Source organism: Candoia aspera, chromosome 2 (assembly GCF_035149785.1).
Source record: "Candoia aspera isolate rCanAsp1 chromosome 2, rCanAsp1.hap2, whole genome shotgun sequence".
NCBI classification, from domain to species: Eukaryota; Metazoa; Chordata; class Lepidosauria; order Squamata; family Boidae; genus Candoia; species Candoia aspera.
The window spans coordinates 234,978,225-235,033,247 of record NC_086154.1 but is presented as its reverse complement, the minus strand read 5'-3'; the positions used below and the strand labels follow the sequence as shown (position 1 = coordinate 235,033,247).

Below are 55,023 nucleotides of genomic sequence, written 5' to 3'. Positions count from 1 at the left end.
AGTTTCATTGAACACTGAAAAAGAAAGAAGCTATTTTTTAGAACTATCCTAGAAAGGTTGAAAAAACAATATATTATGAGACATCCTAGCAAAATCTTACTAATGTAGACTGTACTGAAAATATTCCTGATATTATTCATGTCATTTTACAAGCTATAAATACTTGCTTTTGAAAAAGGTTGAGTTGAACATCACAATGTGGAATATGTTTTTCATTGTTCCCTTAATGGCCATGCATAATCGGTACCTACAAACTTACACAACAAGCAATGCAAAAAGGAATACATCTGCCATTACTGATTTGCATAGTTTACTCAAACTGTAAACAGATCAGCAATTACTGTTTCTAGGGGAAACACTAACTGCTTATAGCAAAAACAATCTAATGGCACCTTAATGGTTAAGTTTTATTACTGTATAAGCTTTTGTGGACTACAGCTCATCACTTTGCCTTTTGCAGCAGCATACACGCTAATTAGCCATTTATGGCTAACGTGTTATATAACCCAATGGATGATTAACTATAACAGACAGTTACGTGTTTGGGTAGAAATGGCCAATCTGGGTTTGTCTGCCTACATTGGTAGATTCAGTACAGTATAACCATTTCCTCATTTTAAAAAAAGACTGCTGAGTCCTAAGGTGTTTGACATTGTACCTTACCCAAATAAAAATACTAGAAATATTTTTAACACAGATAGTATTATCAAGTAAAAGTGCCCCCCCCAAAGATAAATAAATGTCTGTTCCTACTAGAACTTCCATGAGTTCAGGATCAGTTTCCTGATTCTTGCTGTTTACAGACTTGTGATTAACCAAACCAGCTGCACATCTACCATTTATAACAACAGTGTTAACTTGTGAGAATGCTCTTATTGTTACTGTCGCACACAAATATAAAGTTTGGTTACACGTACTGGTCATCCATCCAACTTTCAAAACACATCATTTTCTACAGTCTAGAGAACTTTAGATATTTAAAAAGGTGAGCGTCTGATGAGATTTTCTTTCCATAGCACCTAAAGCAGCCTTTCTCAACCTTTTGACCCTGGAGGAACGCTTGAAACATTTTTCAGGCCTCGGGGAACCCCTGCACATTCAGGCTCAAATATAGGCCACAAGGCACAAAATTACTATATTTGTTCATTTGTGGGCCTATGTATGCATTGACAGCGTTCTTAAACTAAAAATAAAGAATGAAACTTACCTCTTTTAATGTGAAGTTGCCGTAATTTGAAAGTTTTTAAAATAAATTTAAAAAATTTCCCAGGGTACCCCTAGTGACCTCTCGTGGAACCCTGGTTGAGAAACCTTGACCTGAAGTTTCAAAGCCATATCTGGCACGCTTTAATAATTAAATATCCTACATGGCTCACAGGACAGCCTTTGAGAAGGGAAAACCAAAGAAAAAGACCCCAGTGATGCATTAAAGAGTGAGTGATACGCTCTACGTTCTGGCCATTATCAGTAACTTCCCCGCTATACAAAGGACTAACAGAAGAAGTGGCTTGCCATAGCTGTAACAAAAATAAAATAACATTCAACACCCCTGCTCCCATCCAAAACAAATACTAGGAAATAGCATGCGTTTTCAAAGGTTTCCTTTTACTTCCAAGATTTTCCCAGATAAATCTAACAACACCTATAAATTGCATCAATATCAATAATTATTCTTTCTTTTTAAATTTCCCATTTACATCACAGAAGCAAAACACAATTGGGCAGTTCCTTGAAAACATCGCATCTTTTGATTGTTACTGAGTGCAGACTGGCGTATCTTTCCCATGGTTGCAGGTTATAGAATTTATATACATAATACAAAAAACCCAACTCCCTGATCCAGCATTAGTTGTGCATAGTTACATGTGATTAAGAGTGCCAGAAAAAAAAAGGGAAATGCTATCAATGTCGATCCACATTGCTTCAAACAAATCCTCATATCCACATTCTGCCTCCAGGTAACTACATAGGGCTAGAGCTGAATTGGGATAAATTCCTGCTATTTTCTGTACATATTAACCTTTTGGTCTTTTATCTTGCATTTTATAAAAGACCCTACTTTATTTTTTAAACTATACAGAGCAAACAATCAGGAAACATTTTATTCTATGTCACTGAAATAATACAATAAATATGCAGAACTACCCAGACATGCAGTATCACAGAATCTGTGTGCATTTATACAGAATCGTCACATTCACAAGGATGGCAAAGCATCGTTAGTAATTTACAAAATATACAGACTTCCCTCACCTAAATACCTCCAATGCCAAAATTATAAATGACAAACTACTGACATTCTAGTGTGATCTAAAAACCATTACAACTGGGTGTTTACAAAATTCGTGTAGTAATAGGCATAGACTTGTTCACCAACAGACTTCAATAGCATTCATTTGTTAAATATTTAACATACAACAGCCTTCTGCCACAGTGAACAATAAGAAATTGGGGGCAATATGGATATTCACTCCATTACTGTTTATTTAATCCTGAAGAATAATTTCATTATGTATCCATTTTCTTGATTATGGTTTATAAGAATGAAAATGGACGTTACAATCAACATGTGTTCTACCTGGTTTCCTGGAACTAACTTGACTACCAAGCCTACTGCAAATTAGGCCCACATTTATGTATTTCAAGTTTCAATCTGCTTTATCCCCTGAGAAAAATAAGCATTCAATAATAAACGTGAATACACTTTCCCCAATAAGATTTAAAGGATTAGCAATTAAAGTGGCCATGTGTTAGGGGGATGTGGGATCAAGGACTGAAATAAATAAATATATGAAAAAGAAATAAAACATCTACTTTATTATTTCTATAGGTCTTTATTTGGATGTTAACTGCCTGTAGTCTCTGCAGCTGGGTGGGATATAAATAGTAGTAAGTAAAGAAAGGAATAAAGAAAAGAATGTAGATACTGAAGCCCACATCTGCCACTTGCTTTAGATTAAAAACTGTTGATAGAATTTAATTCCTGTACAATTAATTTTCTAGTATTTCTTAATTTCAGTAACAGTAATTGTTATCCCTGTTTGTTGCAGTAGTAAAAGGAAGAGAACGAAAGATCCACTGCTAGAAGATGGTAGGATGGTAACAGGTGATGGGGAGATAGCAGAGCTGCTCAACTTCTATTCAGTCTTCTTTCCAAAGGGAAGCTATGTTCAAATAGACCTAAGTAGAACCACTAACAAAAAGGAGTAGTACTCCAAGATAACTAAAAATTTAAGAAGCACCTGGCATCCATGAATCCAGAACGTGACCAATTACATTCAAGAGTCCTGAAAGAGCTTGTGAATGTCATCTTGGAGCCTTTGTGATATTTGAAAAATCATGAAGGACAGGCATGGTATCATAGGATTGGAGAAGGGCAAATATTCCTATCTTCAAAAAAAAAAAAAAAAAGCGGGGGGTGACCTGGATAACTGTAGTCTGGTCGGCTTATGTCGATACTGGGCAAAATTCTGGAATAATTAAGCAATGGGTTTATGAGCATCTTGTGAATATTTAGGATACATTGCTGGGCAGGTACCAGCATGGATTTATCAATAATAAATCATACCAAGTCAACCCAGTGTCCTTTTCTGACAGTGATCAGTTTACTTGGACATAACATACCTTGCCTTCAGCAAAGCATTCAAAGAAGTGCCCCATGAGATTCTAATAAAGATGCAAAATGTGAGTTTGACTATGCTACCTATAGATAGATACGAAGCTCACTGAACAATTATACCCAAAGTCTCTGTGTCAAACTGGAAGTGTTGAGTGGAATAACCTAGACCTTTTCTGTGTCCTGTGCTGTTCAACATATATATAGATGACTTGGATGAAGGGCTAGAAAATACAATGATAGAATATGCAACGTATATAAAGATGTGGGGCTGGGGGGGAATAGCACAGATCTTCGAAGACAGAACCAAGATTCAGCAGGACCTTGACTATGCTAGAACTATGGGTAGAAGCCTTTAAGATCAATAACTGAGGCAAATACAAAGTCCTATGTTTGTTTAGGAAAAACAGTCAAAGACAGGAATGGGGGTGTATGTGCAAAATTGGGCAGTATACATGAAAAGTACCATATATACTCATGATAAGCTGAGAATATAAGGTGCCAAAATACACCCAAGAAATTTGAGTTTGGCTTATGCATGGACGGGCTTAACCATAAATATAAACAATACTTTTTAAAAGTACCCATATATCCCTATATACTTGCACATAAGCCCATCCACGGCTAAACTGACCTTGGAATTTTTAACCAAAATATGAAAAATGTGGGTCAGCATATCCATGGGCAGTGCATTTTTCATGGTATTTTGGTTAAAAATTCCAAGTTTGGCTTATACGCGGGTGGGCTTACATGTGAGTAGATACGATATTCTGGTAGATCACAAGGTAAACACTGGAGGAGAAAAGATGTTAATAGTTGGGTTCAAGTATTTTGAAGGGCTGTCTTGTAGAAAATAGGTCAGAATTGATCAGAGTTGTTCCAAAAGACAGACAAGGAACTATGGATTGAGATTACAAGGACATAGATTTCAGTCAGACATCAAGAAAAACAGCAAAAGCTATTCAACAATGGAACAGTCTGCCTTGGGAAGTGGAGGACTCTCCCCTGGCGGTATTCAGAGAAGGGATAGCCATTCATCAAGATGCTACAGTAATGGATTTGTACATTGGGCAGTGTTGGATTACATCAGTATTTCTCAAATTTAGCAACTTTTAAGATGTGCGGACTTCAACTTCCAGAATTCCCTAGCCAGCATGGGTCTGCACATCTTAAAGTTGCCAGGTTTGAGAAAGACTGGATGATATCCAAGGTCCCTTCCAACCATTACAATCTGGTATTCTATGGTCTACTGAATATTTTAAAGACATGATTACACTCCAGGTGGAGAAATTTAGAACATTATTTTTCAAATAAATGTTATGTCAGAGTTCAAGAAAATCAGATTCTCTATTGCAATATTTTACCTGACAGAAGGATAAAAATCTCTTAATGACAGAAATGGAATACCATTCAACTGGTTAATCCATAGCATGTTTCAAATTATCATCCATTTACCATTTAGAAACTCAAATGGGAAAAAATGACCTAAGAAGAGGCAATTAAAACTCAGAATATTATGAAGAATTAAAATAGCCAAGAGCTACCATATAACACCATACTAAACTGATTATGCTAAAATGTATCTTCAATTTGCATTTAATAAAATGCATTTATTCAGATTAAATCTCATATGAAGGCTGAAGTATGTTAAAAGAATTCAAGCACATAATTATCAGTGCTTAAAAGCCTGATTAGGGTCTACAGTTCTGTTAAAAATTTAAATAAGTTACTGTATATTCAGATTTTTATACAAATAGTAAACAGAGTGACTGACAAGACTAAAGATATAATATCATTAAACAGAAGTGCACACTCTAAAAATGTCAAAATCCTTAAGCACACACAAAAAAATTCCACTACAATTTAACACAGGTCAAAATGGACTAGCTATGAGAGTGTTCTAAATATTAATAAACAGATTCTGTTTAGAAATATGTGCTTCCTAGTCACAAGTAGTGAAATCAAAAAGAGCAAGTATAATAACTCTGCCTCAGTTAAACATAATTCTCTTCACTCCATGTTGCATTACTTCAATGAAGACATCTGTGCTCCAAGATATCTGAGTTAGAACACCATACACCATGAAAACAGATCTCAACAAATACTATAACTGGAGTGATAGACAAATTCTGGAGCAGAATGCTAGTGCAGCATGATCAAAATTCTTTCATGCAGACTCAGATTGTTAAAAAAAATCTATTCTCCTAAAAAAAGAATTTACATTATCTATCATACTTATTTTAAGCTTACGTCTGTCCTTCATCAGCTGCTGGAGCTACAAAGCAGCAGCCAAAATTTAGTGTTCAAAATGGTCAGCTTTTTTTGTTTCTTACGAAAACGGGGAAGCAAAGTGTTATGAACAGGGTTAATTCAAAGTGCTTTTGTCAAGTCAGGAGGAACAGTTCCGCAGAGAGCGACAGACCATGGAAAAACAAAATCATTCGCTTATCTCAGAAGCTAAACTTGCCGTATGAATTTTAAAGCTACCGTTCTATTTTTCACCAAATACCATGTACCTCCAAAAATATGGAGAAACAATTAACCCCCGTAAGCTAGTAGTGTAACTAGGAAGAACTTCTCAATAAAAAAATTCTAAAAGGAATGAAATAAGGACCTTTTTCTGTCTTAGCCCATGCACAGCTGAAAAGACATACATGCTGTGTGCATTTTTAACATAAGTCTTTAGGGACTGAAAAATAAAGTACAGCCAGAAATTTGTACTGAGTTTCATCTCTTTTGTCTATATTTGATTACCCTTGAAAGCATTTTGAGCAGCGTTGGTTGCTGCTGTTGAGGCAGCATTGGCTGCAGCAGTTTGTACAGTTTTGTTGGACATGACACCCGTTGCAAATTCTTGCTGGGCCTTCTCAAAACTTGCTCCAGTTGTACGGTATAAACCATGTACCTATAAAGAAGCCCAAAGAGAAAGTCTGAGGCATATTTCAAGACATAACAATTACACAGAGCTTAACAAAAAGTTTTAGGCGACCAAAGTAAAATGAAAATGCTGAATTTAATAGCCACTTCCAATCATGGCACAGACTTTTGTTTGAGATGGGCTACAATGAATCTAAACAGACATTGCAAAGCACCCTGGTCTCTCCTCAAATTGTGCAAATCTTTCGCCTTTTACAAAGCATGATAAGCTGCATCATTTGCACAATGATGTTACAGCACATACTGTATATCATCATTGTGACACCACTGTGGCTTGTTAAAAATGCCACTGTATATAACTGCATCCTAAGTAAAAACCAAATAAATAAAATTGATGGCTTAGCATATATGTCAATAGGAGCGTATTAGATTTCTGTGCACACTGATTTTCATGGACAGAAGTTATTACGGTTCCAAAGAAATACCCTATATGGGTCTTTTAGGACCATCATGATAAATCAAACATGAAGACGACTGTAAATAAGAAAATGGCTATGGGCCTAATAAGTTCTGCCTGCTGACCATTGAAATACATGGAGCTGAGAAGCCCTGATAAAATTTCACCAAACATTAAAAGTAATTTAACTGAAACCTTTGTTGGAAATAAGTATTTGATATGCACACAGTTAAGCTAGGAAAGCCAGACTAGAATGATACTCCTTTACTATCTTTGAGGAAGAAAGGACCTCTCACTGAATTTAAGAAAAGGAAAGTATTTCTAATAACCTATAACTTTGGAATATCTAGTTAAAGGTCAAGGAATAGTAAAAGAATATGCAGCGGCACACTATAGTCATAGTTAAGGTTGCAATCCTAAGTATGTTTATAGGGGAATAAGTCTTACTGAGCTTAATAAGGCTTGCTTCTAAGTAAATTAGTTTAGAATTACACCATAAGCAATGAAATGAGATTACTTAATACTATTTTTCCATGGATTATGAGAGCAGTTTTTAGTTCTACAACTAAAAGCAAATAAAAACTTTTCACTCTTAAAAATCTCTTCTAAGTTACAACAGCTCCTTGAACATGTTGCCTGAAATTAACAGTTTAATGCCTGAAGTCAGTATTCCCTAATCGTTTTTTAGATCCAACTTATTTTAAGGGAGGTATTTTAGCTAGTTAAAATACTGTTGTTGTTTTCAATCACAGGCATAACCCTTATTTTTTTCTTGATCATGCCTACTGTACTATCTATGATAGAAGGCACTCTAGTCCTAAGTATAAACTGAGACCCCTAGTGGTTAAACAAAAAGGCCACACACAGTTACACTGACAATGGTTATGATTCAGCTGAAGGAACTGAAACTGAATCTATTTGAGGTGTACCGGAGGGTGATACCTGTTTTTACCGACCTCTGAATTCTACAGCAATACAGCATACATGCTGCTTACCTTATTCAGGTGTCCACTTTTGTGGTCTCAGGATTCCTTAGAAAGTTTATGATTTAATACTCAACTTTGAGTATTGCCAAGGGATTTTGTTCCTCCGAATGACTAAGTTATCATTTTCTGTTGTTTCTGTTCTTGTTCTTGTCTGTCTGTTTCCATGTGTGTGTTACTACTGCACAGTTATTTCTTCAATTAAACATTTGTTTATATTTTTTCCTTTTATTGTAAATATTTTAAAACGGTAAATAATAGCACGCAGGGCTGGACAAATTCCACAATCTGCTCCAGGAAGATGGAAGACTAGAGAGAGAGGATGGAAAGGAAAACTCTCACGGCAGGAGCTCACGTTCTTAATATTGGATGTGACCCATCTAGTTTCTAAATATTAAAATGCAGAATTTTTAAGAGGCGTTGCAGGAAAGAACAAAATCAAGTTCTTTGTGTGCATAATCTTTTTATCCCTAAGCTCATGATGGGCTCTCTTCACAAAAGGCCTTAGCTTAAACATGGGGGGGGGGGGAATCAAACAAGCTCTAAATCAAACTAATTTGCTATTATGCACACTTTAAATAACAGTGAAAGAAATCATCTGTTTTGTTTATTTAACTTCTAAATAAGGTAGAACAAATGTGAATAGTATCAGTAAAGAATTTAGTCAACCCAACTGATTATGGTTATTACTTATTTTTATGTGGCTTCTCCTCTCAAAAGAGTCCAGATATGCACATATGTACATACCACGGTAGCAGCAAGAAGGATGATGGATGAAAAAAAAAAACCACTTACCTTCTTAAACATAATTAGTGAGATGACTGCAGAAGCTGTAAAAAGTGCTGCTATGACTATCATCATAATGCCTACTGGAATACTATGGTTTAGTCCAGTGAGAGATGAAATCCATCCACTAAAGGAAAAAAAAGAGAGCTCTCAAGTCCACATCTATAACATTCACTTTAGAGAGGTGTGGCTATTCTTCCCTCCATTACTGTCCTTTAAAGGGAAATATCATTTTCTCCTCTAATGGATTACAGAGGAAGTTCTTAAAGCATTTTTTAAAAACCCACTCTTGCAAGAATTGTAAACACAAACACTTAGATGATTGGGCGGGGGGGGGGCGAGAAGACAACAAGCAGACCTGAATTCTTTTCCTGTCTTACTGGATTTTGTAAATTGCCTATGTTATATTAAGCTAGAATTAAATTTCACGAATTGTACCTCATGTAAGCAGACTGAAAAGTTGCTATTTAAAATACACAACCACCTGCTTGAGCATTCTTTTCCTGACTTAGATACTGCTTGGGAATGTGGACCATTAATTACACCATATTTTATGCCATAAGGAAGAATTCTTGTACTTTTATTTAAACAGAAAAGCATCCATATGCCTATGGATGGGAAACAGATCTAAATTATTCACAGTATGTTTGAATGTCTATCACAACTTCTGATACACATAATTCAGGGATGTAGGAGTTCCAATAAAACAGTCAAAATTTGATCAAAACAGCCATTCATAAGGAAAACAGCAGCTAGGACGAGCCTTAGTTTAGTCCAAATTTATTGCTTCTAAAACATAATTAGAACATTTTTGAAGCTAATCGAAGCGAGTATCTGTAGCTCAGGGTTGAACTGTGGAGTCCTTGGTGCTCTCTGAGCTTTGTTGTTTTCTTGCAGATGTTTCATTGCCAGACTAGGCAACATCTTCAGCGTGAAGAGGGAGTGGACTTGCGCAAGGCCCACTCCCTCGTCGCACTGAAGATGTTGCCTAGTCTGGCAATGAAACATCTGCAAGAAAACAAACCTCAGAGAGTACCAAGGACTCCACATTTTTGAAGCTATCTTCAAAGCTGACATCCTTCCATGAAGTAGCAAATTAACCATGCAAATCCTGCTTCATACATTCTTACATGCCAAATAATGTAATTGTTCCATGACAAGATTCCCATTCTATTTTGAGTACTGACAAGGGAATGGCTTGCTTATCTATCTATCTATCTATCTATCTATCTATCTATCTATCTATCTATCTATCTATCTATCTAATTTATATGGCCGTCCATCTCACGAAAGTGACTCTGGGCGGTGTACAACAATTCAATAAAACAGTAAATATATAAAACATTATATAAGAATAATTAAAAAACATTAAAAACTATAGGAATTTAATCAGAGTGTCATGCTCCCAGATCAAACGTTCCCAGAACATTTGATTGGACTTGCATGCATGTTCCAGTTAACACGTGTATTACTCTTGTGAGTCAAAGGCACGGGAGGGGGAACATTGTTGGAGTGTGAAATCATCTTGTTTGGACTATCTTACAATGCCAAGGTTGTTTGCGAGGAGCCCTTGAAGACAGCTGCAGATGCTTACAGTAACTGGCAAGAGAGGGAAGGGTGCATACCTGAGATGGGGAGTGGGGGGGGAATTTGAATTCACTGAAGATGTTTAATGGGGGAAAAGCACAGGATTTTTCATTCGCAACTTTTTCTTTGTACTGAATGCTTCCCCCCATTAAAGAGAATTCTAAGTAAATACTTATGAGTTGGATTTAATGGGAAGTTGAGTATTCCAGTCATCACACAGAGGACAATTTGTTTCTCTCTCACACACACACATACAAAACCCCAAACACACTACATGATGATCACTGATTAATTAATCTTCTAAAAAGGGGTGGGGATGGTGTTCACCCTAACCACATCAACCTCTTTTTTGACACATGCAGACTTGTGTCCAAACATCCAGTGGTTCAGAGGAAAAAAACTTTCCCTTGAGATTATAAAAACAGTCCAAACTTCTCTTTGCTTGCCCTAGTTTTCAAGTAATCATCAGTAATTGAGGGGAAAGACTCAGTTTTAGGGCCCCCTGGATTTGGAAATCTTCCACTGTTAACACTGGTTCGGGTTGTACTGTCCCAGTCAGGGTTGATGCTCAATCGGGGGGGGTGGGGGGTGCTCCTCCTGGACTCGTGGCTCCTACTCAAGGAGCAGGTGGTACCTTGGCCAGGAGGGCTTTTGCATAAATCCATCCCTTGTGCCAGTTTGTACCCATTCCTGGATTAGGCAGCTCTGCTTATGGTCACTCATGCCTTAGTCACTTCCTGACTGGAATACTGGAAGGTGTTCTACATGGGGCAGCCCTTGAAAAGCATTTGGAAGCTGCAGTTGGTCCAGAATGCAGTGACACATGCAGTTTTGGATACATCAGAGTATGACCACATATCACCACTGCTACAAGAGCTGCACTGCCTCCAATGGGCTTCTTGGTGCAATTCAATTAAAGCTTGCATGGCACAGGGTCAGGCTACCTGTCTCCAATGGTTCTGCCTATCCCATGAGATCTGGCAGATCCAGGTCCCTTTTGTGAAATAATGTCCTCTAGTGGGACCCAGGAGATGTGCCTTCTCTTTAATGGTAACTGTCCAAAGGCCCAGCCTCCCCCAAGATATGGATGACCCTGACTCTCTTGGCTTTGTTTGTTTTTTAATGAATTTTGAGGCCTTATAGATCTGGGTTTTTCTTCAGGTGCTAGGATGTTAATGAAGCCTGGAATGTATATTCTGTTCTGTATTGTGATTACAAAGCTTCCTATATTATTTTTCCAAGTCATCCTTGACATTGAAAAAAACTGCACAAATAGATTTTAAAATAGAGTAGAGGATGTGTTTTGGATTCTTTTAACATTCTATATGGTCTGAGAAAGGCTGCAACATCATGTAGATGTAAAGGCTTTTTACATCATGTAAAGGCTTTTTATTGTGAGAAATCTCCAAAGGAAGTTACCATTGCTGGGAAAATCTGAAATCTAGCTCTTCTAACTGCACTGTCAAAAGCAAGGAAATCACTTTCTGTTGTTTATGGTTAATTTTTTAATCAATTATATACTGAGAGCTAACTGTACAATTTTAGCAACTTCTCTGTCCACTTACTGATATATCTTTGTAAAAAATAATTCAAGCCAGCAAGGAAATCATACACACAGCCTTTATCACAAAGGATGTGGAGATTGATAAACCAGCCAAGCTCACAGTTCATTCCGTGAAACAATTAACCAGGACAAAAAATAATGAAACCTTTCTCTGGGGCTGCATCTTTCTTTTACAATGCCTTTTTCAAAGAAAGGAATCAGCTAAAGTATTACACCTTTCAGCTACACAGGGCCATAAGTACAGTAAAATGACAGAGACATATTCTCCTTTAATACTTTGGTAATCCAATAAGCCACAATATTTTCACTTAAAAATATGAGCATAAGTTAAGAGGGTTATTCATGTAACATTATTTCCGCAGTAAGCTTGTTGTAACAAAACTACAATATATGTACCAAATTACACACAGAAAAAGTGTTAGAACAAATAGTGCCACACATATAAAAAAAAAACCTTGTACAGACATCTTGAGATCCAGTGTAGTAATAAAAATCACACAAAATGCACATTATATACAGTAATCTCTTTGTATTTTAAGACAATTAAGTTATGTTTAAAATCCAGGCAGAATGAATTTGAATTAGGATTGGGAGAGAGGCAGAAATCAGCAACCTAAAAAAACACGTTTCCTCCAAATGCTGCTGAACCACAGCTCCTATCAGCCTGGAGACATACTTGAAATGCTGAATTGGGACTGTTGGAAGCCTTGGTTCAACAATGTTTGGCCGATGGTCCTGCCCTTCTGCACAAGAAGGTAAAATTTAAAGTGCAGCAAAGGCTTCTCTCTGGCTGTTATGAGAATGCAGCTTGCCCAATTCTCACCTAGGCTCCATGCAAAATTGAACTAAAGGATTTCTCCACCCCCTACCCGCCACTGCAGTTTTCTCCAGTTTCTGATAATCTGGGCAAATGAGAAGATGGCATCAGTACATGTGACAAGGATAGCATGAACGTTTTATTCCTTCAGTGGACATCCTCCTTGCAAGCAAGCAGTGACTAGCAAATGGCCTGGCATCTACCCTGCTTCTTGGAATGCCCCAATTCCTGATATCACTTGCCTACTGGCTCTGATATCACAGTAAGGTGCAAGCAAAAGCAATGCACAGGTAGCCTTCAAGTTACAACCATTCATTCAGCGACTGTTCAAAGTTACAGCAGCACTGAATGAAGGGACTTATGACTGGTCCCCAAAGTCAGGCCATTACAATGTCCCTGCAGTCACGTGATCAAAATTTGGGCACTTGGCAGCCAGCTCTCACTTACAACCACAGGGGCACTTCAACTCCCCCACCCATCTTACCCCATCTACGTGCCTTTGACCACCCTGCACTCACTGGCTCTGCCACCCTTGCCAGCTTTGCCACTCCCAGCTGACCTATGCCATCTTCTTCCTGCTGCTACTGACAAGGCGCACCTGGCCTGGCCCTTCATGAAGCAGCTGCTGGCCACATCAGGCCTTCTTCCCGAGGCTGCACCTGCCCCTTGTCCAAATCGTGTGCGGCCTTGTCTAAATTGTGTGCATCCTTCTCGCAAGGTTTTGGAAGGCAGGAGTGTGAAAGAAGGCCCCAGCTGCGTTGGCGTGAAAGAAGGACCTGGCTAGAAGAGTCCTTTTTGAGGCAGGTGCACGCTGTGCCAGCATGAAAGGACACAGCAAGACCTGGGAAAGATGGCCTCACATGGCCAGCAGCTGCCTCGCAAAGGGCCAAGGCAGGCACACCTCCTCAGCAGCAGGAAGTGCACTGCTGGGCCAGGTTGGGGCAGCTGAAGCTTCCAGGGATGGCTGAGGCTTCGCACTGCAGCTCAGGGGCTTTTTGCAGCCCCTGAGCCACAGCATGGCAAGCAGCCCCAGATCCATGTGGTTCTGGGGCTGCTTGCTACCCTGCAAGGCAGGGTGCAGCGCAACCAAAAGGGCAAATGGGGAGGAATAGGCAGTTGTGGGGAATTGAAGGGGAGGCAGCCCCTTATCTTGGAAGGCTGGGAGGGACCAAGCCCGGAATGGCTTGGATTGGGGTGGGTCCTCAGCTAAAGACTGGTGGAATTTGGTTAACAACGGCAATGGGGAGTGCTGGCATTGCCATTGCTAAGTGATGTGGTAATGTGATGTCGTGCTTTACAACTGCATCACTTAGCAACAGAAATTCCCGTCCCGGTTACCGTTGTAACTCAAGGAATACCTGTAGTTCTACCTATCTACAAATGCTTTATTGCCATGATAACATACTATATGATATACTGTCTGGATCTGAATTTGAATTTTTGTTATGTGGTTTAATTGTGGGCATTTGGGAAATACCTTATTATTGCAAACACCTCATGTTTATCTCTATAAAACATTTAAAAGGAAATGTTTCTCAGGGGACTATAATACCTTTGCAAAGGTGGCAAGTTATTGCTCTTGCTGCATACTTCTATCAAAGAATAATACTGCAGGACACTTACCAGTTGCCCCATCCTTGGAATCCTACAGTTTGAAGTACATGCACAGCAAACTGACAAATGTATACAAAGAAGAAAACAAAGAACCTGAAGGAGCTATCACTCCTGAAAGAGAAGAAAAGAAAAAAGTGAAATATTTTCACAATACTTGCCAAACATTATAGCAAGTTTCTCATCTCTTCCAGGTCAACAGAACAAATAAATTAAATAAAAGGTGTTGGTTATCAGCTTTAAAGACCTACATGGCATAGGGCCAGGCTACCTGAGGGATTGCCTCTTCCCCATTACATCAACCTGTACCACCTGAGAGAGAGCGGGGGGGCATGCTGCGGGCCCTGTCGGTAAGAGAGTTCCATCTGGCGGGGTCCAGGAGGTGGGCCTTCTCTGCAGTAGCTCCCACCCTCTGGAACATCCTGCACCCAGAGGTGAGGTTAGCCCCATCACTCCTGGCCTTCCAGAGGAATTTGAAGACCTGGCTCTGCCCCCTGGCTTGGGACAGGGAGGGGAGTCATCATGTTTGGGGATGGCTAGTGCCCTAGAGCGCTCATCGCATACAAGGACTGAGTTATTATCTGCCATTTGGATTCTATTTTTATCTATGATTGTTTACTTGTAGTTGTATTTTTAAATATTATATTTTTATATTGTAATTTTACTGTATATTTATTGTTTTATTGATTATTGTTGTAAACTGCCCAGAGTCCCTCTGGTGGGAGGAAATGGGCGGTGACAAACTTGATCAATGCAATGCAATGCAATGCAATGCAATGCAATGCAATGCAATGCAATGCAATGCAATGCAATGCAATGCAATGCAATGCAACGCAATGCAACGCAATGCAATGCAAACATCTATTTTGTATATAAATTCTGTTTTAATGATTACATCAAACCCCTGGAAATAGGTCCTTTCAGAAGCATTCTTGGCAAACTGACCACCTTCAATAACCACTACCAGAAAGTTAAATGTCAGAAGCAAAACACAATAATTAAAAGCAAAATCAACTACAAAACAAGCTTCACAATATTGCAAAAAAGTACAGGACACTACATTTGAACAAAAATTGTCATTTATTTTCATTGATAAATATGTCCACTAGCATTTTTTCCATCTCTTTCTCAAACATTTTCTTACTGAATCAGAGAGAAACCTTGTAATAAGCAGCAAACCATTTTCTTGCCCAGCTAGCATTCCAAGAAAAAGTAGAATATTACTTTGTTGATTTTAGAGAAATACCTAAGAAGAACATTTTAGAGGAAATGTCAGGATTCAGTAGTATGCCGGCTTAGATTCTCATTAGTACTGCACAGGATCTTTCATGTCTTGAATACCTTGTCCCTATCTACTCTATTGTTATCCTCCGGGCGACTTCAAAAGATAAATTGTTCTCCTCAATCATGATCTCTGAGGTAGCATGATAGATAGGGAGAGCTGCTGGCCAACTGACACCTTCTGGTAACTGCATGGTATCAACTTCATGCGTTATTTCAAGACTACCACTGTTCTAAGGAGCTTGGGATCCCTTCCAAGTACACTGCAGCTTAAGCAAATACCTCCAAATGTTACAAAAGAACCCAGAAAACCAACTTTGAATATTACTGAATGTTTATGTAATTGGCACTAAAAGTTGTAAAACCTAAGTTAAATGATGTTCTAGATAGGTATATTTTTGCCAATGTATGTTTTGAAATTTTCTGGAAAATAAAGAAGATATCAATTATATACCTTTTAGTAGCACAAATTACACATTATATCAATACTTTTACCTGAAGGCTCCATAAAGTGGTCTGTACCAGCACACAAATGAACATGGGGTAAAAAGCAAGAACCAGAGAATACTCAGTCCAAAGTCAACTCCTCGACTGGGTTGAAGGCAAAACCAGGCCAGACATCCAAAGATATTAAGAAATAATGTCACTGCATGGACTGCAAGGAAGGCAGGAAGGAAGGAACATGTTAAAATTGAGCTGCTATACTTCTATAACTTTTATACTTCTATAACTAGTAACAGAGCAATATATCAAACTGAATAAGCCATCTTTATTAGTGTTACATCAGGATTTTATCACTATAGTCGGATGAAAATCTTTAGAATCATATGTTAAAAACCTGTTTTTTTAAGCATCCCTCTATCAAATACTCAAAGGGAAATTACTTTCTGTTAAAGCTGATTGCATAATATGTGATAGGCAGGTATCACCAACAAAGGGTTTCATGGAAAGGGCAGCGGAATATCTTGTGCTACCACCCCTAGCCCCTCATGGGGGACTATTAGAGGATTCTGTGATTTCAGACAAGATTTACATGCTTTACAAGGAAATCCAGGCAGGAGGAGGAATTTGAAGACTCATAATGCGCACATGGAAGACCGTATCTGATCTGGGATACGGAGATAAAGCCCGCTTCTTCAAAAGAAAATGAAATCTGTGGCCCTTCAAATGTGGCAGAATTATGGCTAGCATTTATCACGATTTCATGCTGGCTGGGACGCTATATATATTGTAGTTCAGACACATCTGGGAGGCCACAGGTTTCTCACCCTTATATAAGAGAATAAGTTGGAACAGAAATATCTGACCTGCTGCCTCAAGCAGCATGCAGTATATCAACTGTTCTCTGGGTTGGGTGTAAACTTTCTAGCAGTCAGATCCTTTGAATGGTGTTCTGTTCAGAACATTCTGTTAGGAGCACTGGAGGGATGTGAGATGTTTTTCCTATTTTCTCTCCCCATATAGTTCCTAGGGTCATTACCCTAATTCTATGGAGGAAACTTTTGGAGGGGATCAGAAGCAGCTGTGGAAAGAGATGACAATCTCCATTCCATCAGAAATGCTCACTGAATGAGAAACAAATAGATAGGAGCCATCCTAAGAATCAAATTCTGGATTCACTCCCACAGTATTATTGTCTCTTGAATATATGTGTTGCCAGATGAAGAACATGGCCAATTACTTCCTACCTCAGAGGAAAGTACTACAGTGACATACTCAGCATCTATCAGCTTCAGAAATGACTTTAAAGAACAGTGGATGCTTCTCCTCCTGTGCTTTTTCCCACTCATCTTTCTGTTTTAGGGTAGCAAGCTTTTCATGGCAGTTCCTTTAATGATGGTCTCTTTGCCATTCTTCCATTCCCCTCTATTATGTTTTTCAGGGGGAAGAGGGCTGGAATTAGCCCCAAAACAGCTCTTGCATACTGTACAGCATTTTTTTAAAATGTGCCTGCTTAGAACCTCTCCATATGTATATAACATCAATTAGAATACTTTAAAAACAATATTGACTGTGAAAATGATTTTCAGTAATGATCTTAACCACTATAAATGACTAACCTCCAGACCAATCTGCATCTATTCATAATTGCCAAATAGTAGGATACTTTCTCAGAAAATATATTAAATAGAATATAGCAAGCGTGATTTAAATTAGTAATTTAAAAGTCTTTTTCTAAGCAATTTAAACCCCAATCATTCCAATTATATAATTTTGGAAAAAATTAGACTGAAATAAAACTTGACCTTTTCAATAGCAGTCCTGAATTATAACAAATTATGTGTTTGTATGATAGGGTGAAGAACACATGTTTTATTTCTGTAATAAAAATTAATCCTATCTATTGCCAAATTTCCTAGCTAGAGAAGCAAGCAGTGTTACTTGCTTTAGCAGCTGATATTTCTACAATAATTACTGGATGCACAGTTTTTTGCAGATACTATTTAATTATCTGAAAGCTGGGCCAGTAAATATATACAAGAATAGCACAGTACCCTACAATTAGTTATCAAAAGTATATACTGAGTAAGTCATCTGCATGTTCTTACAAGTTAAAAAAAGACAGGTTACATAGAAAGACTATGATCATTTGTACACACACTTTATATAAACAGTCTTCATGCATGAATTTAGGAATCTTGGTGGTGGTGTAATTCTACATTAAGGGAAATGTCCATTACAAAATTGCTGGTACAGGATTCTGGGTAGGCTTTGCACATGCAGAGTGGAAATTTCAAATTTGTAGAAGGAAAATCTTGAAGAGGTTACTACAATTTACTGTAACAGCAGAGCAGTTTGGGTATCTGTCATTACTTACAATGGTAGTTGTATGCTACATTAAGGATGGGAAACTTACTACAGTATAATACAGTACAATATTGGTGAACTACATTCTCATCATCTCTCTATTCTTATTGATGGCTGAAACTGCTAAGGCTTGTAGTTTAACAACATCTGGAGGGCTACATGTTCGACAACTTTGGACCATATTAAACAAGTTTCTCTTTCTAGTCCTCACTTTATTCTCTCAGCAGATACAAGTAGACAGAAATTAAGTAAGATCAGTTATTATTGGTTAAACTGAACATTTTTAAATGTTATCTAATTCCCAACTAAGGTACATTTTCGGCATCTAAATACACAATAATTTATTAAAACCATATATATTCAACTGTTCTCCAATTATATCTTTTTTATTATAGTAAATTTTATTAGGTTTCAAGAGAATAAAAACTACAAAAAAACAAAAAACTACAAAGAAAGAAAAAAAACGAAAGAAGTCCAGAAACACAAGAGAAAAAATTTTCAAATTTACAAAAAGATGTGGCTTCTGACTTTTAACAGCAAGAATATTCAAAAATTTCCATAATCAATCTCTTACTCTGTATTAAACCAAAACACCACATTATTTCTATAAGTCATTCCACTTTAACACATAATAAAAATCACTCAGTACAGTTACTCCTCCCCCTTATATTAAAATAAAGAAAACAAAGTTCATATAAACCTCCTAAACATCTTTCTCCCCTCCAAAAGATAAAACATATTTAATTATTCCCTTCCTACCACTATTCTATACATTTCTGTCTACTATAATAAGAATCAAATTAAAAAGCACATAAGTTCTCTGCTATTATACTTAATCATACAACAATTTTAATAATCCCAATCTTAATATACCCAAACAACAAAGACAATTCAAACAGTAAATCCAAATCTTTAAAGGCAAATAGCATCAATCAAATCCTTAAAGCAAACCAGATGAACATTCTTAACCCTTATCCCACTTCAGAATAATCCAGAGCAGTTACACATCCCCACAATGTGCACAGAGCTTTCCTCTTGAAAGAATCAAACAGCCCAACTGCCCCCCTCAAAGATTCCAGGTTCTTTTCATGGCATTCCACCAGAAAGTCAATTTTACTTGTGGCTTGCAGATCACTCTCTCCCTTACATTTGTCCATTATCCAATCTTCATCCAGCATCTTGATAAAAGTCCCAATCTCAGTCTTAAAAAAAAACCTTTCTGTCGCTCTTAAATTCCTCAATTTCATCCACCACATCCCCAACCTGATGGTACTTTTTAGATCTCATATTTTTTACAATGTCCTGGATATCTTGCATAAAAGCTTGATAGAAGTCAGGAGAAATCTGTTTAAAATCCGGGTGAAAGTCAGAAATAATCTATTTGAAATCCTCCATGTCTCACGCAGTAGATTATGGCACCCCCTAGGAGCTTAACCGGCAAGAGTCGAAGATATGGAAGAGTTTCAAAGTGTGTTTACATAAAGTGAGAGTGAGATAGCAGACAGTTCTCAAGGGAAAGTGAAAACAGAAAGGTGAAGGTTCAAATCAGCCAATTCAACGTGTAGGAAAATGCTAATATCTTCAAATTTAATACAAAAATAATAACAGGAAGACAACTGTTTACTTTGGAATCTTTAGAATTTCCTTTGGAAAGAAAACGAAATCCAAAATTTAAAAGAATTTTTTTTTTTAAGTAATTCCATAAATAACGTTAAGCACCAAGAGAACCAGCTTCCCCTTGCTGTATAAAACCTCTCTTGGGGTACATATACTTCAAAAAAAAAAAAATACAAATTGGTGATTTAGAAATGGGGTGGCTGGTCTTAGTGTCCCTTTAAGGCTACAGCACGGCTTGGAAAGTGATGAAGTCCCTGCCTCCCAGCTGGCTCTTACCAGTCAAACGTGAAACGCTGTTTGCAATCTTCTGGCTGCAAGCAGCCGTCTGGAGGACAGATGGGATGATTCCAGGTATTCTCCTTGATCCGGAGAACATTTCTGGGCTTCAGGAAAAACTGCCTGAGCCCAAAAGAAGTTACCACGTTGTCAGCTCCGCCCACTGAACCAGTGGGCACAGTGGTTCACTCCACCATTCCTACTGGAAGCTCAATTATATCTTGATGAGATACTGGGCAGGATACACTAGCTATTTATAAATAAATGGAATAACAGTTTTTCTTTTTGTTTTAGATATCTACATATTTTTACAATCATCTTGTTTTGAAAAGTTCGTGTCAAGATAAGGAAGAAAAGAAAAATCCAAGTGGGAAATTATTATTTGTGACGAACCTGACTCCATTACTGCACAGCTAGATTGCACGTCTCTCACGTAGCCTCAGAATGCTGTATATTCCCTTATAAGGGCATGACTTGTATTTCCCTATTCTCTTTGTACTCACTCCCCCGCCCTGATAGAACTGCTGAATAAAAGGAGGTGGGGGCGTGGCACACAGGAGGCAGTACCAGCATCCTCCTGAGATGTAGCGTCTCTCACCACAAAAGAATCCTGTACCTACCGTTGTTTTTTCGACCTCACCCTTGCGAGGGAATCGTTGGCTCATTCCCCCCCCCAGGGAATCCCATAGACCGAAGGGCGAAGGACTGGTCGCTCGACTCGACAATTATTATCACCACCACCCACTACTACTATCATCTGCAACCAGCAATTTGGCCAAGCTAGTTTGAAGTACACTATAAAGCAGTTTTTAATAGCACTTTTTGAAAATGTTTAAATATTGTTGCTGGAACAATCAGGAGAGATAAATGGTTAATAATTAAATAGCATATACAAATATATATGTTTGTGTGTATGAGTGTGAAAACATTACCTTGCAAAGGGCATCAAATCAATATCCTTCATTCATGATACACTGCCAAAAGCTTAAGTAAATCTTTCTTTAGATCTTAGTCTATTTAGTTTAATGTCAAGGGACTATGTGTAGGCTCATAATATAACCTAATCCCATGAACTTTAAGAGTCTATTATCAGATCACTGTTATCCAACCTTCATTTGACACAAAACCATTTCTAAGTTTTAAAACACAGTAATATCAGAAGTTTTGCCAGTATGGAAATGGCAGATTATAAATTAGAGTTAGGGAAAGGATAAAGTATGAAGCGAGGGAGTATACAATAATATGCATGAATTATTATTATATTAATAGAAATGAGCAAACCGCATTAAATACAAAGAAAATATTTTGCTGCAAATGTATTTTACTGATAAATGTTCACTATACTTAACCTTTTTCATGAGCACCTTAAACATAGCTAGTTTGTTGATAGCCTTGTTGCCTCAAGTGCAAAAATGCCATAAGTGGAAAGGAACCTGGGAGTACACCAACAGTTATCCATCCCTTTGTTTTTTTTTCTTAACATGCTTACAAGGCTGGAAAGAGCCAGCTATATCAAGGCCATATTCCTGTGCTGGGTCTAACACTGCTGGTCTTTGGGTATTCAATAACAGTTCAGATGGAGGAGGAGAAAGAGGAAGCAGCAGTCCAGTTCCAGGAAGAGGGGCAAACTGATATTTTTATGATAATACAAGAAAATGGGGATAAAAGAAAATGAGGAAAAGACAACATTGCTTTTTGCTTACCTGCTATTATGCAACACATCTTATTACGGAGAACAGAATTTCTATAGAAATAAATTAGGGATACTATTTAAGTGGAGATCTTTTATGGAAACTGTTTCCTACTTCATTATATGCCTTTTTAAGGGCTTGCTTTTTCACTGAATTTATTCTTAAGTTAGTTTTTATAATAAAAAAGTTGAAATGAAGGAAGACGGCTTTATAAAGACTTTAATTTATAAATTAAATTAAAGACATTCTTTCAAATAGGATTTATATTTGGACAGGACAGCTGTCATCCTAAACAAAATGAAGACAAGCTTGACCTTTAGAAATCCGAATCTATAAGGTTTTAGGAAACAGATCTAATTATGCTACAATACAGCCTCTCTGGAATTAGTCCCATGATTTACCAGTTTATATATTTTAACAATATACAATGTAAAAGCAGATCTGTGCCATGATACATTAACATTACAAATTGAGTATCTATACAATCCAAACTGGGTACGTATGATACCTTTAAGGAAAAGATTCCTACTAGCAGCGTAGATTACAATCCAATGGAAGTACAACTAGTTCCAGGCCCTCCCAAAGTCTTCTGGGCCTACATGGATATTCATAAGCCACTTCTGCCAGACAACTAGCAAAGCAAAGTGCACCGACTGAATTGCACAAGTCTAATCTTTGGTAATTCTTGCCTATGAAAATATTCTAGCACTGAAACATTACCTAAATATAATTCAAGATTTTTAAATATGTATGTTCTATAGGTTTTACTTACACATCCACAAATAGTACATAATCTTTACTGTTTTCTGGAACTCTACAGGGATGTCTACTGAGAAATCCTGGTAAAAACAAGGGCCCACTGGGAAATTTCCTGGCAGGGGAGGCCAATTGTTCTTCCTTCCTGCAAGAGCAAAAAGTAAATTCTTTGGTACATATTAAGGGTCACTTCAGACTTTTGATTTTATAATTTCTGAAGAAACGTTTGTGGATCTTATACTGATCAAGCAGATTATATTCCAACAATAATGTGCACACACAAACACACACTTAATGGTAACAGGTTGGAGAAAGCTTTGAGATCCTACAAATATTGTGCCTCTGAATTAACAGAAGATAAGGTGTTATTTATTCTCACTTGGAACTGCATTCATTAAACAGAGGCTTTACATAAGTAGCTCCAGTCTGTAGCTTCAACCCTGCACAGCAATTTCCCTTTAGAAAAACCGTAACTGCCCATGGAAGCTTTCTGCAGTCTAATTACTACGTTGGAATCATAACTTGGGAGACAAGAGCTAACTCACTCCACATGCTGTGAACCTCATAGCCCCCTATGTCACAATTAGTGTTGTGTATGAATGTGTGAGAAAAAAAAATGTTACTAGCTAGCAATGGCCCTGCCATGCCTTTGTATTCATCTCTTAGGTTCTCCCAGAAAGTGATGTGGCCTTTTGTGACAAAAATGATCCCCAGATATGCTTAATTGTAAAAACAATTTAATTAATTAAAACAGTTCCCCCCTTAAAATACACAGAATTTAATTAATTCAAAATACACAATTCAATTAATTAATTAATTAATTAAAATAGCCTTCTCCCTTAAAATACTCAAACTTCCAATGCCTACATAGAATCATTAGCAACATTTCAATTAAAGTGAATTGAATATAACTGAGGCTGCAATTCTACACAATTTTTCCTGCAACAGCCATTTAGAGTCTTTGCACTGATAGAAGACAAGCCCCAATGAACAAACTAACCAACAGATTAAACATGGATCGAGCTGCACCATTAGAGAATCTTCACTGATTGCTCATTTTCACAGCTGTTCTATTTCAGGAAGGAACGTAAGTGATTTGAAGACATTCCTTAAGTAAACTAAAACTGCAGTGGGTAAATGCTTAAATTTCATAGCAATGGTCTTTCCCCAGTCATTTATGTCAGAAAAGGCTTTTGTCTCTCTTGCCAACTATTTCTACCCACAGGGAAGCCACTAACTTCACACCTGAAGAACAATAATTTAAAGTTGGTAAAAACCAATCTCCCTTATGAATAATCTAGCATCAAACAGCTGAAACTGTTATCCGTCACTTGCATTTCTGGGAGAAGACTGATGAAATCTCCCTCAAACTCAGGTCAATCCCTGGTGACTATACAGACAGATCCACATCATTTTCGTGGCAACTATGTGAAAGTGGTTTAGGATAGTTTTGGTTTCTAAGCTTAGCCTACAGTCCTGAAATTTCCTGATGGTCTCTAATGAACTATTATTGGTGCCCTCTTTAGCTTTTTCAAGATCAGCGGAGACTGACGAGGTGCTGCCACCTACTGTAACAAAAGACTAACAGGAATCACAAATCTCAGACAATAAACTGCTAGCACCAAATTATTATTTTTTTCATTGCAATGTCAGCTTTGAGGACCACAGCCCACTTTCTTAAGATGCATCAGCATACCTCCCTGCTGATTAAGACTCTGCATCTCTCTTTCCCTGCGATCTAGTTCAGCTGCTTTCCGCTCTAATTCTTCCTGACGCTTAAGCAGTTCAGCCTGGGCCAAGGCATGCTCCTAAGAAAAAATAAATGCAGAAATAAGCAGTAAAAATGGTCAACATAAAAACATTAACTTCCACTTACGGAGATTTTGTTATTAATAATTTCAAATATACCTTTGCAATTTGAGTATAAGCGGGTGGTTCCTCAGTTGGTTTCATAATAGCTGGTTGCGTACTGGGCACGTTAGGAATTTTGACATTTCCTGGTGGTGGCTAGGAAATTTAAAAAAAGATCAAAATGATTTTAGAGACACTCTTCAGAGACTATAAAAAATATCTTACAAGAATTAATTATAGAGGACCACAAGATATATGTGAAGCATTTTTATAATTCACTGGATGGTCAACTTTATGCTTTTCATAAACCACGTACACATACACTAGCGATGCCTATTTACACTGTGCCATCAAGTTCAAAACTCATTCACAGAAAGCATGTAACAGTAGCCCAAAATGTTTTATTAGGATTGCCATCTGACTGAAAACTGATTTGGTATATTGCATAAATCTGCAAGAAAATACAGTAATTTTGGGGAAAAATGTATTCATTGTGGGGGAAATATAAGCACAGTTCAGATATGAAATACCAGATAATCAAACTACGATTTGCTGTGACATGAGAGTTTAGAATGAATGCATCCTTCTCATGTGTTGCTTGATGCAAAGATTTCCTGAATTCTTAAGCCAAGTTTCCTACATTATATGAAGCTAGTCTAAGTCTGGTGAACATAGTTTACCACTATAATTTGTAGGCAGCTCTTTGGACATCTCACTTTAGATAATAAAGGAAACTGGGGTTTTAAAAACTTGGATTATAAAATGGGAAAGAAGAAAGAACACATCAAACTAGATCATTCTCAGAAAGAAAGGGACCTAAGCATGCAAAGTATTTTGATTTCCAAAAGTTTTAACAAATGTGTTCCTTGGAATAAAATTTTAGCTGTTCAAGTGGTATCATTCTGTATGTTATAGTTGCAGGAAAAAATCTTAAAATGGGCTGTTTCAGTCAAAAAACAGGTCTTTTTGCATATTCCAAAGTCAAAACAAAATATATGTATTCTGAACATTTTGTTCTGCAACTGAAACAAAATACTCAGCCTTTCTGAATTTGTTCTGATGGAAAATGAACCAACTTGGAACTTTCTTCCTTCAAGCATGAAATCAAATCAAAGCCTTTAGTACGGTTGGTGACCAGACGTAGGTATAATTGAAGAACAATATTACAGGAGTAAGTGGGGAATGGGACAAAGGTAGGTGAGCAATTTACATAAAAGAGGAGAGGATGTCCCATTCCCTACAGATGGGCAACTCCCCAAGTATGTACCTTGCCCAGCTAAAACCATTACAGTGGGCAATGCTTTCAGTTAAATCGAGTCATGGTATAAACTGAGGAATACAGTTTTAACTATGATAGATGGCATACTAAAAAAGCCATTGTTCACTCACTTAAACAACTGCTGCACTGCAGAGTCCTCCTGAGTAACCTTCAGAACACAGAGTGGCTCCCAAACCATGCTGGATTCATGAAAACTATTATACGAACACCTCTACTCCCAAATACTTGAATTTTTTTTAAAAATTAAATAACTGTGTTACTTTAATATTTGGGACATCTTTTTAGTCAAGCTGTAGATTAACTGATTAATCTTCAATTGATAAAACACTGTATTTTTAAATCATGGAGCAGATCTTCTGCAATGCCAAAGATGTAATTTTTACCTGATTAATACTTATTGATTCTTTGTATAATGCTTCAGCAGTACTATACATTATTTCCTCTGATCAAGAACAGCCTGAAGGGTCATCTTAAGTCAACCTCAACTTTGTCTATAGCATGAGGCAGAAACCTTTCACATTTATATGACTTCCTTCAAGATCTTGTATACATTTAAGTGGATGCCACTGAACCCATATGTGTCCTTGCTTTTTATGTTTCAATAGACCTGATTTAGTGAATAGCCCTGTGTTCAGAAAAATAGAATTGGCCAGGCACAATAATAACACAATAATAATAATAAGGACATTTTGGTGTAGTGGTTAAGATGCTGGCCTAGAAAGCAGGAGACGTGAGTTCTAAGTGGTGTGGTTGTTAAGCGAGCATCACGTGACTGCACCCAATTTCACATTTTTTTTGGTGGTTGTTAAGCAAATCATGCTGAACCCCATTGATTTTGCTTGTCGGATGCTGGCTGGAAGGTTCAAATGGTGATCACATGACCCCAGGATGCTACAACTGTTGTAAATACATGCTCCCGAATTTTGATCACATGACTCCAGGATGCTGTGACAGTATGAGGACCAGTTGTAAGTCACTTTTTTCAGTGCCATTGTAACTTCGAATGGTCACTAAATGGATGGTCTGTAATGTTAAAAATGCTGTCTAGAGATTAGATTAGAATTTCGCATTAGCAGTTCTGACCAGTATTTTCTACTCAGACTGGTGATGGATTTCTAAGGCCAAGATCTTTCCTATCACCAATTACCCGTTCCCTTTTAACTGGAAGTGCCAAGGTCTGACCCTGTAATATTCTATAGGCATTAGTCTATATTAAGCTAATGGTCTTTTGCTATCAACGCCATATCCAATACAGCAAGCACAAAATATATAGTAGCCTATGTTGAAAAGATTACACAACTATCAAACTTACAATAGAACTAGTGAGAGAACTTGGTAGCTGACAGCCTAAATTTACCAACAAAGTAAATAAATAAAGGTGGCATTTTATTCAATACATCTAAAACCCCAGGAACAGAATAGCTGGGATATTATCCAAACCACACTTTTTATATTAACAAGTAATATGATTAAATAATCGCTTTGAAAAAAATATATAATACTGTTCTGTGTATAAGTATGACATGAAAACCACTTCCTACGCAGCAACATCACCAGTATTTGTGATGTTACAATATTTTAGTGTATTTATTACTTGCCTTTGTTAAATCATAGAACTCAAGAAGGAGCAAAGGGGTTTCCTAGCCTGTGTCCATTCAGGCACATTGCAGACCCAAATCTGCTAAGCTTTGCAAAGTGGCTGCATTATGTGTCATCAGACTATAAGAAAGTGCATGAACACACAGGACACAAAGATACTGAGAATTTTAGCTCGTTGAAATTCATACTTAGCACAACTAGAAAAATTCCTCTGGATTTAGAATCACTTTTTATAAGTAAAGCACTTGAGCTAAGCTTATTATTAGCTTTATATCCCATCTTTTGTTCAGGAACAAGGTGGTGTACATAGCTCTACTGCCTTCCATTTTTTTTGCCAACAATAGCAGTTTTGTGAGATAGGTTGGGCCAAAAGGGAGTGACTGGCCTAAAGTCGCCTAGTGAGCATCTGTGGTTGAACCTGGGTTTTCCCACTGCCAGTCTAACAACCTCAATCAGTATACCACACTGCCAGAGTTGCCAGGAACTCTTCCATAAAAGAAACAGGCTATCTGCCAGTGAAAGGCTACCATTGAATCTAACCTAATCTATAGAATAACTTAACAGAAAAATAGTACTGAGCTATCTAGGTACTTCTGGACACTGGTTTCTACCCATATGACAAGGGACAAAGTTATTCTGAATTTCCCTCTTGATGTCAGGAGGCCATGAACGACAATATTTGAGGTAACAATAAGGTATTCCTTCCTTCCAGAAGAAGAATTTCTCCCTCACTTTAAGCAATGAAATATTTTATCAAGTATAGCCAAGAAAATGCTGGAAGCAAATGAGCATACAAGTTTTATGATCTCAGACTAATATCAGCACACAGATCCAAGAGACATTAAACTTCAGAGCTTGTTCAGTAGTGTTTGCTTAAAACAAGTCATCCAAGAAATTCCAAGAATAGTTGAGAACTTTTCGCTTGAACTACTAAATAAATCAGGATTCTCCTTTTACCTTTTGAGGTCACACAGGCACTTGTGAGTCTCTGATCAAACTTCAGCTATAGAAGTAAGTTCTCAACTGCTAACAGTCACATGACTGTGAAATATCTAATTTGGAAAGCCATAGATACATATTGATCCATTTCATTACAGTATGACAACACTTCACGAAGTCAATGGATAAACAATATATGTCACATGAATTTCACAATTTTAATTGCATTATTATTAGGGAAAAAACAGCAACTCTTTTAACATTAATTTTCAAACTGCTATAAACATACTTCAGCTTACACCCTTTTCCAACACCAAGCTGCTTATCATTTTCTAATACAAGTATTCAAAAGAGACTCCTATTATTCAATCTGTAGACTAGGAACAGGAATATGTTACAATGGAATATAATTTGGAATGAGACCAAAGTGAAGGAATGTTGGAAGGATTATTTTAGAGATTTTTATGGGAATGATTATGTTATGTCAAAGAGTGAAATTGAAACAAATGCTATAAATCTTAGCATCTATGAAAGTGCTGATGAAAAGGAACTGTAGTGAGACAGTTGAAAAATGGTAAGGCTGCAGTGCAGATGGTATATGGAGAAATGTTAAAGTATGGATATGATTTGCTTATGGAGTAGGTATGCAATTTATAAATGAGAATTTTACATTATTGTAAATATGTTTGCCATGGACATTTTATCTTATTTTTATCATAGATGTTTATATTGCTATTATATTTTAATTTTGACTGTGAGGCGACATGGTGGCATATCAAATAAAGGAATAAACAAACAAATTCACAGCTTAGAATCAGGATAGTGAAACATTTATGCATCTTTCTTCCTACCTATTACATATTAAGACATTTAATCAAGGGCTACCTATGGAAAACCCGCACCATCTGAGCTTATGACACTCCAGATATTTAACACTCTCCTAATGGTGGCACTCCAGATATACAACACTCTCTCTAGAGCACTTCACCAAATATCTATTTTATTATCCTTTTTAACTATGCAAGTACTTTATTTTTTTCTTGTAGCTTTTTAGGCAAATTTTAACCCTCCAAAATTATTTGGCTTGCTTTTTAAAAGCCTTCGACTTATTTTAGTTTTACAGATGGATTTTAAAATAAGGTACATTAAACTAAAAATAGAAGAACCCTGCTAGATCAGACTAGTCTGTGACACATAATGGCCTGTTTATATTGGATATACTTTCCATACTTTCCAATAATTGCATATACTTTCACTAATAGAGATATAAAATATATTATTTTATATTTTATGTTTAAAGTATATGAGGTTACAGATAAAGATATAAAGTAGGTTTAGGAATATGGCAGTAAGGGAATTAATAAAATCAAATTAAGCCCTACAATAGTGTTATTTTTGCATAAAGGGAAGTTGAGCAATATGATAGTACTGGTGGATAGTTTGTAGTACACAAATCTAGTGAATATGCCTACTGGTAGCAATTAAAAACTTCAATAGCAAGGAAAGTAATTGTGGGAGAGGCTATGTTGAGAACAAAACAATGCTTACAAATGGCAAAACTTTAAATAATCAAGAGACCATACAATTCTTATTTTCATATATTCCTCCTAAATTAATTTACAGGCCCAATGGTCTAAAATCAAATGTATTTTTCCTCTGAAAGGGAAAATGGAAACATAGATAATCTCAAATTAGTGCAATCAGATGCAAACACCAATTCAGCCATGAAGTTTAACAGATATTCTTCAGCAAGTTATTTCTTCTCAGTCTACCTCAAAAAGTTACTGTTACCATTAAATGGGAAGTGGGATGGCACTGAGAAGAAAAGGAGACCTACATAAACCAGGAGGTAATGTGGGATAAATAAAATAAAACAAATATTCAATAATAGATTTTGAATCAGTAATAAACGTTATTTTCCTCTTAGCTTCCAACAGCTTCTCCATCAATGAAGAATGATAGTCCAAAACACCTTTACTCTGCAGGTAATTATTCGTAATTTATTCAAACAATTCTCAATAACCTCCTATAGCACATTATGACTTCCTGAATTTGTCAGTGGATCGTAGTTCCTCACGTCCTGCCGGATGCTTCCCTAAGAGCCTCCGAAGTATTCTGAAGCAGCTTTTTGGGCAACGAAAGGTTTCAATACAAAAGGTTATCTCAGAAGGGTAACTGGAGAGTGTTTTCAATCCAGATTTTTTCATGCTATCCTTTTGTAGAACAATTTACAAAGTTACACTTAGACCCTAAGGCAGCCTTTCTCAACCTTTTGATCCCGGAGGAACCCTTGAAAAATTTTTCAGGCCTCAGGGAACCCCTGCACATTCAGTCTCAAATATAGTTTAGAAGTTACAAAATTATTATATTTGTTTCATGTGTAGGCCTGTATATATGCATTAACAGTGCTCTTAAACTAAAGAATAAAACTTACCTCTTTAATGTGAAATTGCCTGTATCTGAAATAATTTTTTAAATAAATCATGATCTCCCAGGGGACCCCTAGTGACTTCTCGCAGAACCCTAGGGTTCCACAGAACCCTGGTTGAGAAATCCTGTCCTAAGGAATTGGGCAGTTAAAGATCAGAAACCGTAAGAAGCATGGAGAGAACACCACTTTTCCAACCATTAATCTCCCATTCACTAACAAAGATTAAGAGAAAGGAGGCTTCTTACCACCTGAATATTCACTTTTGTTTCATTTCTCATGCTATTAGTATAGAATTTTGTTATCTTCCTTAACCAATGTCTCTAACATGTTTCAGCTCTGATCTTACTGGCAACTAGATTTACTATTAAAAGGGAATGACTGACTTCACTGTCAGGATGGAGCAATCCAGAAGCAATAGTTAATGGCGTCTGGATGCCTCACCTGAACATGGGTTAAACAGTAAAGGAAAAGTAGAACTTTGACACATGTACAGATTAGAAACTTGTAGCTCAAGGCTCTGAAGAACAAAGAAGCGGGGAGAAGGCATGCATTCCATCACAGCCGTTACAGAGATGTTTAGATGAAAGTGCATCTCAAGGTCGAGTACTTGGCACCTTCTGGAACAAGGGAAAAGGGAGGTGAGAAGCTGAAACTGAAAGGGAATTTTACCAGACAGTGAATTACAGGAAAAGGGAGGGGGGAAGTAGGAGAGCAAATGAAATGCTTTTAGGAGAAGTTTTGGGTGCGAAAAATCATTTGTGGCTTTGAAAGAGCTTGGAACCATATCCTAATAAAGAACTTTCCATATATCCTATATGGCGTGTATTGAGAGTTACTGCTGTTAGGATTACAAGGATCAAGAACCTCACAGAAAGCCACGAATCCTGCAACATGGCAACTTCACCCAAGGACCTTCTAACCCTCAAGGAAAGTCTACAGGCGGCAGCAGCCTTACCAGGGAGTGATCCAAGCCTCCTGGAAGGGGCACCTGCCCAGCCTTTGGAGCCAGTAGTGGAAGTGGTAGAATCGACAGGAGAATTATATATCGGGCCAGATGGAGAGGGAGAGATGGAACCCCTGCAGGAGCAACACGGGGGACTGGACCTTGAAGCCGCCCTCACTGATCTAACCATGGAGGATTACCAAAGACACCGGGTGGGTGTGTCAGATGCCACCCGACCTTCAGCACCATTCCCGCTGACCACACAGAAGTACAAAGGACTATACTGGAGCACGTCCAGAGTGGAGTGGTTACCCAGCACCCAAAGGAGACCTAAACCCCAGTGGGTCTCAGGAGTCAGAGGAGGAGCAGAACTCAAACCAGGTCACTGGGTGAACACGCAGGAGAGGGGCGCACGCCCCCAACGAGTCCAAGGAACACATTGACCACCTGGAACAGGAAGTGGATTCCTTAAATGAATGTATGTCTACCATGCAAGGAGCAATTAATCGCATCCTGGGATTGCTGGAGCGTGAGCCAGCACCTGAGGCGGCAGCTGAATGAAAATGAGTGCCCATGAGGGATGAGAAGAGTCGGGTGAGAACAACGGCAACCAGTTCCCAGACAGAGAAGGAGTAGACCTACCTGAGGGACAGACGGAGCCAAGTCAGAGTGAGCACAAGACCCCCTGTGTCATGGGGTGATGCCATGCCGATGTCCCGGAGTACGAGTCCCAGCTGGCAGAATGCGACTCGAGGGAAAGCAGAGCGATTCGGAGGCCGAGACCTGACCGTCAAATTCAGCGGCAGCCCTAAGCAGCTTGGATACGTTTTGACCAATGTCAACAGATTCACGGAAGAGTTCAAAGAGACGGTCCCCTCTGAGCAGGCAAAAGTGAGGTATGTCAGCTCCTGGTTGAGGGGCGAAGTGGCAGATTGGTTGGTGGGACTGCATGATGAGGAGATACCAGAGCTGGAAAACCTAGAGGAGTTTATGTTCACCCTAAGAGAGATTCAAAGATCCCCTGCTAAAGATGAGAGTGAAGACGAGCCTCCAGCACATTAAACAAGGAGCCAAGTCAGTGTCAGAATACACTATGGAGTTTAAGTGTCTGGTGGGGAAGTCAACCGACTGGCTGGAATCCCTTAAGGTGGAATACTTTAAAGGGGGCTTGCACCCAAAAATCCTGAAATGGCCCTTAGCCCAAGGGAACCCCAAGACATTGCGAGAGTGGATATGCCTTGTGGGAGAGGTGGAAGACATCCAAACCCAGATTAAACAGCAACAACGGGTGCATGCAATGGAGAAGCGCCCGGTGGCCCCTAGCACCCCTAAGGAGAGGAGGAAAACCAGTAAACCCTGGGACAAAGAGAGAGAGCACCCGGTAAAGAAGGGATTATGCTTCAAATGCAGCAAGGAAGGCACTGGACCATCGACTGCCAGCAACCAGTGAAGCCCAAAGCAACCATGAGTAGTGCAAAGACCCCAACCTGCAAAGCCAAGGGAACAGCTACTTCAGTCGTAGAAGGGAAATTTGCCGAACTTTTCACCGAGTCCAAAGACTCGTAGGAAGAAGAAATAAAGCCAGTGGGAAACAGAGAGAACCTGTCCTAAGTAGCACCAAAGGGCAGGAGAGGATGAGTGGGCACGAAGATCCGATGGTGAGTGGGAATTGCCCCGCACTGCTGGTGCGTGTACAACTAGAGACACTGAGTGAAAGTGGGCATGCAGAGTTAGTGGGCTTACTAGACTCTGGGTATACCTGAAGTTTAATGCACCCTACAATAGTAACTGGACTGAGACTGAAGGTGGGGAGGTTGAAAGATCCCATCATTTTTACCCAACTTGATAGGTCGGATATGAAAGGGGCCCAGTGGAATACTACACTGAACCAGTAAGAATGCGGAAGGGAAATGAGGAGATACTGAGATTTGTGGTAGCCCCAATTGCTAGCCAATTCATAATTCTGGGACTAGCCTGGTTGCAAGAGAGGAACCTAAAAGTGGACTGGAAATTGGGGCAGATGGTTTTCTCTGATGGAAGTTACCAGGGGTTGAATCTGTACTGTACTATGTACTGAATCTGTACTATGTACTGAAATAGAACTAACAGGGTCATTACCAGAGGTGTGTGGCGGAGCAGCCACCGAAGAAAATCACATTCCCTTACATACCGGGATTTAAAAGCAGTGTTTGGGGAATCGGAGTCGAACCAACTGCCACCCCACAGAAAGTTGGACTGTGCTATAGAGTTGATCCCGGGGATGGAGTTACCCAAAGCAACGCTGCATTCCATGTCTTAGAGGGAACTTGAGGTACTATGGGAGTTCATAGACAAGAATTTGGAACAGGGACTTATCCGGACCGCTTCATCGTCCATGGCTACTCCCGTCCTATCTAGAACCAAGAAAGATGGGTCACTGAGACTATGCACTGATTATCGAGGTTTGAATGCTGTATGTACCTCCAATAAGTATCCCCTTCCTTTAATGAAAGACATGTTGGCGCATCTTTCAAAGAGAAAGATTTTTACTAAGCTGGACTTGAGGGAAGCGTACATCTGAGTTTGAATTCGGGAAGGGGATGAGCAGAAAACTGCTTTTAATTGCCAATTGGGCTTGTTTGAGTACTAAGTCGTGCCTTTCGCCTGCAGGGGACGCCAGCGGTGTTTATGTACCTGATAAATGAAGTTCTGCATGATTTCTTATACTGAGGAGTCTTAGTCTATTTAAATGATATATTAATCTATACAGAGACAATGGAAGAACATGTGGTGCTGGTGAGGGAGGTATTAAAAAGTCGGTTGAAGAATCAATTGTATGCAAAGCTCTCTAAATGTGAGTTTCACAAAGAACAGTTAGACTACCTAGGATATCAAGTCTCCAGTAAAGGGATTGAAGTGGACCCAGCAAAGGTCCAGGATGTCGTAGGTTGGGAACCTCCAAAGACTAAGAGGCAGCTGCAGAGTTTCCTAGGATTTGCAAAATTTTATCAACAATTCATTCCTAACTTTGCACAAGTAGCTTTGGCCCTTACTGATTTGCTTAAGACAAAAGGGAAGGGAGACCCCAAGGTAGTGAAGAGACCAGGAATGGTGCTGAAATGGACAGTGGAGTGTCAAGAGGCTTTTGATCGGCTAAAAGTGCTTTTTACTTCGGAGCTGGTGTTAAAACATCCTGATCCCGCGGAACCTTTAATTGTCCAAGCCAACATTTCTGACATAGCTGTGAGTGCCATTTTATTGGAGAGAGATAAAGAAGAAAAGTTATGGACATGCGCCTACATTTCCCGTAAATTCAGTAAAGAGTGGCGCTGGCACGTTTGGGAAAAGGAGGCCTTTGTGGTAAAATGGGCGCTGGTGACCTGGTGACATCTGTTGGAAGGGCTTCTCACCCGTTTGAAGTCTGGAATGATCACAAAAATCTGGAAGCCTTAAAAACCCCAAGAAAACTAAACCCCAAGCAAGTTAGATGGACACAATTTTTCAGAAGATTTAATTTCACTTCGAAATACTTGCTGGGGGGAAAGAGTTTTTTAGCTGACACTTTATCTCGGTTGCCTCAGCACAACAGTCAGAGGGAGGAGGTGGTGGATTCAATTTTTTCCCCTTCACAATTCAGGATGGCAGTGGTAACCTGAAGCCAGAAAACTGTTGCAGCTTCAAAGGTAGAGAAAAGCTTCCTAGATGACTTACAATTGGTGTTGCAGAAAGATGAGTGGTTGCAGGAGAATAAAAAATTTTTGTTCCCAATTTCTAAAGTAATCAGTGATGTAACTACAGTTGGAATTACCAAAGAACTTGAGGAAAATCCACCGTTTTCCACTGCAGCCTCTAAAAGCCTGTTTGAAATGCAGAGCGCTGGCATCCGGAGGTGACTCTGCCAGCCCCCACAATGATCGAAGGGGAGCAGCATTTTGAAGTTCAAGCCCGGCGAAATCGAGGGGGGGGTGTAGTAGCTGATACAGTGGAAACATTTGTCGGGGTTTGCACATACAATGCGCTGTGGCGTTCCGTGAACGATGCATGAACAAATAAGCAGTCCAGTCTGTCGTAGGAAAACACTATACAGACTTTACTGTGCAATATATTACAATCAATCTACAGACCTTACAACCACTACTCCAACACCTCAGCACTCCAACACCCCAGCAACCAGTACCCATGGTGCACTGTTCTTTATACATACATTGTGCTGTGTCATGCCACACCCTACAGGTGTAGGCGCTGAGCTGATATGACAAGCAGCCCAGCTGTGCTCCATGCACACAGACAGAAATATAGTATATGGAGTATACCCTGACACCCCTCCTTATTTTTGTTCTGTGTGCATACATAATATCAGACCCAAACGTATAAGCATGTCCCAGTGCTTTTGCCTGGTTAAGGGCTTTGTCATAACGTCCACTACATTTTGTTTTGATACACAATATCTTAAATTTTATCAAGCCCTTTTTCACTGCTTGCCGTATGTTACAGTACATAATATCTATATGTTTATACCTTGTGTGTACCCTGTTGTTTGTAGCCATGGCTATACACGTTTGGGAATCCTCATGGACTGTGATAGGCATGTCAGTGGGTATATCTAGATCCCTGAACAATTGTGTATACCATATTAAATCATTACAAACATCAGACAACGCAGCGTATTCAGCTTCCGCTGTGGACACTGCCACTGCTCCCTGTTTTCTCACTTTCCAGTGTATCACTGATCCGGCATATGTTACCACTATTCCAACTGTGGATTTCCTATCTGTGACATCGCCGGCCCAATCGCTATCCACATAACACTCTACTTTATTCCATGCCCCTTTTGCAGTCAATTTAAACCCTGCCTCTGTGGTCCCCTTTAAGTAGCAAAATACATGTTTTAGTGCCTGCCAATTGTCTTGTATAGGCTTAGAAACAGCTCTCATGGCTTTAGGCTGTCCCTTCCTTCTTTGGCTTTTCAGGATGCTCACCCATGCTTCACAGCCAAACACTCTCAAATGAGATAATACTGGCTTCTTGCCATATAGTAGGTAGTATGGAATAAATGTAATTATTTATTACAGAGCTCCATAACCTGTTTATGATGTAATTGGCTGCCATTATGGCCTCGCCCCAAAAATGCTTGGGCATTCCAGAATCTTGTAATAATGCGTCCTTCATAACCTGTAACACCCCATTTCTCCTTTCAGCAATCCCATTTTCATATGGCAAATATGGGTTAGTCATTCTGTGCCTACAACATTTCCCAAAAATGCACAGCGAGTGGGTGGACAGTAGGCACATGTGTGTGCCCCAGCTGGTGAAGCAATTCCACGAGAAACATCCAGAAAAGCCAAGATGACAAGGACTTATTTCATTGGCAAAATGATGTTTTGTTTTACCCTCATCGTTCACTGATCCTATTCACGTTTATACGTTGTTCTTTTGGGGTGAGGGGAAGGTTTTTCTTCAGGAGGGTGGTAACGTGCAATTTTTTTCACTTTGGTTCTAAAATAGCCTGCTTCAAACATTATTCATTAAAATACAAATAGAGTTTTGATCTGCAAAAATATAATGAATTCAAAGTAGCACATAAAATATTTGCAGATTAAAAATGTCCACTGAAAGAAAGATAAAACTGCTTACTGTTCTGGAATCTGAGAAAGGGTTGTACTCATCTAATCCTGGTGGAACATTTCTTGTCACTTGTGTAACGGAAGGATCCTAAAGACAGAGAAGAAACAAAGAGAAAAGTTATACAAAATATGTATAAACTAGTACAGGTCCCAGTGTATGAACCAAAGTAAACAATGTAATTTGAAATCACAGTCTACTGAGGGTTGTGATAGCCATTTAAAGTAGATTAATTCCTTCTAGAACTCATTGCAAAATCGAATTCTCTATGTTAAACTATACTAGTAAGAAATGACCCTGCTACCCCTATTTTTTCCAAAAGGCTGAAACATCTTTACAGTAAGCAGGACAATTCATCTAAACAGAAAGTTGTTTCTAGTTAAATATATTGATATCCAATTCCCTTTATGCTTGCCCAGAATCATGTCCTCCCAGGCTCCAACACCTTGAAAATACATATTGTTCAAGATAATTATTCTCCAACAATGGAAGTAATGACAGAATGCAGTGTGGAACAGATGAATTAACTTAATCAAAGTTCAGTTCTCTCACTTGTGCCTTGTTTCACACTTCAGTACAAATATTATATTATCAACATCAGATTGTGATCAACATTACCTTATGAATGATCACTGATTTTACATGCATCATGTTAAATTATCATTATATACTCATTTTTCTTGTAATTCATTTCCTTTGATTTCACTGTTACACCCATGAATTGGTGTCTGAATGTGCATAAATCATCTCAGGAGACATCCCATGATAACATGGATAACAATCCACAAAATTATGTCCAAGCAAACATGGCAATGTAAAGACAAAATACTATTTTTTCTAACCACAAACATAGTATTTCTCTAAAAACTCTTTAGGATTCTTTGTAGACTTAAATTAATTTTTGATGCAAGCATATATACAACTGATTAAGCCAATATCATTGTACTGCTTAGGAAAAAAATATACTAGAAACTATATTTTCTATTATTCTTTAAATAAAAAACATAACAGAATAAAGGCTACACAGCTCTGCAGTGTTTCCAGTTTTAGATCTGACTTGATTTGGTATAGAACAGAGAAATGCATTTGTATTCTTACTTTCCCTATATTGTAAACCAATGCATTTCATCCAGAGCACCTTTTAAACCTAGTTTAACTTCTATGAAATAGACCCATCTATGGCACAGATGATTTATGAGAAATCCTGCTCTTCCTGCATATGTAACTGAATTCTCAATTTTCAGCTGAGTACTTCACTAAGAAACCGAAATATAAAATTCATAGTCAATCATATCTTGGAAGCTATGAATAAGCACTTTTATCCTATCAAAATATGCCAGGGTCTTGTTTGACAAAATAACCATCACTGCTTTGTTCCAAGTACGAAATACAGGAGATAATACAGAATTGAACTATCATCCATTACCTGTCAAATTCCAAGACAGCAGAGTCAGTGATGTTAGAATTCTGCAATATAACATGGGAGAAATCACAAATAAAAAGAAGGAAGTAAAGCATCTCTTCCAAAGCCAACTTTCACTAGAGAATGGGGCCAGGATAAATTACTCTTAGAGCTAGCACACAAAAGGAGTTCTGAGTTCAATTCTCCTCACTTTTAGCCCACAGACTGAAATTAAATTTAGTTTCCCTCTCTGCTGGAATTCTGTGTTGGTGTACTATTATCTGCCTGCCACTGTTCTCTAGATGGTAATACATACATGCAGCCCCCTCCTCAGGAAGTATTTATTTGAAGATAAAATAGCACTATGTCCACTACATGTACATGCACAAGGCTCATCTACATTAGCATAACCTAGAATTATGACATCCAGTTCTCTTCAACAGCACACAATGCACCCCAGTCCATATTCCAGGCAATATTTCATTTCTGTTTTCCCACAAACTAATTTTACAATGTTCTCTTGGACTGACTGCAGTTTCTCTGCATGACCAAGTTATGTGCTTTGGTAAGGAAAGCTGCCTTCAGGTTGTGCTGTAGATCCAGGGGACACATTCGTGCAGTTTCTTGGCATGGTACAGAAGTAGTTTGTCATGCCTTCTTCCAAATTATTTTTATGACTCCTTGTAGTCCTATTTCCTGAGTGGTCTCCCATCCAAATAATAGCTAGAGCAAATCCTATTTAGCTTTATAGATCAGCCCATTTGGGTTAGGTCCTTATACAGGAATATCATAAATGTTATACAGAAATATTGGACAGGCTAGGGTACAAAGATACTGACATGGGTGAGGGGACCAGACAAACAGCAGAAACATGCTGCTTACCCCAACATCACTCATAATTAACCTAATCCACAATTGGAGGCTGTGTTAACATGCCTACTGATTTAGTACTTTGTGATTTGTAAGGAAACTACATGCAAAAAAATGTACAGAAGTGATCTATACAATCTCATTCCAAAGATTAGCTAGCTAGCATTCTCTATTACAGCTTCCATGAAATGGTTCCTAGATATGTTTGACTGTATATTCTAAGAACTTAATGAACAGCCTTAACAGGAAAGGTTTTGACATTGATTACAGTCACAGTTAAAGTATTGTAGTCTTCGGTGTTATTTTTAGAGAACAAAAACAAAAGATTCTCTTAAGATGGCTTGGTTACTGGACTACAGCCAGAATGCTGAAGATGCATTTCAACACTGAACCAAACCAATTGTGAATTACCATTCTGAAACTAACATACAAAAAAAGGTAGTATCTGCAAATAATATAAGAAACAGGTCCCAATTTTATTCAACAGAAATATCCCACCATAATTAAAAATATATGAGATGCATGAGTTGTATATCCAGTTGATAATACGACAATGGGAGAAAGCACCAGTTTTATTTCTGTGTACTGCTCAGTCAGTCTCAATCCCCTAGACTGGGAAGACAAAAAACATCTATCTACCAACCTACACCAAACCAGCATGGTAGTTTGTAGTCCATAATCTTCAATTAAGAGTCCTTCCTCCTGCAGTGGAATGATTTGGGCTAACAACAACAACCTTTGCTGTTAGCAGTACAAAAAGTTAAGTACCAGTTTATCATTTATCAGATTTATTATCATGGTTCCCTCCAAAAGACTCTGGGTGGCTTACAACATATTAAATATACAATTAAAACAGTTAAGAACATAACAACAAAATATAAAAGCCCTGACAACAGAACAACCGTAACAGTCAAAGTGGCAATTGTTATTTTTCTCTCTCTAAAATTAAGAGCTAAAAAGCTATTTTTTTAAAGAAAATAATTAATTAGATTTTAAATTTTAATAACAGTATATTTTGATTGGCACTTTATCAGTTTAACATTTAAAATTTCTATATTTTCATGTTCCTGTTCTTCTTCCTATTAACACACTGTGCAGGTCCGATTGCCTTGCTCCATTTGCCTTAATATAGTAGTGCAACTGAATAATCTCTCCTTCTCCCCTTTTCCTGAAAACAGAGACAGAAGAAAATGCACAAGCAAGTTCAAATGGTTTTGAACAGGGGGCAAACACAGTGGGAAAACATCTTGTCTTTCTTCCACTCACAAATCACTGCTAGGTGTTACATAGTGACCTTAGGTTAGATACTCCATCTCTCCACATCTGACCCAGCAGAACACAATAGACTGTGGCTATTTCTTTCAGGGTTATAAGCAAATTAAGCCACAGTTCCCAATTCTGATCCATAGGTCCATCTAGATCTGTGGAAACTTGGTTTGCAAGTAATGGAAAAAGACAATTTTCTGTAAAAAGTAAATCAAGGAGAAAATCATAGAAGGGGGAAGTAAAGACAAGAGCTACTTCAAGCTAATAAAGTACTGCTATTCAAGTTACAAATGCTTCTCATGTTCTCTAATAGAGAAACAAAGTAAAGCAACAACCATGTTCACTGCATCTGACTGGCATCACCTTTCTCACTGGGTACAATCAATGAGACAAAGACAATTTTCAAAAAAGTATCTATTCATATTCTAGAAACAGCATGTAATTATCCTCTATTGCCTATGCAGGCAAGCTGAGAGCATAACTAACATTCAGAACAGGGGATCAATATTCAGATTAAGCACAGTACCTCTTCCTATATCTCTTTTAGGATACAAAGCAGAAAAAAGTAATTTTAAGTTCAGAATAGCCAAAAGCACAAAATGTTTCTTTTTTGGTCAGCTGCATGCAATGTTAACTCATCCCAGGCAAGTAGTCGTTTACAAATCTGAAATGCCTAAGACACAATACATTTTCATTTGCAGCCATTTACCAGTAAATTAACTCAGAGCAGAAGGTTTTAAAATGAAAATACCACTAAGTGAATAACTTTTTTTTAATTAGCTACCACGACCATTGAAATTGCAATTTCAGCACAAACATCAAAACAAAAATAGCACTACCCAGGGAAATCAAAGTTGGAAGTAATATTAAAGATTGGTACCAGATGTGAACTATACTGCCAATTAATATACCTATAATGCAAACAATCAAAAAATGCTATCTAGTAGCAGTACTGGTTTAATGGGTGAACACAGTTTGGTTCAAGATCCAACAAATACTATAGCTGTTGTAGCTACAGTAAACTCATAGGAATATGAATTGCCCTGAAGTATATTCCAAAATGTTTGTAGGACCTGGAACTCTGTTACAAACCAATCAGATGAATTATATCTGCTACCATTTTTGAGAATGCATATTGAAAGAAAAACATGAATATCACGTCTTAGTATACACATCCATAATAAGGCACAAAGATACCAAAATTACAAATGTGTGATGATATCATCACACAAATGACAAAATTATGTGTCATAATACAGAAGATAAGTTGCATCATTTCTGTGATGATAGGTGGCCTCCCTATAGCCCTCAAGAAGCTCAGGATACAGGTTTAGGGGAACCAAAGGAAGATTTGAAATGGCAAATGCTTTGAAAATGAGGTGCTGTGATGACTGGAATACTCAACTTCCCATTAAATCTCACTCATAAGTAATTACTTAGAATTCTCTTTAATGGTGGTAGCATTCAGTACAGAAGAAAAAATTGCAAATGGAAAAGCCCGCACTTTCCCCCCCTTAAACATTGTCAGTGACTTCAAACTCCTCCCCCCACTCCCCTCTCAGGTATGCCCCCTCCCTCTCATGCCAGTTAATGAAAGCATGTGCAGCTGCCTCCAACGTCTTTGTAGATTACCTTGTGTCCTAACACCTTGGGAGTTCAACGATAGTCCAAACAAAATGATTCACACTCCAAGATGTTCCCCCCTCCCTTCTTTACAACTTGCAAGGAGAAGACACATATTGAATGAAACATGCATGCGAGTCCAATCAAGTGTTCTGAGAACGTTTGATTTGAGAGCATGACATGCTTTTTATCAGCTTCCACAGAAGAATTGCAATGGAATATACTACATTCCCTTCAGCAAAGGATCGTTACCTTGCCATGGTGCTGGAGCTTGAGCACCTCAATGATGCCATGAGCTAAACCGTGACGGGCCACCCAAGACGGGAAGGTCATGACAGAGAGGTCAGACTAAATGAGATCCCTAGGGAAGGTAATGGCAAACCACCCCAGTATTCTTGCCGTGAAAACTAAATGGATCAGTACAACCAGAGATATGTCGGTATACCATCGGAAGATGAGACTCCCAGGTCAGAAGATGGTCAAAATGCTACTGGGGAGGAACAGAGGATGAGTTCAACTAGCCCCAGATGTGATGATGCAGCTAGCTCAAAGCCAAAAGGACGGCTAGCGGCCGACGGTGCTGGTGGTGAACGGCAAATCCAATGTTCTAAGGATCAACACGCCATTGGAACCTGGAATGTAAGATCGATGAGCCAGGGCAAATTGGATGTGGTTATTGGTGAGATGTCAAGATTAAAGATAGACATTTTGGGCATCAGTGAACTGAAATGGACTGGAATGGGCCACTTCACATCAAATGACCACCAGATCTACTACTGTGGACAAGAGGACCACAGAAGAAATGGAGTGGCCTTCATAACTTATAGTAAAGTGGCTAAAGCAGTGCTTGGATACAATCCAAAAAACAATAGAATGATCTCAATTCGAATTCAGGGCAAGCCATCTAACATCGCAGTGATCCAAATATACGCCCCAACCACAGATGCTGAAGAAGCTGAAGTAGAGCAGTTCTATGAGGATCTGCAGCACCTACTGGACAACACACCTAAAAGAGACGTTATTTTCATCACAGGAGACTGGAATGCTAAGGTGGGCAGTCAAATGACACCTGGAATTACAGGTAAGCATGGCCTGGGAGAACAAAACGAAGCAGGACATAGGCTGATAGAATTTTGCCAAGATGACTCACTCTGCATAACAAACACTCTCTTCCAACAACCTAAGAGACGGCTTTATACATGGACTTCACCAGATGGACAACACCAAAATCAGATGGACTACATCCTTTGCAGCCAAAGGTGGCGGACATCTGTACAGTCGGTAAAAACAAGACCTGGAGCTGACTATAGTTCAGATCATGAACTTCCTCTTCCACAATTTAGGATCAGACTAAAGAGATTAGGGAAGACCCACAGATCAGCTAGATATGAGCTCACTAATATTCCTAAGGAATATGCAGCGGAGGTGAAGAATAGATTTAAGGGACTGGACTTAGTAGATAGGGTCCCGGAAGAACTATGGACAGAAGTTTGCAACATTGTTCAGGAGGCGGCAACAAAATACATCCCAAAGAAAGAGAAAACCAAGAAGGCAAAGTGGCTGTCTGCTGAGACACTAGAAGTAGCCCAAGAAAGAAGGAAAGCAAAAGGCAACAGCGATAGGGGGAGATATGCCCAATTAAATGCAAAATTCCAGAGGTTAGCCAGAAGAGATAAGGAATTATTTTTAAACAAGCAATGTGCGGAAGTGGAAGAAGACAATAGAGTAGGAAGGACAAGAGACCTCTTCCAGAAAATTAGAAACATCGGAGGTAAATTCCAGGCCAAAATGGGTATGGTCAAAAACAAAGATGGCAAGGACCTAACAGAAGAAGAAGAGATCAAGAAAAGGTGGCAAGAATATACAGAAGACCTGTATAGGAAGGATAACAATATCGGGGATAGCTTTGATGGTGTGGTCAGTGAGCTAGAGCCAGACATCCTGAAGAGTGAGGTTGAATGGGCCTTAAGAGGCATTGCTAATAACAAGGCAGCAGGAGACGACGGCATCCCAGCTGAACTGTTCAAAATCTTGCAAGATGGTGCTGTCAAGGTAATGCATGCTATATGCCAGCAAATTTGGAAAACACAAGAATGGCCATCAGATTGGAAAAAATCAACTTATATCCCCATACCAAAAAAGGGAAACACTAAAGAATGTTCAAACTATCGAACAGTGGCACTCATTTCACATGCCAGTAAGGTAATGCTCAAGATTCTGCAAGGTAGACTTCAGCAATTCATGGAGCGAGAATTGCCAGATGTACAAGCTGGGTTTAGAAAAGGCAGAGGAACTCGGAACCAAATTGTCAATATCCGCTGGATAATGGAAAAAGCCAGGGAGTTTCAGAAAAACATCTATTTCTGTTTTATTGACTATTCTAAAGCCTTTGACTGTGTGGACCATAACAAATTGTGGCAAGTTCTTAGTGGTATGAGGATACCAAGTCATCTTGTCTGCCTCCTGAAGAATCTGTATAACGACCAAGTAGCAAAGGTAAGAACAGACCACGGAACAACGGACTGGTTTAAGATTGGGAAAGGAGTATGGCAGGGCTGTATACTCTCACCCTACCTATTCAACTTGTACGCAGAACACATCATGCGACAAGCTGGCCTTGAGGAATCCAAGGCTGGAGTTAAAATCGCTGGAAGAAACATTAACAATCTCAGATATGCAGATGATACCACTTTGATGGCTGAAAGCGAAGAGGAACTGAGGAGCCTTATGATGAAGGTGAAAGAAGAAAGTGCAAAAGCTGGCTTGCAGCTAAACCTCAAAAAAACCAAGTTTATGGCAACCAGCTTGATTGATAACTCGCAAATAGAGGGAGAAAATGTAGAAGCAGTGAAAGACCTTGTATTTCTAGTTGCGAAGATTACTGCAGATGCTGACTGCAGTCAGGAAATCAGAAGACGCTTAATCCTTGGGAGAAGACCAATGACAAATCTTGATAAAATAGTTAAGAGCAGAGACATCACACTGACAACAAAGGTCCGCATAGTTCAAGCAATGGTGTTCCCTGTAGTAACATATGGCTGCGAGAGCTGGACCATAAGGAAGGCTGAGAGAAGGAAGATAGATGCTTTTGAACTGTGGTGTTGGAGGAAAATTCTTAGAGTGCCTTGGACTGCAAGAAGATCAAACCAGTCCATACTCCAGGAAATAAAGCCAGACTGCTCACTGGAGGGAACAATATTAAAGGCAAAACTGAAATACTTTGGCCACATAATGAGAAGACAGGATACCCTGGAGAAGGTGCTGATGCTAGGGAGAGTGGAAGGCAAAAGGAAGAGGGGCCGACCAAGGGCAAGATGGATGGATGATATTCTAGAGGTGACTGACTCGTCCCTGGGGGAGCTGGGGGTGTTGATGACTGACAGGAAGCTCTGGCGTGGGCTGGTCCATGAAATCACGAAGAGTCGGAAGCGACTAAACGAATAAACAACAAACAATACTACATTCCATAGTGCAAATATTTCACAATAATTAAACAAAATGTTGAAGCAGCTATCAACAGAAATTAAGCATTATTTGTATGGCCCTTACATAACATACTTTGTGGGGGGAGAGAATGGAAGGTACCAATACTTCTATATATTTTTAACAGGGAACTCTTAACCATAAAAGAGTTTTTCAGCATTTGGTGTTATCTCCCCAAATGAGCCCAACACTTAACGAAGTTGATCTAACTACAGGAATTTGGATCACTTACAAACTCTTCATATACCCACAGAGTGCCATGCTGGGTGGCACAATTTGTTGTTTTAATGTTGTATATCCTACATGGATACTTTAATCCTCCATGAAGCTAGAATATTTTGTGCCTTATGATCCTCTTCCATCCTCTGGCCTGCACCCAGAAAATTTTGCCCCCTCCCCAATGTGTTAACCATTCTGTGAGACTCAGGGCTGGAACAGAGATTCCTTCCCTACCTGACTGAATCCATATTCTGCATTAACAGGACCCATTATGTCCAGGCTCCTTGTCTTCTTCCTTTTTCTTTAGGAACAGGAAGAACTGTGTCATAACGCCTACTATAAAATTTTCCTTCCTTGAAGGAAGAGGTTTTACAACTCTGCCATGACAGCAAGACAGCCAGACAGACATTCTGAAGAATTTCAAATGACCCATATCCTTCTCTGTGACTTTTTGTTGCACTGTATGGGACAGAATATCAAGGCTTAGGTTTCTTCTTACCACACTCGTTGCCATGCCAAACCTTTCACTGACAAACCAGCTAGAGTAACATATTCATTCCTTCACCTCTGTACACAGCCAACAGGATACAGTTTCCTCAAACATTTATTGCTGACCTACCATGTATCAAGAGCCTGGATACTATTCTGATAGTACCTGCCATTATTTTTAGGTGTCTCACCTTATTCCACTGTGGGCTCCTTGCTGCCTCTGAGACAGCTCATCTATTTGTTCAGCAGGTTTTCTAGAACCACAGCCTGCCCAATCATCTTATATTTTGCACAGGCATACAATTCACAATGCAATTCTGGAAGGCTCTATTTCAATTATTGGATGTTAAGCTCCACCTATCCTTCATCCATCTTCTGCAGTTGGATGGAGAAACCAAGAGGACATATGCTACCTTAGAGTATTATCTTCATTCCTATATAAACTACCAGCAAGACAATTGATATTTTACCTATAGCTAAATTTGCTTTCAAAATGCCTCTATTCATATGTCACTGTTTCAAATCACTTCCATGCCTGCTGTCAAATGTGTCCCAATTCTCCCCTATTTGAGAGGCCTCCAATTTTTTCCAGAATTGCAAGTTGCTCAGTATCTCCTCAAAGAACAGCTAGATCAAAGCCTCCTACAAGTCCTCTGTTGCCATCACCTTGAAGGCCTTCCCATCACATCTAGCTTTCAAATTTGATTTGATTCTACCTGATTTCTTTCCTCCCCTCAGCTAAGAAGCTGGATGCCAAGTTTAATGGAGCATTTCAGGATACTTTCATAATTAAATCCCAACACAACCTCCATCCACACTGAAGTTCTCCATTATTCCCCACCCCAGTCGCTGTGCACTCCCCTTGCATACTTCGATCTCATCGCCAATCCTGGGCAGTGGGAGAGAAGAATTTAGGTGAAACACATGTGCCACTTCTATCTCAGAAGAGGCACAATGGAATATCTGATTCACTGGAAGAGATATCCAGGAAGGGAGAAAGTATTGAGAAAAGTTGCAAATAAAAAAATGGAGGAGATGGAAATTCTTCTCCTATTTGCTTCAGGTGTTAGGAAGGGCAAAGGGAAGCAACTCTGGAAATGGCTCCAATTTCCACCGAAGAAATGGAAATCTCCTCCCCTCCAATCCCCAAGCAGGAGGAGGGAGGGGCAGAGTTAAGAGAGTCCTCTTGTCCATTCTTGCCAACAAACAGATGGTAACAGAGGGAGAGGCACAATACCTTCCAATTTCCTACACTCGGGTGGGAGAGGAAAATGCTTCTGGAACCACTCTCTCTCCAAGAGAGGAAGGGAAAGAGAAAATAGAGAGAGGGTGACATACGGACTAAAGCTGACAAATTAGGAAGGAAAGAATCTCAGTCTACTTAAGAATTTGGGCTCATTATATAATCTGAAAATTCTATCTTGGGCAAGTGCATTTAAAATTCCCATTGAACATCTTACATTGATCCTAATGTTGCTACTGCAGGTTTCCAAGCAAATTCACTAGAGGGCAGATACTTATGTAACCAAGTAAGTTCTAACCTCTGAAAGCTCAAAAACTATCAAGATATTATGACCTTTTGGAAAAGGAGATGGCACCTTAAAGACTAAACACTGATTACAAAATAAGGCTTTGGGAATTACATGTCACTTCATTAGATGCACCGAGAGAAGTGCATACATCTATGAGGGAGGAGAAGAAATTGGATAGTGAGAGGTCAGAGAGAAATGAAATATAGTATGTAGAGATAGTGATAATCATCTATACACTGTGGCCATTCTCAAAACAAGAACTGGGTATGATACATGCATTCTTACACTGGGTGAGACCATACTTCAGGTATTTAAGATCTAGCCCATCAGAAACTCAAAACTGGTTTAATAGTTGCTCTCTTCCCTCAAGCAACAGTGGTAGTTAAGCTTAAATATCTGAGTGGAGAAAATCAATAAATAATTTTCACAAGTCTTAAACAACTTCAATCATTTCTGGAGAGAAACCCATAAGGCTGAATTTGGATAACTCTGACTAAAGTTGATGGCGATACATGGCACACCCACCATGAAATGAAAGTAAAACTTTACAACTCCGCTGTCCGTTCTGAATTCTGAAAGTATAAACAGTTTAAAAATTCAAGACCTATGTACTATGTTTCAGACAGATTATACAGTTCTAATTATCTAAATATGAAAATATACTTGCAGAAATTACTGGGAAAATGTATTCTGAAGTTCATATTTAATAAACTTAAAACTAGAAATACTAACACATTCCATGAAAGCAATTTGCTCATTATTATTCTGAAGTTCCCTAGGTTACTCTAAGTTTTTTCCCTCCAATCTTAAGCACTACATTTTAAATAACTACTGTAAATAGCAAAGCAGCTATTAATCAGAAATTCTCTTCATGAAGTATTAATTAGTGGCATCTAGAAATTATTGTCTTTTCTTTGGAGGCTTTAATCCTACCACCTGTTCAGGCCCTTTTGACAATTTTAAAAGGAAGAGAAAACGTAAGAGAAAACGTAAGAGAAACCAGGCTGGATTAAATTAAATGTTAATCTAATCCAGCATTTTCCTCACACTGCCTATCTTTATGTCTAAAGGAAGTCCACAAATAAGAACATCACAGTAACAGCACATTCCTGCTAGGAAATAGACTAAGAGGTACAGTAGATTACTTATGATACTGAAAAGAGGGCTATCAGATCTGGACTGCAAAACTCTGGATGATGACTCCTGCTCCAGCCCCAACTAGAAGTAATATTTAGGATCATGATTTAGTCAATTTGTCCAATATTCTAAAGGGTCTATCATTACATTCACAGCAATAAAATCAGTTTAAATACACATTGTAAAGTACTAGTTCCTTTTAGCTGTCCAGAGCCACACATCATCTTATACATTACTCTGTTACTTGCTTGAATATTGTTTTCTCCAAACTAAAAAAACCCAAGTGAAACTTCTCCTCAAGTGGCTTCAGTCTCTTGATTATTCTGACTGCCCTTTCTTACACTTTACCTGCTCTACAATATTTTCTTTGAGGGATGGCCTCAGAATTGTACATGGTATTTCAAGCGCGATCACACCACAGATTTCTATGAAAGCATTATAGTGTTAGCAGTTTTATTTTTGGCTTCTTTCTTAATAAACCCTTATTCCCCATGTAAGTTTTTCACAGTGAATCACCTTCACATTAATCTATCTTCCACAATTTCAAGAATCCTCTTCCAGCCAGTTGCCATCAGGTCAACCTCCATCATCATCATATATGTGTTCTACACTTACGTTTAACTACAACAGACACTATAATGTCCATTTCATTTGGAAGTCTTTCTTTCTTTCTTTCTTTCTCATAGACTATATGTTTATAGAAATGGGAGACCAAAATTATTATTTCATTGTTCCTGCTTCCCAGTTATCTTTGGGAGAGTCCCTAGAGTACCCTAATTCCATTTTTGTTATATGAGAAGTTCAGAAGTAGGCACCCTATTTCATTTAAGCCTGCAAGTTAGTACAGATGCATATATGTACTTATTTTACAGTCCTTGAATATCACCTTAGTAATAGCTTGCACATCAACTACATGTCCCCTCCTTGCAAATTTGATCCATCTTGCATGATGAAATGTTCAACTATTCAATAATCCTCGAGTTGACCTTATAAAGTGATTACCTCAATATAATCTTTTTATCCTTCCCCATCAATTCAGCTGCCTTTGCTTTTTAAGGAATTCAATACCCTCAGCACATCTGGCCACCACACCTAAATCCACCGGCTCCAAGTAATTTATAAGCCATTTAAAAAGTACCAGTCGCCAGCTCACTCTTTCATTCTACAATTGACTTTTCCCAGATGAGAGATGGGAGGAAGACGACACTACCAACGAGGCCCGGAACCTGACAACAGAGGGCAGCACCCTTCTGGGAGATGCAAACCACTGGAGCCTGTAGCATCCGAGCCTACAGACTGTCCGTCCACCTGGCCACCCCTCCCCTGTAAACCCCCTCGAGGGGGAATACACTAATTCAACCAGAGAGGAGCTGCCTCCTCAAAGGAAGGAAGGGGGTAGCAGGTCCCCGAACGGGGCTTCCTTGGGAGGCCAAAGATCAAGCCGCCGAGCTCCCTCCAGCCCGTAAAAGAAGAGTGGAAGGGGGCGGGGCAGGACGCCGCCGCCGAGAGAGTTTGCAGGTATGTCCGCAAGCCCTGAGAGGGAATAACGAACCAGCCCCTCGGCCGCCCCCCTCCCGCGCAACTCCGCGTGCCACAGCCGGCTGCTCCGCCGAGACACAGCGGCTCGTCCCTCTTGCCCGCGTCTCCCTCCCTCCTTACCTTGAAGGGGTTGTTAAGGTCTGGGTCCGCGAAAGGGTTGCTGTCAAAGTCCGACATAGCGACGGTCAGGCAGGCGCTACGATGCGCGAATGGCGGCCGCCACCGACTTTAATCGAGCGCCCCAGAGGCAGCGCCGTCCCTGCCGATACCAGCAGAGGTAGATCCGGCAGGAATCCCCACCCCCCGAAATCCGGAGAAGCCCGATAGGATAGCCAGTCCCCCAAGATGGCCGCCCCGGAAGTGATGCAGCGAGCAGGGACGCGAGGGGGCGGGGAACTGGTAGAAGAATAAAGTGAGGTGCAAGGAGGTGGGGGGGGGGTGTTTGTCGTCTTTCGTAGGGGGGAATCGTGTTTCGTTCCCCGCGTCCTCCCTTTCTGCCTCGCATGTTTCGCAGGATTAGGGCCAACTTCTCGGCAGTCTACTTTGGTTCTTCCTATGCCTACATAGGGAATGCGGTAGCTTCAACTTCTCCTGGTTTTATTTATGAAGTTTTGCAGGCTTTAACATCTGGGTCCTGGTCCAAGCCATTGAGGATTATACTTGGGTGGGGGGAAAAGTGAAGATTGCTTTATTGCAGTGCTTTTCAAACTTGGCAACTTTAAGATGTGTGGACTTCAACTCCCAGAATTCCCCACCTGTCATTTGCTTTAAAGCTACTGTTCCACAGCTTTTCTCATTGTATTTAAGACTGCTAGGGAAGTTTTTTTTTTAATATACAATTTTAGTGAAGAAATTTTAACAAAGTAAAAACCATAAAAGAAAATAAAGATAATAAAGAAAAACAGTAAATAGTGAAAAGAGAAAAGGAAAGGAAAGATTATATAGAAGTGGCTACCAATCTTCTTGACAGTGATTATAGATAAATTTATATTTTGCCCTCTCTCTAAAGTCACATCATAATTTCCTTCTTTCCATAAACTACCCTTTCTAATCTTCAAACTCATAAATCACAAGTTCATTTTTCTCTTTTTTTCAGCAAAAAGTCCATAAGGGGTTTCCAGTCACAGATAACTGTAGTTGTTGATCTTTCTCTAATCAAACAAGTTAATTTTGCCATCTCTGCTAGTTCTGTCATCTTCACCAACCATTCCTCCGTTGTGAGTATTTCAGAGTCTTTCCATTTTTGTGCATATAATAGTCTAGCAGCAGTAATCATATATAAAAATAATCTTCCACAGCTCTTTTCTAATTGGCTGTCCATTAATCCCAGCAAGATAGGTTCTGGTTCCAGTTGAACGTTGAACTTTAAAATTGTATCATTATATGTATTTGAACTCAGAAATTTCTGGCTCATTCAGAAGTGCACCAGGCATGATAAAATGACCCTTCATGTTGTCCACATTTCCAACATAAATTTGAAGTAACTTTATACATTCTGGACAATTTTTCTGGAGTCATATACCAACAGTACATAATTTTATTTAAAAAAAACCTCTCTTAAGTTGAAACATCTTCAGCAAAGGATCGTTACCTTGTCGTGGTGCTGGAGCTTGAGCACCTCAATGATGCCATGAGCTAAACCGTGAAGGGCCACCCAAGACGGGAAGGTCATGACAGAGAGGTCAGACTAAATGTGATCCCTGGGGAAGGTAATGGCAACCCACCCCAGTATTCTTGCCGTGAAAACTAAATGGATCAGTACAACCAGAGATATGTCGGTATACCATCGGAAGATGAGACCCCCAGGTCGGAAGATGGTCAAAATGCTACTGGGGAGGAACAGAGGATGAGTTCAACTAGCCCCAGACGTGATGACGCGGCTAGCTCAAAGCCGAAAGGATGGCTAGCGGCCGACGGTGCTGGTGGTGAACAGCGAATCCGATGTTCTAAGGATCAACACGCCATTGGAACCTGGAATGTAAGATCGATGAGCCAGGGCAAATTGGATGTGGTTATTGGTGAGATGTCAAGATTAAAGATAGACATTTTGGGCGTCAGTGAACTGAAATGGACTGGAATGGGCCACTTCACATCAAATGACCACCAGATCTACTACTGTGGACAAGAGGACCACAGAAGAAATGGAGTAGCCTTCATAATTAATAGTAAAGTAGCTAAAGCAGTGCTTGGATACAATCCAAAAAACGATAGAATGATCTCAATTCCAATTCAAGGCAAGCCATCTAGTATCACAGTGATCCAAATATACAGATGCTGAAGAAGCTGAAGTAGAGCAGTTCTATGAGGATCTGCAGCACCTACTGGACAACACGCCTAAAAGAGATGTTATTTTCATCACAGGAGACTGGAATGCTAAGATGGGTAAGGTGGTAAGTTTTTAGTGGTATGGGGATACCAAGTCATCTTGTATACCTCCTGAAGAATCTGTATAATGACCAAGTAGCAACAGTAAGAACAGACCACGGAACAACGGACTGGTTTAAGATTGGGAAAGGAGTACGGCAGGGCTGTATACTCTCACCCTACCTATTCAACTTGTACGCAGAACACATCATGCGACATGCTGGGCTTGAGGAATCCAAGGCTGGAGTTAAAATCACTGGAAGAAACATGAACAATCTGAGATATGCAGATGATACCACTTTGATGGCTGAAAGCGAAGAGGAATTGAGGAGCCTTATGATGAAGGTGAAAGAAGAAAGTGCAAAAGCTGGCTTGCAGCTAAACCTCAAAAAAACCAAGTTTATGGCAACCAGCTTGATTGATAAGTGGCAAATAGAGGGAGAAAATGTAGAAGCAGTGAAAGACCTTGTATTTCTAGGTGCGAAGATTACTGCGGATGCTGACTGCAGTCAGGAAATCAGAAGACGCTTAATCCTTGGGAGAAGAGCAATGACAAATCTCGATAAAATAGTTAAGAGCAGAGACATCACACTGACAACAAAAGTCCGCACAGTTAAAGCAATGGTGTTCCCAGTAGTAACATATGGCTGTGAGAGCTGGACCATAAGAAAGGCTGAGAGAAGGAGGATAGATGCTTTTGAACTGTGGTGTTGGAGGAAAATTCTGAGAGTGCCTTGGACTGCAAGAAGATCAAACCAGTCCATCCTCCAGGAAATAAAGCCAGACTGCTCGCTTGAGGGAATGATATTAAAGGCAAAACTGAAATACTTTGGCCACATGATGAGAAGACAGGACACCCTGGAGAAGGTGCTGATGCTAGGGAGAGTGGAGGGCAAAAGGAGGAGGGGCCGACCAAGGGCAAGGTGGATGGATGATATTCTAGAGGTGACGGACTTGTCCCTGGGGGAGCTGGGGGTGTTGACGACCAACAGGAAGCTCTGGTGTGTGCTGGTCCATGAAGTCACAAAGAGTTGGAAGCGACTTAACGAATAAACAACAACAAAAGCATGTCATGTGAATAAAGCCCACAACAATAATCCTGGGGGAGATGGACCAATGTTCTCATTTAGTATAAGGCAGCTTCATATGTTTTTATGTTCTTGATTGGGTGTAAGTTATTGAAAAACCAAACTGTTGTCTTTGCTATCAGGGTATTTTATTTTTATTTTCCAAAATGAATGAATTCTGAATTGATCTTACTGTTTTGGTTCTTTTATATACAACATATCACACAGCAGGGCAAGCTAAGACACTTAAAGTTTTTGAAGAAGAGAAACTGTTTTAATAATAATAACAAGAATTAAAATGATCCAAACAGAAAGGAGTAATCAAGTCCAAAGTAAAATATATAAATATCCAAGTATCAGTAAGTGGCTGGGAAAAAGAAGAAGGTGGCAGGGAGAGAAAGAAAGGGTGGGGGGACTACTAAAATGCCCTTTTTAAAGATTTTTTGTTTTTGCTTTTTAAATTTTTTCCTCAAAATTCTTTACGTGTGTGTCTATATATATATTTTGCTTGTATGTTTTATTTACCTAATTAAAAAGAGAGGTTAAAAAAAACCCCCAAAACTTCAATAGAATTTTAGATCCTGTTCTTTAACAAGAAATAATATTTTTTTTATTTATTATTCAAATTTTGCTACTCTGGGACTTTGGGAGGTTTTAGAAAT

The 55,023-nt window shown here is 39.0% G+C and overlaps 1 protein-coding gene across 1 annotated transcript; it reads right to left on the bottom strand.

The window, feature by feature from the left end:
- Positions 1-1,587: 1,587 nt before the first annotated feature.
- On the bottom strand, positions 1,588-51,208 carry SCAMP1 (secretory carrier membrane protein 1). The gene is made up of 9 exons (XM_063295556.1): positions 51,051-51,208; positions 37,383-37,460; positions 24,636-24,734; positions 24,424-24,535; positions 22,744-22,872; positions 16,075-16,234; positions 14,311-14,412; positions 8,729-8,846; positions 1,588-6,521 (listed from the first exon to the last, which is right to left on the bottom strand). Exons 1-9 carry the CDS (start codon positions 51,105-51,107, stop codon positions 6,357-6,359), a joined length of 1,020 nt encoding a protein of 339 aa, XP_063151626.1. The 5' UTR covers positions 51,108-51,208; the 3' UTR covers positions 1,588-6,356.
- Between the last annotated feature and the right edge of the window lie 3,815 nt (positions 51,209-55,023).

Coding starts and splice junctions, on each gene's coding strand:
- SCAMP1 (XM_063295556.1), bottom strand. CDS start 51,107: ATGTCGGACTTTGACAGCAACCCTTTCGCGGACCCAGACCTTAACAAC. Junction 24,536..24,635: donor CTTATACTCAAATTGCAAAG/GTATATTTGAAA, acceptor ATTTTTTCTTAG/GAGCATGCCTTGGCCCAGGC. Junction 8,847..14,310: donor TTCCAAGGATGGGGCAACTG/GTAAGTGTCCTG, acceptor TTTTTCCTTTAG/TGGATGGATTTCATCTCTCA.